The sequence below is a fragment of the Capsicum annuum genome, chromosome 8 (genome assembly GCF_002878395.1).
Source record: "Capsicum annuum cultivar UCD-10X-F1 chromosome 8, UCD10Xv1.1, whole genome shotgun sequence".
Classification (NCBI taxonomy): Eukaryota; Viridiplantae; Streptophyta; class Magnoliopsida; order Solanales; family Solanaceae; genus Capsicum; species Capsicum annuum.
The window spans coordinates 117024156-117096244 of NC_061118.1; the positions used below are offsets into that span (position 1 = coordinate 117024156).

The 72089-nt window shown below is 35.2% G+C and overlaps 1 protein-coding gene across 1 annotated transcript; it reads left to right on the top strand.

The window, feature by feature from the left end:
- Positions 1 to 25162: 25162 nt before the first annotated feature.
- On the top strand, positions 25163 to 26221 carry LOC107879620 (probable alkaline/neutral invertase B). The gene is made up of 3 exons (XM_047395503.1): positions 25163 to 25255; positions 25361 to 25789; positions 25883 to 26221. Exons 1-3 carry the CDS (start codon positions 25163 to 25165, stop codon positions 26219 to 26221), a joined length of 861 nt encoding a protein of 286 aa, XP_047251459.1.
- Positions 26222 to 72089: the final 45868 nt, after the last annotated feature.

A 72089-nucleotide genomic window follows, 5' to 3' on the forward strand; every position in this document is an offset into this window, starting at 1 on the left:
TGTCTAAGATAATATCACTTTCAGAGAGTAGCTTATTCTATGATAATCCTCTTAGTAGAGGTCTTGTCATTGCGCAGTCATGAATCTGGTGTCATCAAAATCTCCCATTATTGAGGCTGAGAACCTGTAAGCAATATAACTTAGACCAATGTTAGTATTATCAATCCAAAAACATAGTAGATCAAACAGATAAGCTCATCTGGTTGTACAATGGAGGTTTCAAGGGAAACAACAGGTGTGTCAAAATTTTTAAAGTCTACTAAAGTCTGCCCCTAGGTATGGCGATCGTGGAGTATTAGTCACAATCGCGGTGTCGCGGTGCAGTCATCGGGACCGCGATTGCAGTACCAGAGACCAAGTTGGATAGTTTTTGCACGGTTTTTCAACCCCAATCCTCAATTCAACTAGGAATATCTAGAATGTAAATAGAGAATCTCAAGCCTAGAGTGTGTGATCACAGCCCTGAACTTAAAGAAATTGAACATGGAATTTGTAGGGGCATTAAATCGCACACATGGCATACACTTCAATTTAAGTGGGTTAAGGCTTAATTTTGGGTACTCAAGACTTCCCCACTAGCATGTACACTAACTAAAACATCCAACTACAGCAATAATTACAACTCAGCATGCATTTGGTAATGATAATACTATTTCAGGCCTTTCTCTTATACTATGGGTTCTAAGCATACAATTATATCAAAACCAAGGGAGTTGAAATAACTTAAAAAATTAGATGATGCACAAGGTGAGATCACACCTGGATACACATTGGAATGCCAAAAGTTGAAGGTAATTTTAAGAGAAATTGAGAGAGGAGCATGGGAAAAATAGGCAGTCAGATGGTCATTTAAATTGGTTTATATGCTATTGCAATCCTAGTTATGCGGCCGTGGTCACGCTCCCTCCACGATCGCGGTTACATGCCCTCCACAATGGCGTCATTTTTTATAATGCTCAACTTACATGTTCAATTTAGTGCAACGTGGTCGTCATTAATATATTTACCCAACCTTGCAGTTGGGGTCAAATCCATAAGGAACAATATGAGCGGTATTCAAGTTTATTCGAAATAATAGACACAAGTTAAAATTCAAATCAATGTTACACAAAGATTAAAATAGGGGAGATAGATATTTACACTAATGTTTCTTTTTGGGCTGTTTTAGTATAAATTTGGGGCTACGAATAATTAGAGTTTTAATAATTATGCACGGATCTTGGGATTATGCATTACTAAGGGAGTGATATGTAGGTGTTATCAATCAACATCAATTTAGTAAGTCAAATATAGGTAGATTTAGTTATAGATTTTGATGCTAGTCTTTCAACAAAACACCAAACTTTCACCCATTGATTCTTTCGAATACGTAATAGGTGTATTCGACATTTGGTAAGCATAACCTCAATTTAGGAATCCCTATTTCTAGGAAGATACCCATGCTATAGTCAACTTCACATTCACCCTTATCTCTAAGATAGTGAAAATTTAGCAAACTACATACACAATTTTCTATCAATTCTTTGGTCTCTACATCCCTCTTTCGAGGATGATATGGATTCCTAAAATTCACCCAAAACCCTTCTTTCGAAGATGGCTTTGGGTTTTAGAGCATGGAGCTTTCACTCATCATACCAATGTGGGTATTTGGGGCTTTCACCAATCAAATCCTAACCAAGTTAGCATAGAAATGATAAAACCCATAAATATAAACTATTAAATAAAAGCTAATCAATAACAGCCTACACACTTTAATCCTTATTCACACATAACGCTAATAGGGAGATCTAGCTACATATAAGATAAATACTCATAAATATACTGATAATCTTCATTAAAGTGATTTACAGAAGCTTAAGTGAATATTACTTTAAACTTGGCACTACCACAAATCAACAATGGAAGTGAGCTAATCTTCCACTTAGAAAGCATTCAATGTATTCTTCACCCAAAAATTATATAATATTTTCTTCTCCGAAAAAAATGGAGGCTATGAATCCAAGAGCTAAAACCTCAAAATTGGGGAAGATGGAATCCTCTTTGATAATGTTAGGGTTTCAGGATTTTTTTCAAAATTGGGATCAGCCACGTGCTTCCTATTGGGCTAATTTCTTCCGCTAAGCCACGATCGTGCGGGTCTGGTAGAAACTGCGGTTATGTGACCGTGGTTAACTTCCATGACAGCAGTTGATTGGCTTTTGCTTGACTGTCGTAATCGCAGTCAGCGGACCGCGACTGTAGTACCTGAGGCCTTTTTGCTCCAAGTCTTCAACTGCACTTTCCTGCACCCTTTTCAATCAATTTAAGCTCCATTCCATATCTTTCTATCTTTTAAACTCAATACTTGCAAATAGTGGATATTAGTGCATTTGCTCACAAATATATCTTACTTATTCATTCTAAACAAAGTAATGTGCATAAATGTTGAGTGAAGATAATTGGTAACATCACCACTCATTAATTATATCCATAAGACATTAAGCACTAATCGTGTCGACATCCATGATACCAAGCATATCAATAGGTCATGCCTTTCCCATATCAGGAAATCGTACCACAAATCTCATGATATATAAATAAACATATTCGAAAGCCATATCAATAAACGTACTTATAAATTATATTCTCAATCATACATACAAGCAATATCATCAATGATACTCAAGATTAGCATTAATCCTGTAATATATAACTAGCGTACTCAATAATTACATTCAACCTCCAAAAGCGACAAACCTACAATTCATATGAGTATTTTATACGTGAATAAACTTACAAGGCTAGCACAAGTCTTGGCCTAAGGTGGTGAGGGACTCACTACTAATCCACAAAAATCCATTTAAATAACTTTTACCCCGAACTAAGCTAGGGTAGCTAAGTTCACTCCTAGATGTCAACAAAGCCATAATTAGTCCTAAGATAGTAATCCTTCCTATACATAAATAACTAGGGCAATCCTACCCTGACACAATGGCATCTAAGAAATCTTAACCAAACTAATGGCAACTAGGCAAATCTTACCCAAATCAATGGCAACTAAGGCATCTCTATTGACTTAAACCACTAAGGACAATTTTACTCTAACCAGATTAACTAGGGCGAATCCACCTACTTGAGTGATTCAACAATTTATATTCTAACTATTCATCAAAAACCCTATTTCATCCAAGTCATAAATAAACACGCTAACCACTCCAACTCTACAGTTTTAAGATGGACTAACAGGCCAATTTAACCAATTATCCTCACTTGTACGTCTAATACCTAAATCCTACCCCATATCTAGAATAATATAATAATGATATTAAAAATTAGCTCAATCCATGAAAAAGGTAAATCTAGCCTACGTAGGCGCCGAATAGAGCCTGAAGAATCCGCTAATTCACCGATGTCCCTTTCCAACAAGCTTCTGTAAGGTGCCATGCTATCAAAATCAAAATCTACTTAACGAAATAAGAATAATGATGCCCATATTGCACTATTATTATTTGAATCCAGTATTATGTAAAAATCCCATATGGGGCCCAATCACAGAAATCACATTTTCAAAACCAGCTCAACGTCCCTCTATGCTCTAGGAATGTTTACCCTTAAAATGGCTGAATTTTGAGCTATATTGGTGCTACAATCAAGTCTCCTAACTTTTGGGATTTTAAAGAAGAAAGGGAAATTTAACCATGAAAATAAAGACATCTTACCATAAATTTGAAGGGAACTTGCAAAAATAATTTTTATCAAAGCTTCAAAATCACCCAAAAGTGTTATCCCCAAGCTTTTCCACTTTTTAGGGTTTAAGTATCTTGGAAATGGATGAGGAATGGTGAAAAATGAGCTAAAGGGGTATTTATACCCTTTCTAGGTACACAGGTATCACATATACGATATACCTATCGTATACGCTATACCTAGCTAAGGAGGCAAAAGTTTCTTAAGAGACATAACTATCGTAAATGTGATACCACGCTTAGGCCAGGGCTGTCTCTTATGTGACAGAACTATCATAAATACAATACTTGTACTTCTTCTAAGGAAGTCTTTTATGCGACTACAAATATTTGTTATGTGACACTTGTTGTACCTATCATATCGCATACATGATCAATGGCTCGCAAACACATTTGCACCAGCACCAACTGAGACTTGGAAATTTCCAAGTCTCTGCCAAGCCCTCAAGATTCATTCAGAATCCCGTATACACAAACAAACTATGCTACCCTGTCAAATTCAACGTTCTGAACTCAATGGCATAGTCAAAATTCCCATCTGAGGATTCTTCAATAAAAAGTGGGTCCTATAGCCAACTTCTATTTTTCTAAACTTTCGACTAATAGCTCAAAATAAGCTTGGGTGAATCGGGACCTAAACCAAGAGTCCACCTAGCCTAAAATCGATATTTCAGAGTTGTTGGAATGGTCAGATTAAGCATACAAGATCATTTGACTGAAGTTTTTTCCCTGCAGATAAATTGAACCAATGAAGACTTCAAAATGGGAAACAAGCTTTAAAAACCAAATGAACTACCCGGTAATCGAACTTCTAGTTACAACAAGTCATAAATGACTTTGGGCAGCTATGGTAAAAGTATAAATAACAAAAATAAGCAAAAATATAGACAATGACCTGAAGGGTCATTACTGTAACTAATGCTACAAGGCTAGCACTATAAGACAGTATGCGCAGAAAAGTAAATAAACCAATTCAGGCCCCCAAGCCCAAAGGGTGCCATCAAGGAAGGTAAATAATCCAAATTCCATTAAGTAACCAAATCTCAAGCCATAGCCATGAATCCATCTATACCATAAATAACTTATGAATGTCAACTCAAACCAAACTCAATAGCTTCATCATTATTTGACAAACTTGAATTGGAACTTATATCATCAATTGCCAAACTTGAACCAAAAATCAATATCAATAAACCACCAACTTGGTTTAGAACTAACAGCAACTCCCAAGTACCAATCTAGCATAAGTACCACATATCTAGCCTCGTCAACTCCAAAATATACATTTAAAAAGGGTATAACACGCTCATAGAAATCTACAAGGAGCTAAAGAGATTCTTCTCCTAGGGTGGGCCTAGGGGGCCTATGAAATCTGTTCTAAGGAAAATTCCAGCCTGGACTAGGCTAAGGTATCTAATTCTTCCACTAGAAGTTAAATAAGAAACTTCTATCACTAAGATAGAAATCCTAAATTAAACATGAGAAACAACGTTGATTACGCCTAATTTATGATTCTTTAATAGGATAAAAATTCCAAATAATATAAATTATATCTCTAATAACTAGTTCCCAACCCATATCTAGCATAATATCATAAATATACTATGAACTAGCTTAATATATGAGGAAGGTAAACCTAGCCTATATGGATGCCAAAGGAAAGCTCAGTGAAATCCGTTAAATCATCGATATCCCCTTCTGAGAAATTTTTGCAAGATTCTATGCTATTAAAATCATAATCTACTCATTGATATGAGAACAATAGTACCTATATTACATTTTCATTCTTTGGTTCCAAAATTGCATTAAACAAACCCATGTAGAGCCTGCTTGTGGAATCCTACTTTTAAAACTGTCAATGTCTCTATGATCAAGGAACATTTACTCTCAATAATATAAATTCTGAGCGCAAATGGTTCTACAATCAACCCATTATTATTCTAGGGATTTTGGGAAATAACTAGAAATAAATCATTAAATTGATGAAAACTTACCAAGAATTCGTAGAAGAAATGAGTAATTCACTCTTACGAACACCCCAAAATCACCTATTTATGTTTCTTCCAAGTTTCCACATGTTCTAGAGTTTTTAAGTCTTGAGCATGTGTGGAAAATGGGAGAAAATCAGTCAAAGAGGACTTTAAGGCAATCCATGTTCCGATAAAGAGGATATTAGGCCACTTAAGCAGTCACCACTTTCGTGGCCAAGTGCCGCTTTAGCGGTACCCGCTTCCTGCACACCCATCGCTTAAACACTCTCCTTTTAGTATAAGCGGCCATCACATAAGTAGTGAGAGCTCCTCTTTAATGGCCCTCAACTGAGTAATCATGGTTGCTTAAGCAACCGACTGGCCTCTTTAACGGCCCTTCGCTAAACCAAACCAAAGGGCACCTAAAAGGGTGCACCAGCTGGAGACTTGGTTTTTTCCAAGTCTCCATGACTCCTTGGGATTCATTTGGAATCCCGTATACACAAACAAACTATTTTACCCTATAAAATTTGACATTCCAGACTCAATATCACAGTTAAAATTTCTATCATAGGTTATTTCAACAAAACATGGGTCCTACACCTAAGTGCCATTTTCCTTAAGTTTAGGCCAATAGCTTGGAATGAGTTCAGAAGCCTTTGGGCCTGCATCAAGTGTCCATCTAGCCTAAAATCGACTTTTTAGAGCTATTGGAACTGTCAAAAGTGGTATACGAGGTCATTTGACTAATTTTTTCTTCTAATAGCCAATTCTAACTAATGAAGACTTCAAAACAGGGGTGAGCAGCCTAATAACCAAACTGTGAGCTCCAACAAGTCATAAATGACTTGAGGTAACTGTAGAAAAGCTCTAGATGGGAAAAATAAGCAGAAATACATAGAATGACCTGAAGGGTCATTATGATATCCAATTTCAAATGAACTTTTATTTGCGAAAGTAAAGTGTTAGGATGTGCCTAAAGCCTCAAACAAGTGAGGATACTGGGTCAGCATTTCGCTCTCAATCTCCCAAGTAGACTCTCATATTAGGTGGTGTCTCTGCTGAACCATAACTACTGTAATCTCCCTAGTGCACAACCGACTAGCATCCCTGGCTAATATGAACACTGGATCCTCCACAAAGGTCGATCACTCATATAATTAAACTGAGTCCCATCTGAGCACATAAAATGCATCTGGAATGCATCACTTCAAAATAGAAACATAAAAAAGTAGATGAATAGTAGTAAACTAGATAATATGACACCTCTCCAACTAAGCGAAGGATCTCAAAGGGTCCAATATACCTAGGCCCTAACTCTAGGCAAGCTTAGCCCCAGGTATATTAGACCAATCTCAAAGCCTTCTGCCTACTCGAGGCTCTCCTCAACATATACTTAATCACCCTAAATCTATCCAATAAAGCAAGTTAGTATCATGGGGTTTAATCTCAGAGTTCTCAAACTACCTATCAGAGAATGACATCGCCTACTATACAAAGCCTCAAAGGTCGCAATCTCAATACTCGAATGGTATATAGTAGAATATGCAAACTATGCCAAAGATAAGTGTTTCTCCCATTGACCTTATCCATAACATAGGCTCAGCACATATACTCGAGAACCTGAATAGTCTGCTCTGACTACCAGTTAATCTGAGGGTAGAATATTGTGCTAAGATCCCCCTGAGTACCCAACCCCTTCTAAAAAACACTCAAAAATCTAAAAGTGAATACTAAACCCAAGTCTGATGATAGATATAGGAACTCCATGTGAACAGACTATCTTATGAACATAGATATGGGCTAACCTCACAACACTGAAGGACAACTAAATAGAAATGAAATATGCTAATTTGGTCAAGCGATCTACAATGACCAAAATGCCATCGAAACCACGATAGATGTGAGGCAAACCACTAACAAAGTCTATGGTAATCTTCTCCCACTTCAACTAATAATGAAAAACCTCTGCAGAAAGCCACCAGGTCTCTGATTCTCGGCCTTCACCTGGTGACAACATAGTTAGTAAGCTACAAAGTCTGCCATATCTCTCTATACATGACTTCACCATAAATATTGCCTCAAATATTTGTACATCTTAGTTGTATCTAGGTAAATAGAATATCTAGAGTTGTGAGCATCCCATAGGATCAACTCATCGGTCACCAACCCTTGAAACATAAATGCGGCCATTAAATCTCAGAATACCCTCAGAATCTATGGTATCCCTCTTGGACTCACCACTCAACACCTAATCATAGATGATGTAAATTCTCAAATCCTCAAATTAAAGAATTCAAATATGATCAAATAGGGTAGTCATCATCTCAACACTAGCAAGAATCCTTATAGGGCCCAAAATATCAAGTTGCACTATCAAGTTCCCTAAGTACTGGATGTCCCATGCTAATGTCCTTTGAGAAACTTAGATAAAAGCCAAGAAACCCATACTCACCGCCTTTCATCTCAAGGCATCCGCTACCACGTTCTCTTTGGACAGATAATACAAAATAGAGACATCATAATCCTTAATAATCTCCATCTATCTATGCTGCCTAGAATTTAGCTCTCTTTGGGTCATAAGATATTAAAGGCTATGATAATCTATGAAGATCTCACAATGAATGCCATAAAGTTAATGCCTCTAAATCTTAAGTCCAAAAACTGTCGCCGCAAACTCTAATTCATTAGTGGGGAAGTTGCACTCATGAACCTTTAGCTGCCTCAATGCATAAGCAACAAATCAACACTATTATATCAAAACACGACCCAAACCAATACCAGAAGCATCATAATATATGGTAAATCTCTTATCTTCAATAGAAACTGCCAATATGGGAGCTGAAGTGAGAAATCCCTTGAGCTTCCAAAAGCTCAACTCACAACCCTTGGACCATCAAAAATTAACCTTTTTTGAGTCAATCTGGTCATCAGCACTGTAATTGTTGCAAAACCCTCAATGAAACTCCTAAGTAACCGACAAAACTAATGAAGATATGAACCTTAAACAAAGATGTAAACCCATAAATAGCTTAGATATTTGTTTGAACGATCATATTCCTATCCATAGACACCATATGTCCAAGAAATGTCATCGACTCAAGAAAAAACTCATACTTAGAGTATTTGGCAAAAAGCCTAAGATCACTTAAAGTCTAGAGCATAATCCTCATATGTTACATATACTTCTCTCTACTCCTCGAATACATAAGGATACCATTGATGAACAACAAAAGGCATAACAAAAAATTCATAATGACCATATTGAATCCTAAAGGTTGTCTTTGGGATATCTTCAGCCTGAATCCTCAATTGATGAAAATTGAACCTTAATTTAATCTTAGAAAACACCCTTGCTCCCTAATGCTAATTAAGTAAACCATCAATGTGGGGCGTAGGATACCTATTCTTAAACTTTGCCTTATTATGCTCCCCATACAATACATAATTGCATGGAACCATCATTTCTCTTCGTGAACAAGACAGGAGCACCCTAAAAAGACATACTAGGTATAATGAAACCCTTACCCAGAAGATCCTGAAGTTGAGAGTTCAGCTCCTTAAGAATAGGAGCTATACGGTAAGATGTCGTGGAAATAGGTCAAGTGTCTAGATTAAGATAAATAAAAACCTCAATCTTAGGAGGAAGACTAAGTAGATCAATCCAAAAAAACATCAGGAAACTAACAAACTATATGAACGGAGTCAAGTGATTGAATCTCCACATAAATATTAAGTGAGATAAGACCTAAAAACCCTTTGAAATAAGTCTTCTAGCTCAAATATAAAAAATAATCCCCATCGGCTTGCAGTAATAGATTCCTACCACATAACTAGGGATACACCGGCATGGCTAAGTTAATGGTCTTGGAAAAATAATTCAAGACTCTATGATAGTGGGATAACTAATCCGTCTATAGAATGACATCAAAATCTACCATATCTATCTCGATCTAATTTCTCAGGTCATGAAGGTGCCTACTATAACCCACCAGTAGACAAGCCAAATCCAAGTCCGTAACGGCTAGTAAGGGATGACCCAAGAAAATAAAGGTAAGAATGCCGAATAGATAATGTAAAATATCAAAATGTAATATAGTCCCAAAATCTGGGGGTATCAGTATAAAAGCTTGTATATAAAAAAATTTCAAAGTGAATTACAAATGAATACACCAATATAACCCATTTTTGAATACAACTTAGAGACTACTCTAGTACATAAGAGGAAAGAAAGTAATACTCAACATCAGAAGCTCACCCTATGTATCTGAAGCATGGTTGCTCCGCACGACACATACATCAATAATGATAACTCGTACTATGAAATGTAGGTTACAGAAAGGTAGTACAAGTATCAAATATATGGTACTTAGTTTCCATATTAGTTTGGTTGGTCTCATTTCTAGACCTATCTCAAAGTCTCCACATAGTTGGATATGCTATCTTTTTATATGTTCAGACTTCAGCCGACTCAAGGTACGTTTTTGGTGGTTGGGTTGGGTAATGGGGGCGGTTTTCGATCCTAGTTGGGCTTGAAATTTCCCATTTCGATAAGGTCCTGATTCGGGTCGGGTCAGTGTATGGATTAATTGTATTTGCTTGAGTCTAAAATACATAATTGTATAATATGTCAATCAATGTAAATTTATCATTAGTATTTTCTTGTCAAATCTATCATTTATTTTTGTATATAAACAAGTATCATTTATATGTGTATGGTTCGAGTTGTATAAACATGTATCATTTGATACAAATGTGACATTTATAATTGTAGTTTTTTATTTTTACTGTTCAATTTGTATCAATAAAATATAATCGTATCAATGAATTTAACAAGTGTTCACAGAAAGAAAAATAGTAATTCTTTTTCAATTTTTTAAAAATACAAATGATGTTGTCAACTACAAATTCAAATACAAATAAATGAAACAAATGAGATTACAAATACAAATACAATATGCGGTCAACTTGCTATAAATATAAAATAGTTCTTTAAAAATACAAGTGACGATAATCGAATACAAATACAAATGCGAACAAAATGAAATCACAAAATACAAATACAACATGCAGTCAACTATAAAGTGTAAATACAAAATAGTTCTTTAAAATACAAGTATGAATTGAATAAAACACAAATAATGGTGCAAATTATAAAATACAAATACAAGTGCGAACTATAAAATAAAAATACAAATGCAAAATATAAAATACAAAATATTAAATATAAATATATCAACTAATACAAAAATATAAATGATGTTATGAATACAAATATAATAAGCGATTGTGGCATTTTCGTTGTCATCCATGGCTTGTGCTCTACGTTGTATATTTCAAAAATACAAAAATAAAAAAGAGAATTAAAAAAGAGAAAGAATAAAAATTAAAAAAACAAAATTAAAAAATAAAAAGAAAGAAAGAGAAATAGAAGTTACATATACAAGAGAGAACATTTAAAAAAAGGGACAAAAATGAAAATAGAAAAAAAAAAGACAAAAAAACGAAAATAGGGAAAAAAAAAAGAAGACAAAAACCAAAATGAAAAAACACGAGAAAGAAAGAATACAAAACAATGAAAAAAAAGAAAGAGGAATAGAAGTTAGAGATAGAAGAAAGAAAAAGAAAAGAACGAAAAGAAAGAATCCAAAAAGAAAAAACAAAGAAGAAAATAGAAAAAAAAATTCAAAAAGTAAGAAAAGGAAAAGGAAAAAAAGAACGGATGGTGAATACAAGTATAATGAGAAGCTATGATATTTTTGTCATCATCCATGGCTTATACTCGACATAGCCATGTTTTTTAGAAATACAAAAAAATATAAATACAACGCAAAAGAAAAAAAGATGAGAAAGAAAAAAAAGTAAACAAAGAAATAGAAGTAGGGGTTAGAGATAGAAGAGAGAGAAAAATGAACAAGAAAAGAAAAAAAAAAAGAGAAATAGAGGTTAGAGATAGAAGAGTGAGAAAAAAAATTTAAAAAAAAAATGAAATAAGAAAAGAAAGGAAGTATGGATTGTAATTTCGAAAGTTAGGCTAGGGACGCTCCCATTTTGCTGAAACACGGGTTATTTTTTGTAAGAGCCCCTTTGAAAAACCCAACTGATTTGAAAAAATTGAATATTTTCAATTCAGGGTTCGATACACAAACGAAAAACAAAAACCAAACCAAAACATAAAATCATTGTCATCTTTTTCAAAATCACTTTACATATCCCCAAACTTTCTTGCAAAAATTTCCCATGTAGCAAAAATTAAAAAGCGTTGATCACCTTATCAACTTTGAAGGGTAAACTACATAAGTAACCTTCATAATAGGTGTCTTTATTTTTTTATCCCCATAAGAAAAATCCTAAAAAACTAGTCTTCCTTCATTTTTTTTTGTACAGAACTTTTACCTATTCGTCCCTTTATACCTCAAATATTTTTCAACAACTCCAAACTTATTTAACTTTCAATTTTTTTTCTCTTTTATTTAATTTTATTTTTATTTTTCTTTTTTATTTATTTTTTAGTTTTTGTCAACCCTTACTTTTTTTCCTTTTCTCCTCTCAGCTTCTATTTTTTTTTATAAGAAAATCTCTTTTTATTTTACATTGATTTTTATTATTTTCTCTTTTTTGTTAAAGTTTTTCTCAACCTTACATATTTTCTTTTTATCCTCACAACTTTTATTTTTTTAAAAAAAAACTCTTTCTTATTTTCCTTTTATTTTTATTTTTTCTTTTCTCTCTCTTTTTTAAAAATTTTGCCAGCCTTTATTTTTTTGTCTTTTCTTTTATTTTTTGTCAATCTTTATTTTTTTCTTTTTCTCGTCTCAACTTCTATACTTTTTCTCTTTTTAATTTTCTTTGATTTTTCTCTTTTCTTTTTAAATATTTTTCTTGATTTTTATTTTTCTGCAACTGTTATGAATTTTCTTTTCTTTAATTCTTTCTAAACAAGTTACGCCCAATGGGTAAGAGTTGACACTACCACGTTGTATCTTGATTTATGATATGTTCTATAAATTTTGCCTTAGAGGCAAGACCTAGGACTTTGATACAATAATTTACTTTTCATGGGCAAAAGTTGATATTACCACAGACTTTGATACAATAATTTACTTTTCATGGGCAAAAGTTGATATTACCACATTGTGTTTTGATTTATGAGAGGTTTTGTAATTATTACCTTAGAGGCAAGACTTAGCACAAGTTATACCCCACTGGCAAGAGTTGACACTATCACATTATGTGTTGATTTATAAGATACTCTACAACTCCTGCCTTAGAGGCACGACTTATTCGAAGGATTTTCATACAAGTTACATGTATTAGGCATGAGTCAACACTATCACATTGTATTTTTTACTTATGAAATGCTCTATAACTCTTGCCTTAGAGGCAAGACTTAGCTTAAGGACCATCAAACTATAAGTTATGCTCTATGAGCAAGAGTTGAAACTACCACATTGTGTATTGAGTTATGAGATGCTCTATAACTCTTCCCTTAGAGAAAGACTTAGATCAAGGGCTTCAAGCAACAGTTATGTTCTATTGACAAGAGCTGACACTACCACATTGTATTTAGATTTATGATATATTCTATATCTCTTGCCTTAGAGGCAAGACTTAACCCAAAGAGTTTCAAATAACAAGTTACGCCCCATGAATAAGAGTTGACACTACCACGTTTTATTTTGATTTATGAGATACTCTATAACTCTTACCTTAGAGCCAAGACTTAGCCCAATAATTTTTAAACAACAAGTTACACCCTATGGATAAGAATTGACGTTACCATATTATATTTTTTATTTATAAGATGTTTTATAAATCAAGGACTTTCAAACAATAAGTTATGCTCCATAATTAATAGTTCACACTACCATATTATATCTTGATTTATGAGATGTTCCATAACTCTTTCCTTAGAAGAACGATTTAGTCCAAGGACTTTCAAACTGCAAGTTATGCCCCATGGACAAGAATTAGCACTACCACATTGTGTCTTGATTTATGAGATATTCTATAACTCTTGCCTTAGAGGCAAGACTTAGCCTGTAAGTTATGCCCCATAGGCAAGAGTTTATATTATTACCACATTGTGTCTTGATTTATGAGATGCTCTATTAGTATTTCCTCTAAAAACAAGACTTATCCCAAGAACCTTCCATAACAATAAGTTACGCCCTATGGAAAAGTATTGACACTATCACATTTTGTCTTGATTTATCAGATATTTTATGACTCTTATCTTAGAGGCAAAACTTAACTTGAAAATTTTCAAACAACAAGTTATGTCCTACGAGCAAGACTTGACACACCATATTGTATCTTGATTTTTGAGATGTTGTATAATTATTGTCTTAGAGGTAAAACTTATCCTAAAGGACTTTCATACAACAAAGCATGCTCTTAAATTTACTTTAATGTCAAAGAATGAAGATCACTTTGTGGATTATTGAACATTCTATTTATTAGCAAGCTATAACAGAAGTGAAGAAAAAAGGAAAAAGAGAAGACAAAAAGACTGAGTAAAAAGAAATGAGAAGAAAAAAATAACAGCTATGAAAAAAGAGGAGAATAAAAAAAAAGATTGAGAAAAAGAAATTAAAAGAAAAAAATAAAAATAATATTTGTGAAGAATAAAAAAATTAGAAAAAATGAGAATTGATAAAAACAAAAAGTAAAAGAAAAGTAAAGGATAAGACAAATGAACTAAAGAAAAAAGAGAAAGGAAGAAATAGATAATATTTGAGAGAAAAAAAGTAAAAGAAAAATAAAGGTTAGAGAGAAATAACTAAAACAAGAAAAAAAAGAAAAAAATAAAAAATAAAGAAAAATAAAGTGAATAAGAGAAATAAAAATAGAAGTTGAGAGACAAATGATTAAAATATTTGAGGTGTAGAGAAAAAAATGTACTTGTACTATTCATAAAAAGAAGAAAGTGTTATAAAACAATAAAGAATAAAGAAGAAGAGTAGAAAGAATAGAGAGAGTAATTATTATTTCTCTTCTCTAGAGGATGATTTACAATGAAGGAAGCCCTTCTATTTATAGGAGAAATTTGCCCCTAGTTTCATACTAAAAGACAAATACATCAAATCCTGATAGATATCAACTAGATCTTATTAGATCTTGATAGACATACACTATAATGTAAATACATTTATAACACTCCTCCTTGAATGTCTAGATAGATAATGTGCCTCGTTAAAACCTTACTAGAAAAAAAACCCAGTGGAAAAAAATCTAGTGAAGGAGAAAGAGTACACATCTCTAACCATACGCATATAGGTTGCCTCATTAAAACCTTTACAAGTAAAACCCAGTGAGACAAAACCTCGTAAGGAAAAAAGAGTACAACACGTATTAACTCCCCCTAATGAGAGCATCCTTGAGTCTTTGCATCTTGATCTTGTGCAGTATCTTCTTGAAAGTTGTAATTGGAGAAGATTTAGTGAATAAATCAGTCATATTGTCAGTTGAACGAATCTGTTGCACGTTAATATCATCATTCTTTTGTATCTCATGTATGTAGAAAAGCTTTGGCAAAATGTGCTTTATTCTATCTCCATTTATGAATCCTCCCTTAAGATGTGCTATGTCTGTTGAATTATCTCTGTATAAAACTGTGGGTAGATTGTCATATTTCACACCACATTTTTTTCGAATGAGATGTATCACGGAACTCAACCATACACATTCTTGGTTTGCTTTATAAATAACTATTATCTCTGTATGATTTGATGAAGTGCTATGATAGACTGTTTTGTATAACTCCAAGATATGACAGTACCACCACTTATAAACAGATACACTCTTTGAGATCGAGCTTTATGCGGGTCAGATAAGTACCCAACATCAGCATGACTAATAAGATCGGGACTGCAATCTTTAGAATAAAATAAGATCATGTGTTTTATCTCATTTTGATGTCTCATAGTAGGTGCAGAAATATACCTTGCTAATAAATTGACTGAAAAGGCTATATCAGGACTTGTAGTATTTGCAGGATACATGAGTGCACCACTTGCACTAAGATATGGTACTTCATAACCAATCTAATTCAGTATATTTCTCATTTCAACAAATAATCTATTGATTTGAAAACTCTCCAAGAGTTTCAATAATTTTCAAGTTATAAGCTTATACAATATAAGGATTATCAATAAGTTTTTCGAAAACTTTTATAATTTAAATCCTTAAAGAAGTTTTCATACAAATTTTGTCAAGTGACAATATTCAACATATTATGTGTGACATCTTCAAGTGTCTAGACTGAAAATCAAATAAGTTTTTACTAACCAAGATGCACCCTTTCATATCACTTAAAAATGTTTCTATGTCAGCATGCTTAAATAAACATAGAATTCAGATCCTCGTAATCTTTCATAATATTGTGCCAATATTGTGTCAAAGATATTGATGATATATCATTTCATATCGGTTCACAATGCGACATAATATTTTGAGATCTCATCACTTCATTATTTTTAGGTACATGAACCTCTCATAAGGTTTCATGAAGTGTTATGTCGTAGGCTCTTCAAGAGCTCATTGCCTTCTTATTATGATTATTTGTTCCTTATTTTTTAAGGAATATTTCATTTGAAACCAATTAGTCTACCATGCTTCATGCATGCATAGACTTTGTCCTTTAGGAACATAAAATAAGAGCACTTGCGCTTAATATGAGATGCTTTCGACATTCGACTTGAATTATCTTTTGGATGAGGATCTGGTGATAATTCCTAACATATTTCATAGCAATTATGATCTCCCCCTTATGTTAGGAAAACTAACATACATTTTCTACTTCTTTGAGGAATCCATCTTTGTGCATCATGGTATATTCATTAATCGTATACCGCACATTAAAATTATTAGATGGAATAGTTAGTTCATGACTTTGAACCAATTGGGGAGGAAAAAATAATCATAATTTACTGGTCTAATTCATACGGGTGTTATTGTATGCAACATATCATATTTCAAATCAACACATGAAGCTTTGTTCTCATTAGCGATGGTTTAGCTATTTATCAAAGGCATTCAATACCAAACCATCATCATCAAGATAACTTTTTTGATTGCACAATCTGAAAATTATGTTCTTAACTCAATTTTATTGAGCAAGCAACTTTATGAATGTTAAACTGTAGGTTGACAATGAATGTACATATGATCATCTTATTGATGCATCTTTTCAACATATCACTTGATAGGTGAACGGGCCCTTATTCACCTTTTATCCTTTTCAAATTTTGAGGGATTTAATCCCAAAATTAGTTGGTCCAACCAACTTATTATGAGAACAATCAACATTAAAGTTCATGAAGAATTTTCTAATTCTTCAATATATGTTCAATACTCAGTATGCACATCTACAGGATATCATAATCGTTCATGTCAACTTATGAACTTTTAATCTAGTAGACTCCAAGTTTACCATGATATGTGTTTTTGCTTTAGTAAATTTCAGATTTACTATTATATGAATAAATTTCAGATCTACTACTTTAGAAGTAGATTTTAAAATAACTCATCTCAGCTATTCTACCTCTTTCGGAGGTGAGTTTTCATACCATCACAATCAAGTACACGTTTATATTAATAAGCTTTACTAAATATTATCACATTCACCCCAGATAATGGATCTGTGCTTATAATAATCAAAATTCTCATTCCTCAAGAATGGAATATAATCCTGTCTTAATCCTATCAAATTATGATAACTTATATATCTAATAACCTCTTTTATCATATTGCTACTTCAGGAGCAAATTGAGCCATACATATGATGTAGAAAATTTTTCTCTAACATATCTTATAATCATAATAAGTGTGAAAATATTATTACTTTTGCTGATTATTATCATATTGTGTCTCCATGCTTATATTCGTGCATCCAATCACTTGTCTTATTTCAACAATGAAGCAAGTTGTCAACTTTCAGATTTATGCTACCATATCCACTTCATGGAATAAAGCATATTAATGGGATATGTTTCATGACCTTTTATTAAAGACCCATTATTTTGCCTTAACCATCATAATATCATTAATATGATGTATTGAGATTCTAATTCAACATCTTATCCATATAAAGGTGTCTTAGGCATGAATCGATGAGACTTGAACCTAACATATTATCATCCTTTTTGATAATATTGTTCTTGAGGAATAAATTTAAAATATAAATGGTTCCAAACAAATTATTTTTCCTCAAATCCAATAATAATTATATTAGTAGTAGCAAAAGAAAGATAGCATAAAGAATTAATAACTTTGAAATCCTTCAGATTTATAATTTCATCTTGTTTGGTAGAGTCTCGTGCTGATAACGTGTTATAAAACAATAAAGAATAAAGAAGAAGAGTAGAAAGAATAAAGAGAGTAATTGTTATTTCTCTTCTCTTGAGGATGATTTACAATGAAGGAAGCTCTTCTATAAAATAGAGGAATTTACCCCTAGTTTCACACTAAAAAAAGACAAATACATCAAATTCTGATAGATATCAACTAGATTTTATTAAATCTTGATAGAAATTCACTATAATGTAAATATATTTATAACAGAAAGGTTAATTTTTAAAAACTTTTTTTATAAGAACGAAAAATTAAAGTCACTCGCAATAAAGTCCATCCGACGTAGTTTCCTGAACTTTAAATGGATGGACAACTTAACAATGAATGTCTGTGATCAACATGGGAAAACTTAAAAAATGTTTTCAGTCGAGTGATATTATACGCATGTTATTTAAGTTATGGTGAAACAATCAGAGGCGGAGTTAGCCCTCTCTAGAGGTTCGTCCAAATCTCCTTCGACGAAAAAATATACTATTTATTTATACATGATTAAAATTATTTTTTATGTGATTATAGTAGGTATTGAATCCCCAACTTAATTTTCTTTTAATATTGAACCCCCTAACTTGAAATCCTGGCTTCGCCTCTGGGAACAATATGAATAATTTTGATCAAATTCTCTACCAATAGACAACGTCTACTACGGTATATAGTACTTCCAATGCCTCAACTTATGGGGCACAATTTGTATTTTTATAGTCAATCAAATTTTTCCTCAAGTAAATTTATTTTATAATTTTTAGATCACAATTTGTATTTTTATAGTCAATCAAATTTTTCTTGAAGTAAATTTATTTTATAATTTTTAGATATTTTAAATTGTTAATTATTATCATTTATGATATTCTTTACATAAGTTTCACATATAATAATTTTATTTTAAGAAATTTAAAGTTTTTATGTTTGAATCCACTATCAAAGTTTAGAAATGTGTATCTCCAAATTCGAACTATTCCCCATAAATTTGGATAAATTAAAAATAGTGATGTTCTATAATATCTTTTCAATTTAAAAAGACAGTGAATAATTTAATTAATTTTATTCATTTTATTCTTATTATTAAATATTATTAATTACCTAGTGTAAATACTAAAATACTAAATTTATTATATTCAAAAGATAATATATAAAATTATCTATATAATTTATTATTTTTTAACCCATGTGTTAAGTAAATAGTGAAGAGTATTGTTGGACGGATGAAGTACTACTTTCTCCGTTTCAAAAAGAATGATTTACTTTGATTTTATACAAAATTTAAGAAAATAAAGATGACTTTTAAATCTTGTGACCTTAAATTAAAGTTGTATTAAATATACCAAATTGCCCTTTAATCTTGTGGCCCTAAACATGCCCCGTGGAAAGTTGATAGTAAAGTATTGCCTAAAAAAGAAAATATCATTCTTTTTAAAATGCAGTAAAATGGAAAGTAGAGCATTCTATTTTGTTCTGTTTTCCTTTTCCAACATATTTTTAATGATATTATAGTGTATGTCTGTGAAATTTGTAATAGACTGGATTTTCTTTCTCCGTTATTTGTTCTGTCCCTGGGATTCTTGATGAGTATTTGGTGGGTTACGTTGCTTATTCCCATTTCGATGTCAAAGAAATTTGCTTAATTTGCTTTCCAATTTGTTAATAGAACTTTATTGAAGGGAAGAAAGGCTAAGGTTTACAATATAATCTGAAAAGCATAAAACTGACTAAAGCAAGAGTAGGCTATATATACATAGCCAATAACCTAAAGGTCCATAAACTAAAGGCCAAATAACATATGGGCTAACATCCCCCCTCAAACTCACAATGCAACAGCAATAAGCATTGAGAGTTTGTCACACAAAAAACGAAATCGAGATGCCGACTGAGCCTTCGTAAAAAGGTCAGCAATCTGCAAAGACGATGGAACAAAAGGAAGCGATATGGTCCCGAGCTGTAAATGATGACGGGTGAAGTGACAATCAATCTCAATGTGCTTCGTACGCTCATGGAAGACAGAATTCTTTGCAATTTGTACCGCACTTTTGTTATCACAATGCAGGGGAGTAGGCATAGAAATGTGAACCCCCATATCTGCAAGAAGCCAACGTAACCAAATAATCTCACATGTAGTCACAGCCGTAGCACGATACTCAGCCTCCGTGGAAGATCTAGAGACAACATCTTGTTTCTTGCTCTTCCACGAGATTAAAGAGTCTCCAAGAAACACACAAAAACCAGTGGTGGATTTACGATCATTGCGATCTCCATCCCAATCAGCATCACTATAGGCTCGCAACTCGAGAGATGACGTCGAGGGAAACAAGAGATTCTGAAACTGAGTGCCACGAAGATACCTTAGAATACGAAGTACAGCTCCCCAGTGCACAGAAGTAGGAGCAGTAACAAACTGGCTAACAACATGAACTGCATGTGCTATATCTGGACGAGTAACCGTAAGGTAAACCAAACTACCCACAATAGTCCGATAAAGACTCGGATCTGATAATGGAACACCATCACTAGGAGAGTAACGTGCATTGATTTCAAGGGGAGTATCTACAGTCCTGTTGTCAGAAAGACGCGCCCGTGTAAACAAGTCAGATATATACTTAGTCTGAGAAAGAAGATACCCTTTCTTAGACTGAGCCACCTCAATACCCAGAAAATAACGCAGCAAGCCCAAGTCCTTCATTGCAAATCGATGAGCCAAATCATGCTTCAATAACTCAATACCACTATGATCATCACCAGTAATAATCATATCATCTACATATAAGGACAATAGAATTCGCCCTGCACTTGTACATCTAACAAACAATGCTGAATCATGGTTACTCGGGACAAATCCAAGGGAAGTAATAACAGTGGAGAATTTCTCAAACCAAGCACGAGGGGCTTGTTTGAGACCATATAAAGCTTTTCGAAGTCGACAAACTTCACCTGGCTGGTGGTCAATACCTGGGGGAGGAGTCATATAAACTTCCGCGTGGAGATCACCATTCAAAAAAGCATTCTTGACATCCATCTGAAATATCTTCCACTGTCGAACGGATGCAACAGCAATCATAGTGCGAACAGTCGTCATCTTTGCTACGGGGGAAAAAGTCTCCTCATAATCCATACCATATTGTTGTGAATACCCTTTTGCCACAAGTCTTGCCTTGTATCGCTCAACAGACCCATCAGATTTTGTTTTTATCTTATACACCCATCGACAACCAATCGCATGCTTACCAGGTGGGAGAGTAACCAAATCCCATGTATGTGTATGATGAAGAGCAGCAAGTTCCTCAGCCATAGCATTCTGCCAAAGAGGATCAGACACAGCCTCTCTATACGACTCAGGTTCAGACAAATGATGTATGTTTGCAATAAAGGAAGCAAATGAGGCTGAATATGTAGAATAGTAAAAATCTGGCAGTTTGGTGGACTTACAAGGTCGAGTAGACCTCCTCAGAGGTGGTGGGTCTCCAGTCTCAACAGTCGAAGGAGCAGACTCAGGCACAGGCGAGGCTGAAGCACTATCAGGTGGCACACCAGATGGCATGGATGAATCCGGAACTGGAACCTCTATGTCAATCCCAAAGGGATCAATAAGCCGAATATCTGACTTTGTCACATCATGGGTTTTAGCTGGAATGGAATAAAAAGGAATATGTTCCAAAAAAGTGACATGTCGTGAAACATATAATTTCTGACTTACAGGATCATAGCAACGATATCCTTTTTGTCCAATACCATACCCCAAAAACACACATATAGCTGATTTTGACCCTAATTTATTTCGTTCAACATGAGGACGAAGAACAAAGCAAGTACATCCAAAAACTCGTAATGCAGAATAATTCGGCGGGTGACCATATAGTTTCTCAAACGGAGACATTCCTGAAGTCAATGCAGTAGGAATACGATTAATCACATATACAGCAGTTAGAACTGCTTCTCCCCAAAAAATACTAGGAACCTCTGCAGACAAAAGTAAAGAGCGTGCTGTCTCAACAATATGACGATGTTTTCTTTCGGCCAGACCGTTCTGCTCAGGAGTGTCGGTACAAGATGACTGGTGTATGGTACCATCAGAGGCAAGTAACTGAGTGAAGTCATTAGAAGTATATTCACCCCCTAAGTCACACCTGAAACACTTTATCACAGCCGAATGTTGTGTTTTAACAAGGGCTCTAAAGTTGTTGTAAATGCCAAAGAAATCAGATCTGCGTTTCATAAGATACACCCAGGTATAACGAGTATAGTCATCTATAAACGAAACATAATAGGTCGATCCACCCTTAGTGGATACTGGCGCTGGTCCCCATACATCAGAATGAATAATATCAAAAGGAGCAACAGAATAAGACACACTTTTATTAAACGGTAAGGCAGAAAATTTTGCCAGTTTACAACCACTACAATCTGAAATATCACTAGTGTTCACATGACCCAAAGCACCACTAGAGACCAAAAAACGTAAACGTGAAACTGACACATGTCCTAATCTGGAATGCCAAAGATAAAACTGAGAAGACAAAGGACTCAAACGAAAAGAAGATAAATCTATGCTAGAGGCAGCAACTACAGACACTTTGAGATTCTCCAAGACATAGAGTTCCCCCAACCTACGGCCGGTCCCAATCACCCTCTGAGTGTGTTGGTCCTGTATAACACAAACAGAATCAGAAAAAAACACCCAATTACCAGCCTTACATAACTGACTGACCGAAACAAGATTTAAAGCAAGTTTGGTAATGTAATAAACATCAGAGAGGACAATGTGAGGGGTAGTAACAGAACCAACACCCTCGACTGACATAGGTACAGCACTCGCGGACATAACAGAGATTGGTGAAATGGGTGACAAAGAACCAAACGATGACAAATGAGGGGACATGTGATGAGACGCACCAGAATCCAATATCCACAAGGAGGAAGGAATACCTGAGGTACTAGAAGAAACTGAACCCGAATGAGACATAGATGCTGACATGGCCGTAGGATTAGAAACGAAGAACTGTCTGAACTGTTCGAAAACCTGGGGATCCAACGCAGAAGGTGGCATAGTGCTAACAGACTCAACATCTACAGATGGTGCAGCAGCAGCGAACTGTGGAGGACGAGATGACCACGGAGGAGCACCAGATGGGCGTGACGGATACTTTTGCTGCCCATATTTCTGTTGCTGCCCAGATTGAGGCTGTTTGACCTTGTTAAGTAACAACGGACACTGAGCCTTCCAATGATTTTTCTGTTTGCAGAATGCACACTCATCAAATGCAACTTTAGGAGATTGTCGAGTCTGAGTACGTGGTGGCCTAGACTGATCAGTTGAAGCAGCAAACACGACAGGAGTAGTAGTTACTTTAGACCCTTTATCCACTTGAGACTTGATACGAGTCTCCTCTGTAATCAGTTCATGAACCACAGAATCAACAGTAGGGAGGGGAGATCGATGAAGGATTGTTCCACGTAGGCCCTCAAAGTCAGAACGTAGTGCCATCAAAAACTGAACCAAGCGTTGCTCTTCCCGTCTAGCAATGTACGGCCCAAAACCTTTTAACTCTGCAGATTCAGTAAGTGCCAATTGATCCCACAAATCCGACATGGCAGCATAAAAATCTTGAATACTGAGATCATGCTGTTGAAGAGCACGGATATCATACTCCAACTGGTACTGCTTAGCAAAATTAGACTGAGTGTACAGTCTTTCCAAATGATCCCAGACCTCCTTTGCTGTGTCATACTTAGCCAATTGCATACCAATTGACTGAGTTACAGAATTGTTGATCCAAGTGATAATCTTGGAGTTATTAGTTTCCCATAAGTCCACCAACAAATCAAAATTTTCAGTTTTATCATCGATAGGTCTTGGTTTTACTCCAGTGATATAACCCCACATATTCTTCCCACGAAGAAAATTCTTCATGACATAACTCCAATATGCATAGTTCTTACCATCTAATTGAGTACTAATGGACTGGAGAGAATCATCCTTTCCAGTCATTGTAAACACAGCAACACACAAACAATTCAAAAAAACAAAAAGATGCAAAACCCTAGGTTGAACAATTCCGAACGAACAACAGTGGCAGCAAGCAAAAGAACGAAAGACGAACAATACCAGACAGCAAACGAAGACAGCAACGAATCAATCCAACCAAAAAACCCAACGAAAATAGCAAACGAATACAGCAGCACCTCAAAAAAATTCGGGGCTCCGCCCCGAACCCCGGACGGGGGCGCGCTGCCCCCCGTACCCCCCAGCGAACTCACCGCGGAGTTCGATCCGCGCAGTAGGTGCCTGCTACAAAATCTTCAACCAACAAATCAAAGGACATGAATCGAACTAGCTTTGATACCATGTTAATAGAACTTTATTGAAGAGAAGAAAGGCTAAGGTTTACAATATAATCTGAAAAGCATAAAACTGACTAAAGCAAGAGTAGGCTATATATACATAGCCAATAACCTAAAGGTCCATAAACTAAAGGCCAAATAACATATGGGCTAACACAATTATCTTGGAGTCGTTACACATATATTGTTCATTCTTAAGCTTCCATGGTAGTTTTCTTGTTAAATAAGTAAGTTGACATTTATTGGAACTAAACTTTGCTTATGTTGTATTCCAATATGTAAGATTAACAAAATCCATTCTCTTTATACTTTCTAGTTGACTTTGAGATTATTGGCTCCATTGTTTTAAGTAATACGTAATAAAAGAAAAGTTGCTAATTTTTAAGACTACTAAGAATATTATGCAACAAAAGTGCCTAAATCAAATGTGGCCCTTCCCTGAAATCTGTGTGAGCATTGGCTTTGTCCTTCTTCTTGTCTTACAAGTTTGCCAATTCTATTAACTAAACGCAGATCTTTCGGTTCATTTAACATGCCTACGACGGTGGATTCTCAGAACGAGACTGGGAAACATGTTGAATCTATTCCCTCTTTATTTGAAATTGAAGATTCTGATGATTTGTCTAGATTGCTGGAAAAACCAACAGCCGTTAATATTGAAAGGAAAAGATCATTTGATGAAAGATCTTTTAGTGAAATGTCAATAACTCATTCACCACCGGGAAGGAGGTCTAGCATAAATTCGCCTTGATCATGTGTTGAGCTACATCCCATTATTAGCGAAGCATGGGAAGCCTTGAGGCATTCTATTGTACAATTCATCAAACAACCACTGTTGCTGCTATAGACAATTCTACAGAGGAACTTAACTACGATCAGGTAAAATCCTTATCATTCTCTCCCACTACAAAGTGATCGATTTTTTAATGTTTGCTTATATTGTTATGTAAATTTACACATTTTCTAAGAGTTTGACCTGGCCAGGTGTTTGTGAGAGATATTGTGCCAAGAGCTTTGGCGTTCTTGATGAACGGTGAAGCTGCAATAGTGAAGAATTTTCTTATGAAAACGTTACGGCTCCAATCATGGGAGAAGAAGATAGATCAGTTCAAGTCAGGAGGAGTTATGCCTGCTAGTTTTAAAGTGCTTCATGACCCTATTAAGAACTCGGAGACTATAGTTGCTGTTTTTGGAGAATGTCCCATAGGCAGAGTTACTCCTGTTGATTCAGGGTTCTGGTGGATTATAATGTTTCGTGCATACACAAAGTCAACAGGAGACACCTCCTTGGCTGAGCTGCCTGAATTCCATAAGGGTATGCACCTCATCCCCACTTTGTGCCTTTCAGAAGGTTTCGATACATTTCCAACCCTGCTTCGTGCTGATGGATGCTCTGTGATTGATCCAAGAATGGTGAATCTTCTCCTTCAGACACATGTATATAGTCTTGGAAATGATCAATTAATATTTTATTGTTAGCTTACTGAATGAGTTGTTGTTTGTTAGGGTGCTTATGGCTATCCAATTGAAAAACAAGCTCTTTTCTTTATGGCCTTAAGATGTGCTCTACTTCTACTCAAGCAAGATGAAGGCAGAAAATTTGCGGACAGAATAATTAAACGCCTCCATGCTTTAAGCTATCACGTGAGTAGTTACTTTTGCCTCGATATGAAACACTTGAATGACATACACCGTTACAAGACAGAAGAGTACTCTCAAACTGTTGTAAACAAGTTTAATGTCCTGCCAGATTCCCTATCAAATTGGGTTTTTGATTTCATGCCAAGTCGTGGTGGTTACTTCAAGTCCTGCTTGAATGGATTTCCGTTGGTTTTGTTTGGGTAATTGCATCACCATTTTGTCATCCTTGGCCACACCTGAACAATCTTCAGCAATAATGGATCTCATTGAATCACGATTAAAACAAAAGAAACTATGAAAGGAAATATGACAGTATAAAGTATAGCTGGAGAAAATAACAAAAACAGAAAATGACACATGTAAGATGCACTAATTTTTAACACTTTCCTTAGTGCATGCTTACGATCAATGACTCCAAGAGCAGCTCTAAAACAGTCAAACTTAGGCTTTACCAAAGCCTTTGTGAGTATGTCTGCAACTTGATCATTTGTGGGAATTCCTTTCAGTTGTACTTCTTGATCCAACACTTTCTCTCGAATGTAGTGATGGTGAACTTCAATGTGTTTTGTCCGATCATGAAAAATTAGGTTTGATGCAAGTTTAACAACACTTTTATTATCACATTTAATTTGGACATCATGATCAACTAATCTCTTCTATTAATCTTTTTAACCAGATACATTCTTGTGCCGCCATAGTTGCTGCCACATATTCTGCTTCAGTGCTAGATAAAGCAACCACTGATTGCTTCTTGCTACACCAAGATACCATTGCGGAACCAGTGCTGAAATAATAGCCTGAAGTTGAATGCCTATCATTCGCTTCTCCCGCCCAATTTACATCAACAAAACCACTTGACAAGAACTTCTCATGTCTCTTTTACATCAAACCATGATCAAGAGAGCCTTTCAAATATCTTAGAATTCTTCTTGCTGCATCTAGATGTGAACTTCTTGGACACTACATGAACTGAGAAACAACACTAACAGAATAAGCAATTTCAGGTCTTGCGATAGTTAAATAGATTAAACTACTAACAAGTTGCTGAATTTTTTTTTGCGTCCTTCAATGACTTCCCTTCATCTTTCATTAATTTGAGATGTGGCTCCATTGGAGTGGCTTTTTATTTTGACTTCCCCATGCCAAAACGCTCCAACAACTTCCTTGCATACCTTTGTTGAAAAATGAAGTATCCTTGATTTGTTTTTTCAATTTCCGAACCAAGAAAACAGCTAGCCTCTCCTAAACTCTTCATCTCAAATCTAATAGAAAGCTGTAGTTTAGAAATCTCAACTTCATTATCTCCAGTAATTATTATATAATCCACATATCATAGAACCATCAAATGCATATTTGATTATAATTTAATAAATAAACCAGAATCTGAGTTAACAACTTTAAAGCCACAAAAGATAAAGTATTGAGCAACTTTACCATACCAAGCAGTGCTTGTTTAAGGCCATACAATGCCTTTTTCATCCTACATACATGATGAGGAAATTTCTTTGAAATGTACCCTTCAGGTTGCTCCATAAAGACCTCACGATCCAATTCTCCGTAAAGAAACACATTCTTTACATAAAGTTGCCATAACTTCCAATTCTCAGATGCTGCAAGAGATAAAAGGGTTCTTATTGTTACCATTTTTGCAACTGGACTTAATGTCTTCTCATAATCCATCCCATAACTTTGCGTGAAACCACGTGCAACAAGTCGAGCTTCGCATTTATCCACAGACCCATCTGAATTTTTCTTCAATCGATAAACCCGTTTGCAAGTTATAAGCTCACAATTTTCCGGCTTTGGTACCAACTCTCACGTCTGATTTTTATTTAAAGCATCAATTTTTTCTTTCATGGCTGCTTCCCACTTTGAATAACCTTTGGCTTTTTCAAAGCTTGATGGTTCTTCATCCGATGTTCCTACAAAGAAACATGAAGTAACAGTGTAATTATTGATTTGTACCTCATAATCTTTGAGATAATTTGGCTGTCTTTTTTCTCTTGTTGACCTCCTTTGAGTTTGTTCTTTGCCATCATCTAAATTTGGAGGATGTGGAGTTGAACTTTCACCATTGTTTGATGCCAACAGGTCACTTTCGGAAGATGTTTGTGAATTTTCTTGAACACCATCAAGAATTATTTTTTGAATGCTGTTGGATGTCTGGACAGAATGGCAAGATGATACTTCATTGAACACAACATCTCTAGAATTGATAAACCTTTTTGTTTATGGATCCATACATCTCCACTTTTCTATATGAATCATAGCCAACAAAAACACACCTTTTTGCTTTTAGGTCAAGTTTAGTTCGATTTGACTTTGGAATATAAACATAACAAATTGAACCAAACACCCAAAAATAGTTTATATTTGGCTTTACATCATATAGAGTCTCAAAAGGGGATTTTTCTTTACCTTGCCGTGGAGGTAAACGATTTATGACGTGACAAGGACATTGAACAGATTCAGCCCAAAGCTCTCGTGGAAGGTTTTTATCGTGCCACCATAAGAGACTCATCAAAGTGAGGTGAACTAGTTTCCTTTTGAAAACTCCATTTTGCTGGGGTTATTTGGACATGTCATTTGTCTTGAAATACCATTGTCATCGAAGTATTTTAATAAATTATTTGATATATATTCTCCTCCGTTGTCACTCCATAAGCATTTAACTTTCTTCCCAAATTACATCTCTTCTGCATTTTTGAATTCAATAAGTTTTGATAATGCTTCACTCTTCTCTTTCAAGAATTTCACCTATGTATATCTTGAAAAATCATCTACAAATATCATGATGTAATGGAAGCCTCTATAGCTTGTTGTTTTTGTTGGCCCCATTAAGTTTGTTTGCACCAACTCCAACATGATGGATCTGCGACTTGATGATTTTTGAAATGAAAGACGATGTGATTTTCTGAATTGACATCCTTGGCAAATAACACCTTCACAAACATTTTTTAGAATCAAAATGCCATCCACCAATTTCTTAGAAGTAATTTGTTTGAGCAATTGATAACCCAAGTGACCTAAGCGAGCATGCCAAATCGCTGGGCTATCTACTTGACTTGTCTTCTTCACATAGGCTTATCTCACTACTATAACAAATAAGGAACCTTTCTTCTCACCCGTGAAAAGAAAATCAGCAGCAATGTATTATCACAAACTTTCATATCATTGGGATCAAATAAAACATATTTTCCAGAATTTGTAATTTGAGAAACAAAACTAAATTTCTCTTCAAACCTAGAACATGGAAGACATTATTCAGCTTGAAAATCTTTGTATCATTAGTGTCGATCCTTACAACTTTATTTTCTACTGGATATGTTGAGTTATCAGCTGTAACAATGACTCGCTCTCCATTATGTTGATGCAACTCTGAAAGTAGTGAATCATTACCAGTTACATGATGGGAATAACAACCAGAATTAATGATATATTCCTCTTTCTTGTTTTCGGCATAATTGACAAAAGTTTGAGCTAACTTTTGTTCAGCAACCTCTATAGTAAAACAATGCTCCCACATGAGATGATCATCTTTTTTCACTAGTGCAAGCAACATTGGCCTTAGCAATCTTTACCCGGTAATTTTTCTTAATATGCCCGATCTTTCCACATCTGAAACATTTGATCGGCTTCTTATATTGAGAGTTGTCACCTTTTTCTGCACTTGATTCTTCTTCTTTGTTCTTATTCCCACATGACTTATCCTTTTATGGTTTTCCCTTAGAAAAAAGAACAGCATCAAATTCGAAACTCTTTGCCATTTGTTTTGACAAGGCTTCTTGATTAGAGATAAAATTCTCTACCTCTTCAATGGAAGGATATGTCGATGATGTTGGGTGTATTTATGCATTCTAGCGTCATTATTCTAGACTTTTTAGCCTTATTTTGAGGATGATTAATGTGATGTATACGTTGATAATGAGATAAACGTGCATAGAAATATTAAAGCATGTGTTTATTATGTTTAAAGTGAGTTTCAAACAAGTTCGTACTTAAAAGATTCATTTAGAGTTCAACTTGGAAAACTAGCGTTACTAGCTTGAGCTAGGTGCTTGTCTTGTTGATATCGGTGGATTCTGGTGTGTTTAAAGTGTTCCTAATGATTTTTATTTGTTATTATGAGTGGAACAACTTGTTGGTAATGAGAAAAGTTCAATTTGAATGAGTCTACAGTTAGAACAATAAGAGAAAGATCAATGCTAACTATCTATGTTAAGCTCTTGTTTTGATTCGTTGTTATGGGTGTTGTGTTGTGTTTCTCTCTTAATTCGTTCGGTGTGATGATGTAGGAGGCGTTTGGAGCTGAGTATTATGATATTTTTATGTTAAATAAGCTTGGAATCCATTGGAAAGACGCCACAAGACAAGGGATCAAGAGGGGAGACTCAACACTTAACCAAATTTCGGAGAGCAAATTCCAGTAGCTTGGGGAGATATTGAGGCGCCGCCCCACCTGGAGTGGGGATATCGCCAGGGCGCCTCCTCACCTGCAGCGTGTCTGAACCCAGGGCACCACCCCACCCACTTTCAGGATCAACATTTAAAGCTTTTTTTGTTCAGCACGGAAAGGGCTTGCTCCTACACTATAAATACATATTGTATCACGTTTTTACACATCTTTTAGCAAATTTTGGAGAGAAAAAGGGCTGCTACAACTTCTTCATTAGTTTTTTATTATTTTTATTTAGTTCATTCATGTTTTTAGTCATTAATTACTATTTTGTGATTACTATTATGACTATGCATGGCTAAACGCCCCCTTTCCGGGGTTAAAGCCAAGAACATGATTATTATTACTATGGATTAAGTTTGTTTTCTTAGATTATCAATATTTGTTGTTTTTTATTCTTATTTTAACTATTTTAAGGAATCGCGACCCTTAGAATACATCCATTGTCTACCTTGTGAACACGGGAGAGGGAATAGGGCGATAGAACATAGGAATAAGTAGAATATGGTTCTTAATTCTTTATAAAATAAGAAACTTGAATTAGTTTCTAGAATAGGGATGTACTTAGATACCTTACTTCATTCATATATAGGATGATATTTGTTAAGAAAAGTGAATTATTACATCCCCCCTCAACGATGTAGGTTTAAGGTTTAACTTAGGTAATAGATAGAGGTTGGGAAACCATAATTGCACAATTAACCCTAGGAATCAACAACCAAGATAAGCAAGTTCACGAATGAAATCCAATAGCATAATATGATTTTTCAGAGTGCTTCAACCCTGGGTATTCACCTACGGATTGTCTTAAGATCTTTATTTTACGCTTTGTTTACTTTCCTTGCAATTACAACTTCCAAACTCTCTTTGGTTACTTTCGCATCAATTGAATCTAAACTGTGAACTAAAATCAAATCATTGCCAAATCTAGTCTCTGTGGGATCGATATCTCGGCTTTCTTGAAGGACACTATATTACTTGGTAGAATACGTACACTTGCGTGTGCGCTTGGGTGTTGTCAAGTTTTTGGCACTGTTGTCGGGGACTTGTATTTTGGCAATTATTTATTTTAGTTTATATTTAGAGTTATTTGGTGTTTTTATGCTTGGTCTTGTTTTTGTGTTTGCAGGAGATAGGTTTCTAAGTTTATAAGTTGGTAAGAGATTGAGAGTTGGTAGAACCAAGCCCATAACCCGAGCAACTTTACCATCAACGCAGGAGAGAAACAATTCTTCTCCCTAGAATTCTAAAAATCCAAAAAGACCAAGAGAACACCACTCCTATGGTCAAACAACAAGTAACTGGTAGGAAGGTTAGGGAAATGGCAGTCCCACTTCCAATGAACTTGACTTCCCCAATTTAAAGAATGACAGCTGGGGGGAATTTCGAGTTGAAACACAATATAGTGCAACTTCTTATTAGCAATGGACAGTTCGCAGGGCTTTCACACGAGGATCCACAAGTCCACTTGCAGACCTTCATTGAGCTTACTGATACATTCACTCCAATTGGGGTGACTCAAGATTATGTGAGGCTGGCTCTGTTTCCCCATACACTTATGAGAGTAGCTAAAAGATGGCTGAATGCAGATCTAGCTAATTCAATCACATCATGGGACGACTTAGTCAGAAAGTTCCTTATCAGATTCTTTCCATCAGGCAAGACTGCGAGACTTCACAGTGAGATAGTGAGCTTCAAACAGAAGCCTGATGAAAACCTCTATCATTCTTGGGAATACTTAAAGGTTCTTCTTCGGGATTGTCCACATCACCAACAGTTAATGAGGTACTTTCTCACACTTTTGTAGAAGCTCTTGATCACAATACAAATATTTTGCTAGATTCAGCCATAGGTGGTCAAGCGTTGGAGCTAACTTATGATGAGCTATACACATTGATGAACCGTATAGCATAAAGAAATCCATATTGGCATTCAGATTCTAGAAGTGCCACAAAAAGAATTGCGGGTGTATTGGAGGTGGACCAATTCACAGCCTTATCAGCACATGTTTCTGCACTACAGAATTTGATCAACACATCATTCAGCAGCATGAAGTTGGAGCAGCGCAACTTGCAGCCACAGTTAATGCCATTCAACAAGCTGCAGGTTGGTGTGAAGTATGCGCAAATAATGATCATACGGCTACCATGTGTGCTTCAAATTCAGAATCTGCGATGTATTTAGGCAATGCTCAAAGGCCTAATTATGGTAATGCCTACAACATGAAGTGGCAAGATCAACCACCAAATTAGTCATGGAATACCCTACAGTCACAGACACAACCAAGTAGTGGTGGGCATGGTATGATATTTTAAACTTTGGTACGGTAACTTCAGTTTTTGGTATCTAAAAGAAAAATATCATTACCATACCAAATTAGTTTGATATGGTTCGTTATTTTTAAATTCGGTTTCGGTATTTTACGGTATGGTAATTTGGTAACCATACTTTATTTGATTTCTACTTACATATATTCATATAAAAAAACTATAACTTTAAATTTTAAAAACGTATCAATCATATTAGACTAACAACTATCTTTGCTAATCAATTACACAAAAATAATATTTCAATCATGATTGAATAGTGCGAGATACAAACTCTCAACAACATTACCTAAACTTAAGCATAGTACTCCTAAATAATAAGCTTTTCAAAAAATTTATTTCTTAATAAAAGTTACTTTTGTGTTCAATTGGCTAATGGATGATATATAAATATATTTAATAATCTTAAATATAATATATATGTGGGTTTTATATGTTATTTAAAAACTTTACTGCGGTATATGGTATTTCGGTATTTATTGCATAAGTACCAAATACCAAAATAATTTAAAATTTCTACCAAATACTATAACATCCATACCGCAGTATAAAATTTTTTAGTTTCGTTCTGGTATTCGGTATATACCATACCATGCCCACCCCTACAACCAAGTCAATCAACTAGAAACATGGAAGAAATGTTAAAGCAACTTGCAGTTGGGCAAGCACAACTGTTGGCAGATATGAAAAATCAACTGACAGAATTGCAGAATTAGAAAGTGGCCCAGTGAAGCTTAGAGTTGCAGGTTGGGCAGTTACAACAAGTGTTAAATACTAGACCACAAGGTGGTTTTCCAACTGATATAGAAAATCCAAAGCAAGTCATGGCAATCACCTTGAGGAGTGGTAAAAAACTTCATGGAGAACCTCCAAAGGCAACTAAGAAGATAGATGTTGATGTGGTGACCCAATAGGTAAATAATAGAGTTGCTAAAAATTCAAGGAAGTCTGACTACTTGAAGGAAAAAGTAGTTGTAGAAGAAGTAAAGAAGAGGATGCCACTACCCTTTCCTTAGAGGCAAATAAAAGCGAAGGAGAATGCAATGTTTAAAAAGTTCTTTGATGCATTCAGAGAGCTTCATATTAATTTACTTCTTTTAGATATTTTGCAGAGTATGTCTAAGAATGTAAAGTACTTGAGGGATGTGGTTGGGAATAAGGTAAAATTGCAAGATATGAGAGAAATAACACTCATTGAAAAGTATTGTACGGTAATGACACAGAAAATCCCCAAGAAATTGAAAGATAAGGGGAAGTTTTGTATCCTTATTAAAATTGGGAATAAAGAAGTCCATGCATTGAGTGATTTAGGGTAAAGTATAAATTTAATGCCCCTATCTCTGTTTGAAAAATTAGGCTTGGGAAAGCCTAGATCGACCACCGTGCTTTTGCAGCTAGCAGACGGTTCCATGGCATATCCAAAAGAAATAATTGAAGATGTCCTTATTAAGTTTAGTAAATTTGTAATTCCTCCTGACTTTATTGTTCTTGATTTTGAGGCAGATGAACAGGTGCCAATTATTTTAAGGCATCCATTTTTAGCAACCGTAGGAGCGTTAATTGATGTTAGAGAAGGCACGCTCAAGCTGAGGGTAGAGGATAAAGAGGTGGTATTTGATGTTTACAAATCATCCATTGAAAATACCAAATATAAAGATTTTTGCATGATCAATGTGATTGAAAGGGATGAGTGTACTGTGTTGAAGCCACCAAAGACCTCTTTCGACTACCTGATTGAGCGACCTAAGATGAAACCACCGTTTCCCAACATGATGAAGGTTAAAAAAAAGAGAGATATTGACCTTGAGAGTGTAAACTCAAGAGGTCAGAAACGAATGAAAAAATGGCTCCCAAAAGGGAGTAAAAGGGAGAAAGAATATGGTTGAGTTGAGTTGCGTCGCGCTGCGACACTAAATCAGGCGCTACTTGGGAGACACCCTAAGTTAATTAGGTATGTTTTATTTTCAGTTGTTTAGTTTTTATTTCATAGAGTTGTTGCTTTTGGTTGAGTCATAGGTTAATGAGAAGTTTGAGTACCATAAACTTGAGCTTGACGCATGGCAACAAAGACAAAGTGTGGGGTCCCATGGATCTCCTTTATGTGTGAATATGCTACTAGCTAGGCCTAGAAGCCTCAGGGAGTATTTATATCTCTTATTTTTAAAATTCACTTTGGGGACAAAGTAGATATTTAAGTGTGGGGTGGGGAAATTCCCAAATTTTGGCTCAATTTAAAACTTTTAGGATAGGAATAAGTGAGATATTTGAGTTGGTGCTATTTTTTATTGCATGATGCAAGTGGATTTATTTGTATAAGCATGTAAATTGTGAGAATTACTACTTTTGAGACTCCTAGGCTTATGTTTATGACTCGCTTACTTGTTGGCTTAATTTTGAATTCATGTTATTATTAGGTTGGGAGTCTATGAAGATCCTATTGAATTGAGCATGTGCGATGTGTGATGTGAGGTATTTGTATATTTCTTGTTACATGTGATGTCTAGAACTTGCCTGATGTATGCGTAAAGTAAAATAAAGAGTGTGGATTTAGGAGATGATTTAGGCATTTCTTTGATAGCCTTATTCTATACCTTCTATTTGTCCTACCCATTGTGCATTATCCTAGTTAACCCCCATTGATCCTTTAGCTTTTTCTTTGGTAGATTCATATGTAGCCTAATCCCATTCTTTGATAGACCATAATTTAATCCAAAACAACTTCTAAGTACTTTAATGAAAAAAAAAGAAATAATTGAAAAAGGAGTTTGAGAAATTAAGGAAGAAAAAGGATAAATTGATGCCCCCAAGGTAATAGTTATTGGTGTTAATAATTGATGTGTGGTGGATGGGTGTGATATAATTTATGCTAGAATATTGCCATGATTGTGAAAAAAAAGAGAAAAAAATTAATTCTTGTGGTAGTAAAATAGGTGTCCACCAAATGTTTGTGAAAATGCTTAAAAGAGATGGAGCAAAAACAAAGGTATGGATGAATGAATAAGTGTAGTTTGATTTTTGGAGAGTGATTTTAAATTCATAATATAGTGTATTAAAGTGCTTAGAGAGGTTAGTCACTATTCCCAAATAGTTTCTACCCGTCCCTTAGCGTACATTACAACTCGAAAAAAGTCCTAATTGATCTTAAGCGTTACATTCGACTATTAGTAGAGCATTACACTAAGGGTAAGCCTATGGTTCATTATGTGTAACTTGTGAATTCTTTGTGAGAGTGAGCGTAATTTGATTCATGGACCCATCATGTTCTAAATTGCTTAATTATGAGTGATTATGGGTAACTCTCTTGTTGTGTGGGCTCATGTTTGATTAATATGGGTGATTTTATGATGTCATTGATTGAATAATGTGCATGAGTTTGCCAACTTTTTGAGTAAATTCTTGAGGCTAGGAAGTTTTGGAGTAGTGTTCATAAGCTTTAAATTGTGTTTGTAACATGCTTAGTATAGTAACTTGCATTCCGTGTAGTCATTGTAGTACTAGCTTGAGTGTCTTGCATGTAGTAGAAGTGTAGAAATTCCAGATCATGAGGTTTATAGTAAAGAGTTGTTGAAGGACGATCAAGGCTTTAAGTGTGGGGTGATGATGTTGGGTGTATTTATGCATTCTAGCGTCATTATTCTAGAACGTTTAGCCTTGTTTTGAGGAAGATTCATGTGATGTATGGGTTGATAATGAGATAAATAAATGTTAAAGCATGTGTTTATTATGTTTAAAGTGAGTTTCAAACAAGTTCATTTAGCATTCAACTTGGAAAACTAGCGTTACTAGCTTGAGCTAGGTGCTTGCCTAGTTGATTCCGGTGGATTCTAATATGTTTAAAGTGTTCCTATTGATTTTTATGTGTTATTATGAGTGGAATAACTTTTTGTTAATGAGAAAATTTCAATTTGAATGAGTCTACAGCTGGAATAATAAGAGAAAAATCAATGCTAACTAGCTATGTTTAGCTCTTGTTTTGATTCGTCGTTATGGGTGTTGTGCTGTGTTTCTCTCTTAATTAGTTTGGTGTGATGATGTAGGAGGATTTTGGAGCTGAATATGATGATATTTTGATGTTAAATAAGCTTGAAACCCATGGGAAAGATACCACAAGACAAGGGATCTAGAGGGGAGACTCAACACTCAACCAAATTTTGGAGAGCAAATTCCAGTAGCTCGGAGCGATATTGAGGCGCTGCCCCACCTAGAGCGGGTATATATCCAGGGCACCTCCCCACCTATAGCGGGGATGAACCTAGGGTGCCACCTCACCCACTTCCAGGCTCAAAAACTGAAGCTTTTCTTATTCAACACGGAAAGGGCTTGCTTCTACACTATAAATACATGTTGTTTCACGTTTTTACACATCTTTTAACATATTTTGGAAAGCAAAAGGGCTGCTACGACTTCTTCATTAGGTTTTTATTATTTTTATTTAGTTCATTCATGTTTTTAGTTGTTATTTACTATTTTGTGATTACGATTATGACTATGTGTGGCTAAACGCTCCCTTTCCGGGGTTGAAGCCATGAACATTATTATTATTGCTATGGATTAAGTTTGTTTCCTGCGCTTATCAATATTGGTTGTTTATTTATTCTTATTTTAACTTAAGGATTCACGATCCTTAGAATACATCCATTGTCAACTTTGTGAACCTAGGAGAGGGAATAGGGCGATAAAATATGGGAATAAGCAGAGTATGGTTCTTGATTCTTTATAAAATAAGAAACTTGAATTAGTATCTGGGACAGGAATGTACTTAGATACCTTACTTGATTCATATATAGGATGATATTTGTTAAGAACTTAAGTGAATTATTACATCCCCGCTCAACGATGTAGGTGTAAGGTTCAACTCAGGTAATAGATTAGAGGTTGGGAAACCATAATCGCGCAATTAACCCTACAAATCAACAACCAAGATAAGCAAGTTCATGAATGAAATCTAATAGCATAATATGATTGTTCAGAGTGCTTCAACCCTAGGTTTTCTCCTACGGATTGTCTTAAGATCTTTACTTTACGCTTTGTTTACTTTCCTTACAATTATAACTTCCAAACTCTCTTTGGTTACTTTTTCATCAATTGAATCTAAACTGTGAACTAAAATCAAATTGTTGCCAAATCTAGTCTTTGTGGGATCGATAACTCAGCTTTCTTGAAGGCTACTATATTACTTGGTAGACCACGTACACTTGCGTGTGCACTTGGGCGTTGTCAGTCGACCATCCTTGAATGGAAGTGAAAAAAGGGCCATACTCTTTCTTCAACCCGTGAACAAGACAGTGACGTAGATGAGCTTCACTAATCTTCTCATCGGCATCGATCTCTGAAATTTCAGAACAAATACTTTTAATTCGTAAAAAATATCTTGAAAATGACATACTTCCCTGTTTTAATATTGCCAATTCATTATCTAACAATTGTAATCTTGCTGCATTCTTCTTGGTAAATAGACTTTCAAGCATTTCCCAAACTTCCTTCAGAGAACTGTCATGAACATGATCAATAAACTCTTTGCTAATAGATGTCCTCAAGGAAAAGAGAGCCTTCCCACATTTGATCTTCCATCTTCTACGTGACTCAGCATTTTCTGGGGTATCTGCAGGAATTTCGGCATCAGCTCCAACAAGTTCCCACAGGGCTTGACCTTGAAGAAATGCCTCCATACATATTTTCCAGTATTTGTAGTTTGTCCCTACAAGCTTCTCAACTCTAAATTGTGCAGTTGAATTGTTTCCTCCGTTTGTTGCTGCATAAACGAGCTTCCCTTTCACACCTTTCAATCTTCTTCAACAAGAAAACTAATTTGATAGACAAGGAAGAAAGAAAGAACTATAAAAGCTTTTACCACAACCTAACCTCTAATACCATAAAACAAAAGAAACTATGAAAGGAAATATGACAGTATAAAGTATAGCCGGAGGAAATAACAAAAACAAAAAATGACACATGTACGATGCACTAATTTTTAACAGCAATGGCAAGAGATTGTTGGAGAAATGCCGCTAAAAATTTGTTATCCTGCCATGGCAAATCATGAATGGAGGATTGTCACCGGGTGTGATCCTAAACATACTAGTTGGAGTTAGATCTTGGCCAGGTTAGTTTCTCCTGTTTTTAAAGCTCAACAAGTTAGGTGAAACATTATTTGTATATTGTCCCGCATTTCGTGATTCACATACTATATCGCAATACATTTGTTATACTCTATTAGAGTTCGTGAATAGAATATTGCAAATTCATATTTTTAAGCTAACTGTTTCTTGTGTCAACATTGTTGGTATTAAACTAGATATTCCGTGGGAACGAAGAGAATTTGAAGATAATTTTCTTCTTTTTTACATTAAACCGCTAAAAGTGGTTGACTTTTACTAGAAAAAGAGTATGAAAAGGAAAACGCGCGAGATGGAAGAAATAGACATATATAGTTCTTTACAATTGAATAGAAAAGGAAGATCTTTTTATTTTCATTTTCAAATCTTTTGTGTGTAAAAATAAAATATCTTTATAAAAGAAAAAATTAAATCTATTAAAGGGGGAGGGGGAGGTGTGGTTGCGGGTACAAAACCAATTGATGTGGACTAGACGAATACCTCTACCAAATATTTTTCAGAAACGAGAGCATACTCTACTAGAAGAAGAAGAGTAACTAGTCGTCCTCGGCTAATGAATGGAGTAGAAAGAATATAAATAATTCATATAGCTGGTACCGTATCTAGCATTAATTTGCTTGATTATTTTACATGTCTAGTTCTTCTGTGGCTCCTTACCGCTGCATGTATGAAAACTGGAAGGCATCAATTAGCAAGACGAGCGATTGAAAAAACAGAAACTCGTTTGCTAAACGATAGTTGGCCGGAGTATTATGATGGAAAGCATGGTCGCTATATTGGTAAACAAGCTAGGAAGTTCCAAACATGGTCCATTGCCGGTTACTTAGTGTCTAGGATGATGCTTGAAGATCCATCTCATTTAGGTATCATAGCGCTTGAAGAAGACACACAAATGAAGCCTCCCATGAAAAAAATCTACTTCTTGGTTTTGTTAATTCACCTTTTATTACTAAACTACACGTCATTTGCCTTTGATTAGGTGGTTTATTCTTTTATTGTGTGGCATCTCCTGTATTTTGTTAATTTTGTCGTTTTCTCTCTTTTAAGTTTCTTATACTCCCTCCCGAATTCAAAAATGATCTATTTTGACTTGACATAAAGTTTAAGAAAATAAAAAATACTTTTGAATCTTTTGGCCTTAAATTAAACTTGTGTCAAATGTACCAAAAAATCTAAACATATTATGTGGAAAGTTGAAATTAAATTATTGTAAAAAAGGAAAAGAGATTATTCTTTTTGAAATGGACTGAAAAGAAAAATATTCTTTTTTTAAACCGAAGGAGTACTCTTTTCCATATGTTCATCAAATAAATCTATCGAAACGGAGGGAGTAACTCTTTTCCATGAGTTCATTAAATAATATTCAAGTTACCAACTCACTTGACGTGACTATTGAATTTGAAAAATATACACTCTTCGCAAATGATATGGTCTATCTTGCTGACTACTGCGTCATTTATTTTGATAAAATACTAATTAATTTTCATATCCAAACTCTTTATTTATCTCATTTTTGGGAACAATTATTGTAATATAGTTTGCTATCTGAAAAGGTGATGAAAGCTTTTTATTTTTTGCTATATGGGAAATATTTGTACGAAAATTTGGGGATATGTTTTTGAATACAATAGCGAGAAAGAAAAATAGAGAAACGTAGAACACAAAAGAGGAGAAATATTAATTTCAATATGTCGTATTATTCATCAAAATAAATCTGCCTATATATAGGCTGAAAACATACCAAAGAAAAAAAAACTTACGTCAACTGCACCATCATATGTAAGGTCTATTAAGAAAAGATACCTTCCATCTAAGTGCTTGCTTCTCCCCTAAAACATCAGATTTTTGGTCAATTTGATGCCTGAACTAATATGGTAGAAGCATAAGCTTGCCTTTAACTCTAGCCAGTTTCAAACTTAGACAACTCTACCCGAGGCACTATCAAAACAAAAAGAAAAGATTATTACTCTTATAACTTGAGTCATTCAGTTACAATTCAGAACCCACTTAAGAACACTCACTCTTTCAGCTTACAAAATAAGAACTTGAGCTATATTTGTACAATGAAGCTGGATTGAGTTTTTGCCACTCTCTCATTCTTCAATTTTTGGATTTGTAAAAATTGCTTGATGAAGAAGTATCCTTTTCCTTTTATAGATGAGTGATGATTAGAGTTGAAATATAATTAGACCAGGTGTCCTAAATAGTACAAGCAACACCTACACAGTTTGTTAACAAAAAGACAAAATTGTGTAGACGCATGCCAGATGTACTGTACCCTTGGACATCCAGGGACCTGGTCCCTTGTAGTCATCTGCTCATCATCAAAATAGGATACAATAATTTTCTCCCTTTTTGATGATGACAAACCAACTATGGAGTTTTGAGCATCAATACTCATTCATCACATTTAATCAGTGTGATTACCACTATCGAAGATGAATGTTCACCCTATCATACAAAACCATGCTTCCACAACTCAGGGACCTGGTCCCTAGTTGTCAATTTCTATCCAGGTTCAATCACTTCCCTCTGTCATCATGCACCATTGGTCATTTAGTGAATTTGCATACTTCCCCCTGTCACTATGCCTCAAGACTTAAAAACATCATTACACACGTGCACTTTGTACCTGGTCCCTAATATCCTCAGTGCATAACACATACACACCTGGTCCTTTACACATAAAGTCAATATTTCCCCTTTTGGCATAATTGAAAATGGATAACAGTAAATCAAGAGTAAAGGTAAGCATAGGTTAGTTAACTCATGGCCACTGGGGAAGTATTAATATGAAGAACAACTTTAAAATAAGGGAAACAAATGAGGAACAGAAGTAGAAATTCATTCATTGTTAGCACCATTACAATATACCAAAAAACATCAAATAACCGTCTGCAAAGGCCACAACAAAGACTAACACGGGAAACTAACATACTAGAACTCAAGTAGAAGGGGGCTTACGGGAGAGTGATTTTAGCTACATGTCCATTCTAGAAGCCTCAGCAACATGAGCATCCAACAACTTTTTAGTGAGGGTCTTTACTTCAACATTCAACATTTGAACCTCACCAGTTAATTCTACAAACTTGTCCTTGACCTTTGTATTTTCTACTGCAAGTTCTTAAGTGGCACTAGGTCCCTTTGAGGATAACTTCTTATTCTGTAGTTTCAGGTGCACTATTTTAGTGTCTTTTGATGCTAACACAATTCTCAACTCCTTCAATTCCTTGGTTAAGCTTTCTTGAGAAGCCAAAATTTTTGATACTTGGGATACAGTTTCCACTTTCCCTTTAGTGCATTCATTCTCTACCAAGGTTGTTATGCTGAACTTTTGTTTGATAGTTCAGGGGGTTCTATTTGTCCTAATTACTCCAACATGCTTAAACACTTTGTTTAGGAAGTACCCATATGGCATCCCATATTTCCTTTCTTTCTCATAAACTACTTTTCTAATGTGCTAAATCATAAGAGCGGGTAATATTATCAATTCAAACTTACTCAAACATTCTATTAAGAATAAGTCAACACTAGATAAAATGGTCCTCTTTTCTGATCTAGGCAAGATAACCTTGTTCACAAATTTAAATACCATTTGGAACTCACTTGTGAGATATTTTGTTTTAACCCCAGCTATAGAAGTCCCACCCACCTTTGAGACTTTAATCATGAATTCTGTTAAGGGTTGATGTTTCACAATAGTCCTTGCACCTATTATAGGTGCATCCAGGATTTTTCCCAACCCCTCTTCATCTAGATATATCTTCTTCCCTTGCACTAGACTGGGTAGACTCTTCCCATTTCCTGAGAAATTTATGGTGTAATAAAATTCTCTAACTTCATTTTCAAACACCATAGGAGTTGATTCTTTAAGTAGGTGTAGCCATCCTTGGTGCCTGACATACTATACTAACTCCACCATTCTAGGTTTCTCATAGATTTTGGGATCAAACACTCTTTCTAACAATACCTTTTGTGTTTTCAGGATTCCAGTCGTTCTTTCCTTTGACATGTTTTTCTTTTCTTCCTCCTTTTTTATTCTTTTGGTCTCATTACTTGGCTCTTCCTTTTCATTAATTTTTCTCTCCATGGGACTAGGTCCCTTAGAGACCTTTTTACTTTTGACAACAATATGTTTCTCTTTGGTCACAATAGGAATGCCAGACTTTGGACTGGAGGACCTGGTCCTTCCAGCAACATGAACTTCCTATATTTTCTTCTCAGTTATAGTAGCAACATCTGAATCAATGTGCTCATCTTCTCCAACCTCTATTATTTCAACATTCTGCTCCCCCTATACACCATTTTTTTTGAGTCTTCTTCTTTTGGTGGTAGAAGACTTACTCTCCTTCATTGCATCTGCTAGCAATTTTATTTTTGACCCCCTAGTAGAATAGGATCTTACAACTTGTACACCAGAATCAATCATTTTCTCCTTTTCTTTACTGTCTTTTTGTTTCTACATTTTCCAAATCAGAGGTTGTTCATCCTCATCCTCTTCATCTTCCTTATCTAGTGGTAAAACAAATTCCTTATCCTTTGTTAAATTGTTCTTTTCTTCTACTGTTTGCTCCTCTGCACATACTGAACTTTTATTAAGATCATTTGCAAGCAAAAGTAGATTCTCAGCTAACCAATTTATGTTGCTGACTGGATTAAAGTTCTTTACTAGAATCTCTTCATCAAAAAGTTGGGCCAAGATAGGGTTTGACTCAGAATAAGTAGGGGAACCAGGTACTTATAAATTCTCTAAAATTTCTGTATCTTTCAATTCTTCAGAGAGGACATTAATTTGAGAAAATATAATGCCCCAGGAACACCCCCTGGATGTCATACGATGCTTAGGACTACAAATAGCCCCAAGCTAACTAATGATAATGATTAAACTTAGAACTCACATGAAAAGGTGAACTAACATATATAAAAACTGAAGGTAAACAATTCCATATCTTAAAGTAATTCTTTAACTTTGGAAACCTTAAATAAACTCATTGAACTAAAAGATACTTAGTCTGACAAGGCTCTACTATTAACTAGAGAGCCACTGGGACATACCTGAGATGACTCAAACTTAAATGAAAATCAAAGATCTAAAATAACTTTCTACAACAAATAAGAGTTTGATAAATTGGGTCCTTAGACAATGAGGACTCATCAAAGTCGAGATGCAAGTGATGATGCATGTTATCAATAGCGCTGCTGGAAATGAGCACCAAAACCTACATTATAAGACGATGTGGCATATAGACATATATATGGGCCAGCACTTCTGAATGTACTGAGTATGTTGGGGTGAATGCATAAGTAAAACAAGAACTGAATAGATCTATACACTTTTAAATGATGCATATTAAGCATAAATGACTCACCTTGGACTTAATTAGAAATAAAGACTGCAAGATCATAGAACATGAATAATGAAGCATATGAATAAGCTTAGTAAGCCATAACACTTGGTTTCTAAAATCTTTACTCATATTCTTTCTTATGGAAGCTTCGTACAATCGACATAAACTATGTGAGATACCATGGAGTCCAATATCTTACCCATATTTGGGAGATCTATTCTACCCTTGCCATCGGAATAGAACCTTAACTTAAGTTTTCACTATACTTCATACATATTAGGAAAACCTTAACCTATGGTGGCTCGTAGTTTCCAGAAATTTAGGAAACACTCATCCGCATTTACTTATTGGTGCTAAATACTACTCCCAAGTTATATATATATATATATATATATATATATATATATGCTTATACTTAAAAAATCCACCTTAAAATAGCATAAGAGTTTATGGAATGAAAACCAGTTATGCTTCTCCTTACTTTAAATCATAATCAAGATGAAATCTTGTGGATTTCATGTATTATCTTTAGATCAAAGGATCAAGCTTTATTAAATCATGCTATATTGCATATGAATGGAACTTTAAGAGCTTAAACTTTCTTGTAAACTTAATGCCTCTTCTTAAATCTTGAAATTTTTACTTTCTTTCATAACACTTATAGCAAAATATCAGGCTCAATACCTATATAGAAATATTTCATTAGAATCCACATCAAAGTAATGAAATTTAAATCACAATATCAATCTAAAAGTTCTAAACATGAACAGAGGTAACCTTTATGCATCTTTATTCTTTTAAATTGCAAGATAAGTTTATACTTTAATATATGAGAATTTGGGGAATGAAACCTAATGTAAAACTTGTAAATTCAATCTAAGAAATCATGTTTCTTGGGAACAAGAATGGAAGATTAACCTTGTTCAAAAACCCACATACCTGGAATTACTTGACTTGTGAAGAGGACTTGAACTTTGGGACTTAAGAGATGACTTGGTGAGAGTAAACCTAATCTGTTGTTCTTGAAGATGGGAGGAGAAAAGATTTAGTGAATTAACTTAAAGATAGAGGAACTAATGCTTCTCTTGGGTTATAGGTCATGGGTTTGGAGTTATAAGTGGGAAAAAGACCAAAAATCCCCTTAACTAAACTTACAGAAATTGACCATTAACGTCACGAGTCAATCTTATGACTCATAGGTTGAGGGTACGAGTTGGACTAGTAACTTGTAAGCTTGGAAGTGGCAACTCGTAACTTGGACAGAAACTTAGTGAACCAGCAATGCTGACCTTATGACTTTATTTCATATGACTTGTAACTTCCTATGATCATTTCTACAATCAAATCGTAACAACAAAAGACTTCAACTATTCCATAATACCATAGTTACTACTTATAACATATGACTCATAAGGTGATATACGACTTAAGGGGATAAGTCGTAAGACACATAGAGGCTTTCAGACATGGGGTATTACATAAATATTTGAGGACTCTAGTTTTTCTAAGGGAAGAGGTCCTTCGGATTGGGGAATTTCCTGGTCAATTGGAGAACAAAAGCCTTTATTTAAGTCATCTTCCATGACTAACTCATCAAGACATTTATTGGAGCTTATAATTTTGACTAAAATAGTTTCACCTAAGGTTTTAGGAATTTCATGAGAAGAACTGATGGGTAAAGATCTTATTGGCTCTTGAGGATAGTCAGAAGATATTTCTTTTGTGAGTTTTGAAGAGATAGGATTTCATCCATTTTGAACTTTCTGAGAGAAAAAAAGAAAGGACCAATTTTGATTAAGGAAGTGAATGATTTAGAAGAAGTCTCCGATAGAATTTAAAAGAGAGTGAAATAAAAGGATTTGATTTTATAGTTAAGGAGATGACAGTTTGACATTTAAGAGGTACTGTTTTTAATAGACACGTTTAATTATAAAGGTGTGACTCTTCATATTTGAATCAAATTGATATATTTTGTTCATATAGGAGAATACTTGTCATATTTTAAATAGAGATTTCATGAATTTTTAAGGCACACTATTTAGTTACTAACCTAAGAGATGGGACTAGGTCTCTCTGTTCTTGAGTAAATTCTTCACTTGTGTTTGCCTTTACTATTTTCCTCCAAAGTTGTTCCCATGGGTGAATACCTGTAGAGCTATGGAGTTGAGTTAGATTAACATGCACCTACTTTATCATGGATATATGTCTCCTTAACATAGACAATTTTGAGGAGTGACACTGACTCAAATATTAGGTTAGAGTATTTTGATCCTATTCTTTAAAATAGGTCTGAGGACCAGGTCCCAAACTTTACTTTACTCATACTGCCTCAAGTTACTTCTTCTAAGATAAATTTCTTTTGGACCAGGTCCCTTGAAATCAATTATTTCAAAATGAGACACTTCCAGCTTGAAGTATCTTGAGGGAGAGAATCTAGTCAGATTTTCAAAAATTAAGCTTGAATATACCCTACAATGATCTATTTCTAACTGCAATCCCCTTTTTCATACCTACTACCATGATCACTTATTAGTTTTGGGAACCCACTTGAGCTTGAGTTCCCAGTAGGAGGACAATAGTGTGATTAAAACTTTCTTGGCCTATCTAGGTAGAGAGTGTTTTTTTTTTACCTTTATTAGAGACTTGAAGCCCTCAAACTGTGTATTCTTTTTTTGAACATATCTAAAACCATTCATTTTTGCTCCTATCCAACTTTGATAATTTTTCTTCGTGTGCCTATCTTTTCCATAATGAGTAGATAGGACTTTGTCCTTTTTGTTTTTAACATCGTTGATAGTCTTTCCTTGAGACTTAGAAGGTTTAAATTCTCCTTGATAGCCCAGGACTTTGCTATTATTAACACCCTGACTATTCAAATTATAAAGAATCTGTGAAGAGGCAGTCCATTTAAGAGATTTATAAGGCTCTTCTCTCAAATGGACCAGGTCCCTTTCTAACTATTCATTCTTGTGAAGTGCAGATATAAGGTGTTTTTGAGAATTCCTGATTTTTTCTTCAAGTTTAATCTAAAACCTCGAAGCTTCCATCTTTCCTTTACTATGTAAAATATTTTTCTTTTTCCATTGACTCATGTAACTAAGATTTTCAGATTTTAATTTAGTGACCATTTCTTCAGTTTTAGATATCTGAAGAGTTAATGCAATCAACTCATGTTCTTGATTCTCTACTTTATCCTCTAAGGAATTCTTCTCAGTAGTTAGTTCACATTTTAAGTCTATCAACACACTTGCAAGCTTTTTATCTTCCTAGCAGTGTAGTTATCTAGGTTTTCCTTAATGTTGGAAAGAGTTACCTCTTTTTCTTCTTCATCTTTTATGTTTTCCATGAATGCAAACAAGGAATCATAGATAGCTAGACTATCTTCCACTGCTAGCATGGAAACATCTCTAGACTTCTCATCTTCATCAGATTTACTAGAAGAATCTCCCCATGCTCCCAGATCTTTCTTTACTACATACTCAACTATAGTCTTCCTACTTAGTTTTTCAAGGACCAGGTCCCTATTTTTTGTTTTTTCACTTCCATTCTTGGGATATCTTAATAGTCCAATTTGATCATTGAACAGTCCTTGATGAAATGCCAAGGACTTCCACATTTGTGACAAAACTCAACATTGCTTCCTCTTTTGCTACTGCTTTCTCTTCTTTAGAACTGACCACTTTTCCTTATAGCTATGACAATCCTTTTGCCTAAATAGGAAACATCAGTGTCTTTATCTGATGAATCTTGTTTTGAAGCTTTCAATGCCCGTGATTTTTCAATTCTTGTTTCATTTTTATCCAGGCCTTACTGCTTTTTGAGCTTATGGGTTTTCGGATTTCTAATCAGCTCTTCCATAGTGAGGGTCTTCAGTTTTTTTACCTCAGTTATGGCATCCACTTTGATTTTATAGGACTTAGGAAGAGCACCAAGAATCTTTCTTACTTGCTTGTACAAAGGAATCATTTCTCCCAAGTACTGAATCTCATTTATAATATAAGTGAGTCTTGTATGCATTTCTTAGATTGTTTCTCCTTTTTTAATGGTGAGGGTTTCATACTGAGTAATCAGCATGTCCACTTTAGAATCCTTCACATCAATAGTACATTGAGGAGCATTCCTTAAGCAATCCCAGATCTCCTCGGCATTTTCACAGGCAGAAAACTTATTACATTCATCAGGTCCAATACCACACACTAGCAGTTTCTTTGCCTTATAGTTCTTTTAAACTTTATTTCTATTTTTATCATTGAACTCTCTCATGCTTTTGACACCCATTCTTGTCACTTCTCCTTCTTTGACTTTATGAACAAGAACATGAGGACCATCAAGAATTATGTCCATCAGTTCACTAGCCTCAGCTATAATGAAGTCAAACATCTTGGTTTTCTACCACCCATCGTACTGCCCATTAAATCTAGATGGCTTAGTGGTAGATTGTCTTTCTTCCAGGTTAGGTGGAGCAGCCATGTTAACCAAATCACTCTAGGTGTCAACCTTTTAGAGTGTTCTGGCTATGATACCAATGGTTGGACCCTTGGGGGTTGCACCACACTGTAAGAGACCTGGCCCCTCAAAATCAGTAACAAGCAATAAAATAATAATTTAACCAGAAACATAACACAATGCAGGAAACTTAAAGAATATAAGATTTAACGTGGAAACCCCCTTGCTCAAGGGAGGAAAAACCATGTCTTTCCCTTAGAAGCACCCAAAAGTTCATTATAATCAACCTCTTGATTACAAACTCGAACATAAGCCTAAATCTAGGTTCCTCCTACTTCTAGTAACTCTACTACAACATCAACTTGACAACTCTGCCAAGACTCTTTCAACACTCCAGTTTTAAGCTTAGGCAACTCTACCTAAGGCACTCTTAAAACAAAAAAAAGATTAATCTTATAACTTGAGTAATTTAGTTACAATTTAGAAACCACTCAAGAAAACTCACTCTTTTAGCTTACAAAATAAGAACTTGAGTTATATTTGAGCAATGAAGCTGGATTGAATTTTTCCCTCTCTCTCACTCTTCAATTTTTGGATTTGTAAAAATTGCTTGATGAATAAGAATCCTTTTATTTTTATGAATGATTGATTATTAGGGTTGAAATATATTTTGACTAGGTATCCTAAATAGTACAAGCAACACCTGCACAATTTATTACATAAAAGGATAAAACTGTACAAACGCATGTCAGGTGTACTGTACCCTTGGACATGCAGGGACTTAGTCCCTTGTAGTTATCTTTTCATCATCAATAAAAGATACAACACAACATAAATAGGAAACCACTATTACTTCTCCTATCATCTTGATCTCTCGCATAATCAATATACGTAAAACCCACCAACTGTAAACTTTGTTCCTTTTTATACAACAAACCATGAGTTATTGTGCCTTGCAAATACCTTAGAATATACTTAAATGCTAGTAGGTGAGATTATTTAAGGTTATATATATACCTGTTAATAAGGCTGATTGCATACATTATGTCTGGTCGAGTTGTTATAAGATACATCAAACTTCCTACTAGTTACTTGTATAGGTTCTATCTACAACTTGGCCATCTGTATCCTTATTTAACTTTAAGCTAGGATCAACTGTGTACAAATTGGTTGAATTTCTCCATCTGAAACTTTAGCAACAAATCTTGTGCATACTTCTTTTGAGAATCAAAAAACTCATCATTAGACTGGAGAACCACTAATTCGAGGAAGTAATGCATTCTTTCTAAATTAGTCATATCAAACTCCTTCATCATGGATTCCTTAAATTGTTTAAACATAGCCTCATTGCTTCCAGTTAAAATTATCATTGACGTATAAACAGACAATGAGAATATCACCTTTATTGTACATGGGGTAAAGAGTTTGCTCATGTGGACATCTCTGAGAACCTTTCTCCATAATATAAGCATCAATGTAATTGTACTAAGCTCTTAACTTTTGTTTTAATTCATATAATGATTTTTTCGATTGACATACCTTGTGCTCTTCTCTATTTCTAATATGGTTGGGAGGTTGATCAACATACATATTTTCTTCTAGGTTTCCATGTAAAAATGTTGATTTTACATCTAGTTAATACGTTGACCATCAATTTTGAGATGCCAATCTAAAAATCATACTGGTTGTATCAAGTTTTGCAGTAGGTGTAAACACTTCAACATAATCAACACTATATTCGTGCTTGTAACCTTTTGTAATGAGTCTAGCTTTGTATTTGTCTGTATCTCCATTTTTGTTTCATCTTTGTCTTGAACATCCATTTTACACAAAGACTTTTTTGATCTTTTGGTAATATTAAAAGTTTTAAGGTGTTGTTCTGCTTAATGATAGATATTTCCTCTTTCATTGCATTTGGCCATATTTTGGTTGCTTGATTGCTTCATCAAAGCTAACTGGTTCACATTCTTCAAGAAAAAAAAATTACTTATGGTGTCAATTTTAGTTACCTTATAATCACTCATCCAAGCTGGTCAATTTCTCTGCCTTTATTTCTTTGAGCCCCAGAAGTATTTGAACTTTGGTTGAAGATTGAACCTCTTGTAACTACTCTGGCTTATATTAGTTTATTCCACTGTTGATTTGTTCTTCAACATCAAAATATTTTGGCTTATGTTGCTTAGCCTCTCTTTCATCCCATTGCAAAAACTCTTCTTTAGAGAAAATCATATCCCTGCTAAAAATAATCTTATGTATGCTGGGATTATAGGATTGATAAGCTTTTGAACAATTTATTATTCCAAGAAACACACACTATTTTTTTGTGTCATCTAATTTCTTATATTTGTGATTTGGTACATGTGCATAACAAACACAACCAAAAATCTTAAAATAACTTACATCAGGTCTTCTTTAATTGTAATCTTTTTCTGGTGTCATGTCTCGCACAACAAAAATTAGACTCCTACTTAAAATATGTACATTCCAGCTTGTTACTTCAGAACAAAAATTCTTTGGTACTTTGCTTCTAACCAACATACTCCTTACCATATTCATAATTACTTAGTTCTTTCTCTTGCTCACTCCATTTTGTTGTGGAGTTTAGGAAACAATTTTTTATCTTTTAATGTCATACAATTTAGAAAACTTAAAAAAGCATATGAGTCATATTCACCACTCCTCTCCATGCACAACACCTGAATTGACTTTCCAGCTTTATTTTTGTAATACCTCGATTTTCTGAATCAGAATGCTACACGGTGCTTATGACCTCGAAGGACCACAAGCTGACCCATGACTGATATCTGTACCTGTATACTGCAAAATATAACATAAAAATATGGAAACATGTACTGAATGGCCATAAGGTTCAACTGAATAAACATCTGATAAGAAAAATGTCTAAAAACGGTATAACCATACCAAAACAAATCTGAAATAACTGTCTGACATGCTATAGTCTAGAAAGCCTCTAACTGTCTGAACAAAAAGTTGATGGGACATGTCCCCAGCTAACTCCAACTACTGAAATAAACTGAAAATTGAAATAGTAATGAAATCATCGTGCCCTCGAAAGATGAGGACTTACTTCTAATTTGACTGCTGTTACTCAAATCTACTGCTAATCTGGAGCTTGTGCCTTTGAACCTATGGTGTAACATAAGAGAAAGCACCATAGCACAAATGCATCAGTATGACTGAATGTACTGAGTATACGAGTAAGGTAGGCTAAATGCAAAGGGTTATATACATGAACAATGCTGACTAATATGAACATGAGAATACATACATGCATAAGCAACTATAACTGAACTCTTGGTGATACTGACCACTGAGTCTGAACACTGACAATGTGAGCTTATTGATACTGAGATACTGAGTGATTAAGTTTACTGATATTGATATGTATGTCACTAATAAATGAGGAGCTAATACTGTATTATTGAATACTGAAGGACTTAAACTATATTACTGATACATGAATAACTATTTCTTATAGTTCTGATTATGAAAAACTATCCTGGTGGACTATATCTAGCAGTCTAATTATGAGGAATTAATCTGATTGACTGTATCTAACAACCATGAATGTGAATACTGTTAATATGAGTTTTGATAACTAGTATAACTGATAACATGAGTGACTGTATCTGACAGTCCTAAATAAGGTGGAACTAGCTGAGTTCCATATTGTTGGGTGACTGTAGCTGACAGTCCTAAGTCTAAAAAACTATTGAGTTCTATTACTAAAACTGAGACCGAGACTGAAACTGAGACTGTGGGAGGTAATCATCTAACCGACATGCCCCAAAACTAAACTGGTTGGGGTCCAACCTATAAACCCAGCTAGAAGGGTATCAATACCTTTCTATGGGTAGAGACAACATGTGAGTAAATGCTATTCTATTTTGGAGCTTATTCCGTCTGCCTTGCTATTAGGTAAACTCAAAGGAGATACGTTAGCCCTATGGGTAGGGACATCTCAACCTACGCTGGCTACATAGTTCTAGAATGCAAGGATTGCTTCTAGGAATTACACCCTCTGACCGTGACAAGTGATTCCCCATCCTTGGATTCACTCAGTGCTGAATCCTACTCCCAACTGAAAGACACTGAACTGATTTGTTGAACTGAACTGATTAATTAAACTGATGTTAGTGGGATTGCCTAGCAGAGCTAAATAAAGTTTATGAGAGCACTTATCTTACTGAGTATTGAGTTCTTGAAATTTCTGAGAGTACTGAATTACGAAGATTACTGAAGTTTTGGACAACACTAGAATTTTTGAAGTTTCTGATATCACTGAATACTGAGATTAGCTGAGATTAACTGAGTTACTGAACTTTCCTGAGTCACATGATTGACTAAGTTCTATGGAACATGGCTTGACTGAGAGTATCATCAAATCATGACATGGCTCTAGGCACACAACTATATTTTTTAGGTACAAGTACCCCCAGGACTCGATGGAAGGAAACTGACACTCATGACTGACTTGATCATAAAAGTAGAGTAAAAAATTCACAATATCATAAGTAGGGGATTTCATACTATACATGATGCTCAACTTCTTATACATGGAATGGAATGCATACAATATGCATATACTTGCATAGCTTCAATATCATGCTCATTCCATAGCACAACAACAACACATAACAATAACGTGAAATTCATGTGAAATCATAGAGCATAGAATGTGGACTTGTCATTTAAGCACTATTGAATCATGGGAAATGAATTCTATAATCCTAGGAATTTTATCAAACTCGTTACATGCACCACTTTGGCCATAGGTTTATTCATGAATTCAACAACCCATATCACCCAAAGTTCATATATTTCAACTAACATGCCATCCTAATTTCATACAAACCCATAAAGATTCTATATTGACATCATTCAACACATAAACAAGATCAACAATCAAATCAAAACATACCAAGAATAGCATATAGTTTAAAATAGGGTCCTTGGACTTCCTGGACGAAAGGAGTCCATGAATGAACACACGCATACCTTAGTTCTTGATTTAGTGAAGATTGATGGAGAGATTCTTGGAATTTGATGGTAGAATTTGTTTGAACTTGAATCCCCCAATTAAAACCCTAATGTGTTCTTGAGAGGATGACCCAAATACCTCTCTAGATGCGCCTTTTAATTTTTATAAAAATTTCCTGACCTTGAAACTCACTGCGACATGGTGGAATTGTGAAATGACACTGGAAATTGAGAAACATCATTTTGGATTATGGTGCGACGCACCACTGACTGAAATGACACTGCTAAAACTTTAAATCGACATAACTTCTTTACCGGGTGTCCGTTTTAGGCGAATTTGGTATCGAAGAAAAGCTTATTAAATTGTATACAATTTGGAGGGTATAAATATTCCAAAATACCACCTACAACCAAGTTATTGCCAAAATACCACCTACAATCAAGTTATTCTCATTCAAAGATGACCTATCTGAAATCACACATGAAAATTTGGTGGATTCAAAAGTTCTTAGCTTGGATTACTCTATGTGACTCTTATGAACATGCTTAACACATCATAATCTCTATTATCACTCGGATACTAATCCTAATTCATCTACTCAACATGAATCACAGTATAGAAGGTTTCATGCATAGGAACAATGATTTATTTTCTAGCCTAGAAATATATGGGTTTTTATATTTTCTACTACTGATTTAAAATTTTTGAATGCTTCAAAGACCCCAAACTTTTCTTCAAGAAAATAAACCTAAGTTTTTCTACTGTGATCATCAATAAAATTTGAAAATAACTTTGTTCATCCATTTAAAATTGGACTAATTGGTCTACAAATGTTAGAATGAACAATTTCTAGTATTGATGTGCTATAGAAATAATGCACTTTTGACTCTTGAAACGGGGATATATATGATGTGTTTTGGATATATGTTTTGGATGCTAAATTAGTGAAAAAGATAAAAAGGTGATTTTGGCTACCTATGGGAGCAATATGGATGTTCGGGACACTTTAAGGATTGATCATGACCGAAACATGTGCGGGAATTGAATAAGAGCTAAAAAAATAACTTCTGGTATATACTTGTCAACATGCAGACTGCATATAGCACATATGGACAGCATGTGGGCAAAGCATGTCTCAGAAGTCCAAAATCCCAAGTGTTGACCTACAAGATTTTTTGGTCCTTGTATATGTAGTCACTATATGTGCCCTCCTTGCAGGCCATATGTACTACATGTGCCCAGGTCCAGGGCTCATGTAGGGACCATAAGTAGCCACCGACTTTTTTTCTCCTATTTCATTCGAGCTTTGGTTTTAGAGTTTTCTCATGTACTATAAATACCCCTTACGTGTCTTTTAGTAGAAGTTACACTCTCTTGATACTTAAAAATATATTTTGATTTTGAGATTCGATTTTGATCTTTGAATTCTCTTGTATTGAATTTGGTTGATTATTTTAGTTGCGATTTTGGGTTTTTACTTCTTCTTATTGTGATTTCATCTTATGCTTTCAATCATGAATGTTATTGATTACTTCACAAGCATGAGCGGCTAAAAACCCATAGCTAGGGTTGTGAAAACCCTGGCAGATTGATAAAGTAGGGGAAGTGCTATTGTTGTTTTGAATCAATATCCATGCATGCATTTCTTCATCATCAATATAATAGTTTTCTTAATGGGTGCACATGTTAGGATCCCACCTAGATTATTGATACTTACTCCCAAAGAATAGTAGTGACTAGGAAAAGATAATGACAGTAGTAATTTGGAGTCTAACTATTGATCCATGCTACTAGGTTTTATCTATGTAAGATGGTTAGATTTCATCTAATAACTAGAGACTCAAAATGTAATAGTTAACTGGGATCAAGATAAGGGTTAGTAAGGCAACATCCTGAGACTTAAAAGGTAAAGAATGAAATTGTTCTGCTCGTCCAAAAGACAGGAGAAGGTACATAACTAATCAATTCTGCATGCAAGGTATCGAGTTGGTTCAACAAAGCATGATAAGCCTTTGGAGTTAGGAAGAAAGGGGATACACAATCCTAGTGTTCACCTATGACTGATTACAATTGAAAGGTTATACTCATTACTTGATCAATATTGCAACTCAAAACCCCCATTTACTTTTCAAATTTTTTCTGTTGATTATAACAATTGAGAGCCGTAATTCCTCATATTAACTTGGTATTCAACCCCAAACTCTATTGAGTTACTATATTTAATGATAGTCGTATCATCTTTTAGGTGTAGCTTGGATGTCACCAAATTTTGGCATCATTGCTGGGGAGTATGGTGTTTATTCATGAATTAAAGTTGTTGCAATTCTTGGGTTTCCTTTTTGTTCTTAGTTGGGTATACACCGGTGTATACCTATCACCCAGAGTAGAGACAATACCTTACTCCAAGTGAATCTAAATATAGAGAGGATCCTACAAACACCTAGTAGGATAGGGGAACAGAAAGAGATATTAATACTAGAGGGGTTCATAATGTTGTACCTCCCCCTCCTCCCCAGGGAGTATAGGATTTAGTTGATAAAAGACTAGATAGCTTTTAGCTCAAGCTAAAAATGAGAGAAGGGAAATGGAGGAAGCTCAACGAGTAGCTAGGGAGGCAGAGATAGATAAGCAAAGAAAAGAAGTAGACCACCGAGCAACACTCGGTGGAAATTAGAACAGAGCTAGAGGTACCCGTGTTTAAGTGATCCCAACATATCAGTATGTGCAGTCATATATAGATGATGAAGATGATCTGGGATATATTGAGACGACATAGAATGGAGCCATTATTCCTCTTGTTTTACCTTCAGGTATCAATTTTGACATCACGAGCTCAATGATCCAGCTCCTAAATTTGAAAGGTGTATTTGCGGGTTTGCCTACAGATAATGCAAATATGCATCTTAAATTTTTTATTGGGATCTGCAGTTCGTATACCATTATAGGGGTGAATTAGGAAGCACTTAGAGTATGGTTCTCCCCCTTCTTACTTATAGGAGAAACATCTTTATGTTTAGGGGAACGGCCAAGAGGCTCTATCACTACACGAAATGAGTTTCGGCGACAATTCTTGAATCGGTTCTTTACTCTACCTAGGATATTGTATCTCAAGGATGAGATCTATAATTTTAGGTAGCTACAGTCAAAATTTTTGTATGAAGCATGGTTTAGGTTCAAGATAAAGCTGAGTATGGTACCCAACCATGGAATGTCAGGGACGAACTTATTAGAGATATTTTTTTGAGCTTTGACCAACAATTCTAGAGCCATGATAGGCACCATATATGGAGGATCCTCTATGAGACTATTTTGGATGGCAGCTTCAAATATGCTAGATCAGATCTCGCTCACTAACCGAGGGTGGCAAACTCGAGAGGTTAAGAAAAGATCTGGCATATAAGCTATTGGTACCTTCTGCGACCAGAAAGTAGTTGATAATTTAGTAATGTAAGAAATTACGATGCTAAGAACTAATCTACGGGTTATTAAAGTAGCCTTTTTAGGCTCATCAATTTCCATCATATTAGGATTTAGCGATTGAAGCTTATGCTGCTCAATCAAGTAGTCCAAAGAGGTCTTTGGTAGATTAACCACCCCATACTTATCTCCTTCAATAACATTGATCATACACAAATATTTATAGTGGTACATTATATTGGATGCTTTGTAAATATCAAATACCACATCTTTAGCCTCTACCCTCATTTTGAGCATTTATTCTCTAACATCAATCAACACTCCTCCGATTGCTAAGAATGGATGACCCAATATGATTGGTACTTGTTTGTCAGCCTCAAAATCAAGAACAACAAAGTCAACAGGAATAACAAATTTACCAACCTTTATGAGGTCATCCTTAATAATTTCTTTTGGATATGCCATGGATCCGTCTGTGAGCCGTAAAACCACAGTGGCCGATCTAGCCTTTCCCAAGCCCAATGTTTCAAATAGATATAGGGGCATCAAATTTATGATCACCCCCAAGTCACTCAATGCATGGACTACATTACTCCTAATTTGGATTGAGAGAGTAAAATTCCCCGGATCTCTCAATTTCTTGGGGATTTTCTGTGTCATTACAACGCTATACTCTTCAGTAAGTGTTATCGCTCTCACATCCAGCAATTTTACCTTATTAGGAGCCACATACCTCAATTACTTAGCGTACTTGGGCATACCCTACAAAATATGTATCAAATTTAAGCTAATGTGAAGCCCTCTGAACGTGTCAAAGAACTTCGTAAAAATTCATCCTCCTTTGCTTTCATGTGCTTTTAAGAAAAGGGTAGCGGCGACACTTGCTTCTTTTCTGGTTCAGTAACAACTATTTGTTTTAAGTACTTAGACTTTCTTGACTTATCATCAGCTTTCTCAGAAACCTTTTGGGAAGTCAAATTTGTATCTACCTCTTTTGTTGCCTTAGGAGGTTCTTTTTAAAGCTTTTTACCGCTCCTCAAGGTGATTGCCATAACCTACTTTGGATTTTTTGTATCTGCTGGCAAACTACCTTGTGGCCTAGTATTTAATACTTGTTGTATCTACCCCACTTGAATCTCTAAGCTTCTTTCAGGTACTTGTAATTTTTTATGTCTGCAGCCAATTAAGCCTAACTAGCTAGGAGCTGCTTTAACATCTCTTCCATGTTGCTCGTTGACTGATTCCCTTGTGCTTGTAGTTGTTGAATTTGTTATTGTTGGGCATTCCACGACTGAGTCTACCATTTTATGTTGTAGGCATTACCATAATTTGTCCTTTGAGCATTACCTACATACATAACTGATTCCGTATTTAAAGCACACATAGCTGCTAAGTGACCACTATTACCGCACACTTCACACCAACCAGCTTGTTGGATAGAATTGAGTGTGGCTGCAAGTTGTGGAGCTCTAACTTTGAAGCTACTGAACTGACTGTTAATCAAAGTTTGCAATGTTGCAACCTGAGCTGATAAAGCAGTAAACTGGTCTACCTCCAATACACCCATAATTTTTTTGTGTAACTTCTAGAATTTGAATTCCATTTAGGATTTCCTTGTACTATATAGTTCAAAAATATGTATAGCTTAGCATAAGTCAACACCAGTGCTTGATCACATGCGGCTGAATCTAGAAAAATCTTTGTAATGTGATCAAGTGCTTCTACAAAAGTATGAGAAAGTACCTCATTGGATTGTTAGTAATGTGGAAAATCCCAAAGAAGGGACTTAAAGTATTCCCAAGTATGATATAGATTTTCATCAGTCTGTTGTTGAATCTCACTATCTCACTACAAAGTCTCACAATCTTGCTTGATGGGAAGAATCCGATGAGGAACTTTCGGGATAAGTTGTACCATGATGTGATTGAATTAGTCGGCATTGCATTCAACCACCTTTTAGCTTCCCCAAATAGTGAATGGGGAAAAAGTGTCAGCCTCACATAATTTGTACTCACCCCTGCTGGAATGACTGTGTCAGTAAGCTCAATGAAAGTCTGCAAGTGGACTTATGGATCCTCGTGTGAAAGCCCTGCAAACTGCCCACTATTGATGAGAAGCTGCACCATGTTGTGCTTTAACTTAAAGTTCCCCTAGCAGCCGGTCTTTGAATTGGGGAAGTTAAGTTTATCAAAAGTGGGACTGCTACTTCCCTTACTGTCCTACGAGCTACTTGTTCTTTAGCCATTGGACCAAGAACTACTTGGTCTTATTCTATTTACGGAAATTGGTGGAGATGGATTATGTCTCTCCTTCATTGATGGAAGTGTTGTTCGGGTTCAGGGCTTGGTTCAACCAAATTCCTATTCCTTGCCAACTTCCTAACCTTAAAAACTATTTCTTGCAGTCATAAAACCAAGACCAAACATAAAAATACCAAATATATCTAAATGTGAAACTAAAATAAACAATTACCAAATAACAAGTCCCCGGTCACGGTACCAAAAACTTGACAGCACCCAAGTTCATATGCAAGTTTACGTGGTCTTAAAAAGTAGTAAAGTGGCATTTAAGACGACAATTATAAATCCCACAGAGACTTGATTCAACAATAATTCTATTTTAGTTCACAATTTAGATTCAGTTGATGCAAACATAACCAAAAAGAGAGTTTCGAATTTATAAGTAGAGAAAATTAAACAAAGCCTAATCTAAAGATCTTGATACTATCTATAGGAGAAAACCCAGGGTTAAAGCACCTTGAATAATCATACAATGGATTGAATTTCATTCATTAACTTGCTTATATTGGTAGTTGATTCGTAGGGTTAGTCGCATGATTATGGTTTCCCAACCTCTAATCCTTTACCTAAGTTGAACCTTACAACTACATCATTGAGCAGGGATGTAATAGTCCACTTAAGTTCTTTAAGATATCATCCTACGTTTTAATCAAGTTCGGCTCCTAAGTACATGCCTATCCTAGGTGCAAATTTCAATTCTTTATTTCACAAGATAATAAAAACCCAAACTTTATTTATTCCCATGTTCTATCTCCCATTTTCCTTCTTCCGAGTTCACAAGGTTGACAATAGATTTATTCGAAGGGTCGCAGATCCTATAAATAGTTATAACAAGAATAAACAACCAACCTATAATAATAAGTAAATCAAATGAACTTAATCTAAAACAATTATACTCATGTTCTTGGCTTTAACTCCAGAAAAGGGCGTTTTACCATGCATAATCATAATCATAATCACAAATTGGTAATTAACGACTAAAAACATGAATGAGCTAAATTAAAATAATTAATAGCTAATGTAGAAGTTGCAACATCCCTTTGATCTCTAAAATATGTCCAAAAATATGTAAAAATATGATTTAACATGTATTTATAGTATAGGAGTAAGCCAAGTCCGTGTTGGAGTTGGAAATTGTTAGTTATTGAGCCCGGGAATGGGTGGGGCGTCGCCCTGGCTGTAGCCCCACTCCAGGTGAGGCTGATACCTAGCTATATAACTGCTCCAGGAAAGGATGTGCCCTGCCCATAGCCCTTTTCCATGTGGGGTGGCGCCTCAATATCGCCCTGAGCCTCTAGAAGTTGCTCTCTGAATTTTGGTTAAGTGTTGAGTCTCCCCTCTTAGTCCCTTGTCTTGTGGTGTCTTTCCCATGGATTTCAATACTTATTAACATAAAAATATCATTATATTCAGCTCCCAAAGAATCTTATATTCTCACACCACATGAATTAGGAGACAAACCCAACACACTACTCATAACCATGAATCAAAACAAGAGCTAAACTAGGTTAGTTCGCATTGATCTTTCACTTATTGCTCCATCTGTACACTCACTCAAATTGAACTTTTCTCACTACCAACAAGTTATTCCACTCATAATAACACATTTAAACCATAAGGAACTCATTAAACATACTAGAATTCAACAGGATCAACTAGACAAACACCTTGCTCAAGCTAGTAACACTAGTTTTCTAGCTTGAACTTTAAATGACTTAATTAAGTATAAACTTGTTTGGAATTCACCTTGAACATTATAAACACATGATTTAACACTTTGATACATGTTAATCTCATTATCAACCCATATAGCATATGAATTATCCTCAAAATAAGGCTAAAAAGGCTAGAGTGGTGATACTAGAAAGCATAAATACACCCAACATCACTTAGTTATACCCCCAGTGGTACAAATATCATCTTTGTGCACACCCAGAAATAGTTATTTATTCATAGAGGATGATGAGGAGGTCTCGACATTTTGGGCTAAGAGCAGTCACATAGGAAACTTACAGGATCTTTACATGTCATATGACTAGGCCATTAAAAGGGACAAACATTATTTGATGGAGACTGGAGTCATTGATAGGTAGAGGCATATAGATATATCCATGGATGCATCATCTAGTAGTGCACCACTACTACCACTGCCTCCTCCAACTGATATGCCCCTATTTGGGAATGCTCATGACATGGACTCCTAGTGTGTCCCAGGTATGTACTCACTTCTCTTTGTTTTGTATAATATTTTAAACATTGAGGACAGTGCACAATTTTTTAGATGGGATGAGGCATATCATAGCTGTTGTAGGTTTTATTGTCATGCTTCTTTTACTATCGGTCACGGTATGGTTGTAGAATCGTCATCTCTAGGATAATTTTTGTCATATTGTGTTTTGTTTCATATTGTGATATGATACTTAGATCCCTTTATGTGTTAAATTCGAAACTTTCCTGGTTAGTCTTGCCTAGGTTTAAGGATAGTCAGTTAGGAAACGATCATAGGCCATTTTTTATTTTCATCCACATTTAGCCTAAATCACCTTCCCTTATGAAATAGTAGACCTTGATCCCTATTTTGAGCCTTATAGACTATATTCTTGTTTCACTTATTCACCTTCCCATTTATATTAAAATAAGCCTGTTTTGACCCTGGTCCTCCTTGGACATTGTGCACCTCAACTTAGGTAAAATGCCTAAGTCGAGGGTAGCTATCATCGGGGTGCATAGTGTAACGTTGGTATATAGAATGGTAAAATAAGAGAAAAAGGTTGTAAGGTAGGGTGTGATAGAAAAATCTAAAAAAGAAAAAGAAAAAGAAAAAAATGTGAAAAAGAATTAATAAAAGACCACACCTAACCTGAATGTGCAATAAAGAATAAAAAAGGAGAAATAAGGATAGAATAAAAAGAAAATTGGCTAGTAAGTGAGACCTCAAAGTTAGTTAAGTTCCAAGGAGGTTTATTCACTTGATATGTCCATATGTATTATACCACCCCCCAAGCCTACATTACAAGACAATAAAAGTCCTATAGTGATCCTAACATAACTGTCTAAATGCAAAAGTAAAGAAAATAAGGGCAATCCTATGATATTTAATTTCACATTGATTGGAAAGTCTCTTTTGAGTGTGAGTGTCTAGTGATTGTCCTTGCATTAACATGCACTATTTCATATGAGCGAGTGGGACATCCTTGTTATGAGGGAACTTGAGAAATATTGCTAGCTATTTTCGTTTTTTGAGTAGTGTAACTTGTACATATGTGTGGTTGTCTGTTGCTAATATAATTCCATACTTTGATCCCATTATGTCACATTGTTGTGTTTCATGTTTATACTTAGTTGGTTTTGAAAAGTGAGATTGGAGGGGGTGTTGTGTTTCGAGCTTAAAGAGTTGATCGGCCTTGAATAGCTTAGATTCTCCTAGTTAAGCGTCGTGTTTAGTTTTTTTTTTTTTGTGTTTTGTTGCCTGAGGAAAGACAAATGTTCTAAGTTGAGGGTGTTGATGTTCTATAGAAATATAGCACTTTCGATGCTTAAAATGAGGAATTTATCCAAGTTTCTGAGGTTGTTTTATTAGATATGATTCATTTTAGGTATGTTTTGCAGGGAATCATGTTTTGGATGCTAAGTTTGTGAAAAAGATGACAAAGATGATTTTGGCTACTTATGGGAGCTTATGGTTGTTCGGGATCTTTTCGTATTAATCGTGACCAAAACATATGCCAGAATTGAAGAAGAGCTGAAAAATAACTTTTGGCACATGGTGAGTCAATATGCAAACCGCATGCAGTAAATGTGGGTTGCATGTGGGAAAAGCATGTGTCAAAAGTCCAAAATCCTAAGAGTCAACCTGTAGGTGTTTTTGTCCTAACACATGTGGTCAGTACGTACGCCGTCCGCGGAGGCCGCATGAAACGTATGCACCAAGGGCCAGGGCGCATATAGGGACCACAAGTAGCCAGCTACCCTTTTTTCTCCTATTTTATTCAGGCTTTGATTTTAGGGTTTTCTTATGTACTATAAATACCCCTTATGTGTTTATAGTATAAGTTACGCACTCTTGATACTTACAAACATATTTTGATTTTGAGATTCGATTTTGATCTTGGAATTCTCTTGTATTGAATTTGGTTGATTATTTCAGTTACGGTTTTGGGTTCTTACTTCTTCGTATTGTGATTTCATCTTATGCTTTCAATCATGAATGTTGTTGATTACCTCGCAAGAATGAGCATCTAAAAACCCATAGTTAGGGTTCTAAAAACCCCGAGAGATTGATGAAGTAGAAGAATTGCTAGTTGTTTTGAACCAATACCCATGCATGCTTTGCTTTATCTTCAATATAATAGTTTTCTTAAAGGGTGCACACATTTGGATCTCTCCTTTATTATTGCTACTTACTCCAAAAGAGGAGTAGTGACTAGGAAAAGATAATGATAACAGTAATTTGAAGTTTAATTATCGATCCACGCTACTATGTATGGTTAAATTTCATCTAATAACTATAGACTCCCAAGTTAATTGTTAACTGGGATCAAGATATGGGTTAGTAAGGAGACATCCTGAGATTTAAAAGGTAAAGGGTGAAATATTTTTGCTCATCCAAAAGATCGTAGAAGGTACATAACTAATTGATTGTGCATGCAAGGTATCAATTTGGTTCAAAAAAGCACCATTAGCCTTTTGAGTTAAGAAGCTAGGGGGAACACAATCCTAGTGTTCACCTACAACTCATTACAATCGAAAATTGATAATCATTACTTGTTCGATATTGCTACTCAAAACCCCTCATTTACTTTTCCAATTTCGCCTGTTGATTACAATAGCTGAGAGCCACAATTCCTTGGATTCCCTTGGAATTTTATCCCAACCTCTGTTGGGTTACTATATTTGGAAGCAATCGTATCATATTTTGAGAAGAGGTGTAACTTTAACATCACCAATTATCTCACTTGCTCTTTGATTTCTACATCTTTGAAAAGACTCTCTGTGCTTCTTCTTGATAACATAATCTTCACAAAAGCTGGAAAGCTTCTAGAACATTGGAAGGCCAGTCCCCATGTTTCTTTTTTGAAGGATTTTAAGTCCTTCAAAATTCAAGTGGCCATATCAAAAATTCCATAACCAACCTATCTCATTAAATTAAGTTGTTAAGCATGACTTCTCAATATGATTAAAGTGAAGAAGAAACATTCTATTGGTAGCCATATTACTGGTGCAACTTGAAAGTAGTAAGAGAGGGGGTGAATTACTCTTTTTCGATCGAACAACTGACTTCCTTAGTCAGACAGTCAACTTCGTGATGCAGTAATGTAAAGTTTGGGAAATAAAGTGTTGAAAGTAAATAACACCAGATATTTCATACTCGTTGGGACCTCTAATAGGTCTTACTCTAGTCCCCTTAGATTGCAAGGGCTTTTACTAGTTCTTTGTGATGAAAATCAAAGTACAAAGATTGAGTCAATCTTTTTGGCTATGACTCACACTCTTTTTCTTTTTTCTCCTCACTTTGTACAATGCCTCAACAACTATGTGTTTCTCTCCTTTCTTTTTGAATACACAATAAACCTCAAGAGAATACAATGCTTGAATAAAGTAGAGCAAAGAACTAGAGAAGGTTGAGACAAAAGTATATCTCTTCCTTTATCTTCCAATGATTTAAATAGTTATGATTGGTTACTAGCCGTTGGAAGATAAAAGGAAACCAAAAACTTTTGATCCTTGAAAATAGTATAATCAAGATCCAAAATTCCAAGAATAACTAAATTCTACAAAAATTAATGCAAAAACCCTAGAGAAAGTATGACTAATTTGTAGAACACATAAGGAAGACACGAATAATCTGCAGAACAAATAAGGAAGCAATATTTCCTTTCTTTGCTGAGTATGCTACATTTAATGCTAAGAAGGACTGATTCTATATTACTTTTGAAATTGATAATCCTTCTTTTCTCACAAACTATGCAAGAATCTTGATTATTTTTTTTCCTTAGTTCCCACAAGAGAATCATCCATTAAAATTAGAAACTATCAATCTCCCCATTTCTGATGGATGATAAAAAGAAATAATACAAACATCAACTTCCTTTTCATAAGTGATGCAATAAGATTCACTTCAGATCTCCCCCTAAGTCCAAACTAGGGAACTAGTTGACTTATAACGCCCCAAGAATACCCCTCGAATGTCACACGATGCTTGAGACTGCAAATAGTTCCAATCTAACCCATGATATCTAATTGGAACTGAAATCATTGGAAGGTAGACTAAGATATATACAAAATCCGAAAGAAACCAAGTTTAAAACCTCCCTTTTGAAATCTTACAACTTTGTAATCTTAATAAAATCTATTTAGATGAAATAAACATTATCTGGCAAGCCCCTAATCTTATAACTGAAAAGTCACTGGGACATACTCCAGTTGACCCATAAAGGAAATAAAATAACTAAGAAACATCCATAAAATATGAAATACTAATAGACTTGGTCCTCAAACTATGAAGACTTAAAAAATATCCAGATATAGGAGATGATGCCCGCAATTAATCATACTACTGGGAACGTGCACTAGGACCAACATTATCAGACAATGTAGCATATAAACATATATATTTTAGTACTTCTAGAATGTACCGAGCATATTGGAGTGAGTTCATAAATAAGATAGAATTAAATACACTTTTAAATCATGCACGCTAAGTGCAAAGGGACTCACCTTGGACACGAATAAAATTGAAAGCTGAAAGATCATAAAACATGAATGATTAAGCATAGTGTATAATCTTAGTGAGTCATTACACTTAGTTTTTAAAATCTTCACTTTTGTTCTTTCTGGCGGGAGATTCTTATAACCAACATAAATCATGTGAGTTATCATGGAGTCCAATGTCTTACCTATAATGGGGAGAGCTGTCCTACCCTTGCCATCAGAGTAGAACTTTAACTTAAGTGATCACTAAACTTAGCCCATATTGGAAAAAGAAGACACACTCTAGAAAGGCCTCTTAAACGTACGATGACTTATAATTTCTGGAAAATAGGATTTGCTAAACACATACCCCCTTCTCGGTGCTAAATACTACTCCTAATATATATATATATATATATGCTCATACTTAGAAAATCCACCTTAAAATAGCATATGGGTTTGTAAACTAAAAACCAACTATTCTTTTCTTACTTCAATCATATTCATGGGGTAAAGTTGTGGATTTTGAGTCTTAAATGTGATCATAAGATCAAAATTAAACTTTCATCATGTAGTAATACTTTTAAATTTAACTTATAAGCTTAAACTTTTTTTAACTCAACAACTTGTATTTAAGTCTTGTAATTCGTGCAATTTTTCAAAGAAACTCATAGAAAAATAATATGCTCAAAACTCAATTTGGAATCATTCATTAATTCATCAAAATCCAAGTCAAAATAATGGAAATCATGTCATAGTAGCAATCATGCAAGTCAAAACATGATAAAGGAAAACTCTTATACACTTTAAACTTTAAATTCACATGATAATGTCATAATTTCAAGAATATGAGAATTTAGGTATGAACCTTAATTGAAATCATATAAATTCAAATTTAAAATCAAGTTTTCTGGCACAAGAATGAAAAATTATCCTTACTCAAACCTCACATACCTTGATTTGCTTGACTTCCTTGAAGGGAATTTAGACTTGGGGACTTGAGAAGTAATTTTACAGAAGAAACTATATCCTTGTTGTTCTTGAGAGTGGGAGAAGTAAGGACAACGTTAACTGATTGAGAATAGGGAAACCTAACACCTCTTTTATGTTTTAACTCATGGGTTGGAAGTTTTAAGAGGATAAAAGACCAAAGAAACCCCTTAAATAAACATATAGGGACTTGGCGGACAGTCGTCATAGGTCATCTTAGGACTCATGACGTCTGGCTACCAGTCTTCCTATCGACTCATATTCTGGACAGTTACAGGAAGGTTACACACTGGTCTGGATACGAGTCTTATGCAATGACTCATAGACACCACCTATAGTCTGAGTAGAAACTTAGGGGTCCTACATTATTGATGCTAGGACTCTCACTATACGAATCATAATCACTCATAACGCTCATAGGGTTGAGTCATCATATGACCTGAAATATTTGGTTTCCCTGTTGAGATGACTACGAATGAACCGCATGATTCGTATAGTCTCACTACGACTCATTTAGTATGATTCATAACCAAAACAGAACCTCAACCATACCATACTATCTTGACTATGATTTAATCTTACGACTCATAATCAGTCTTCATAAATTATTGAGTGATTCGTAGATTCCATAGTGAACTTAAGGACACAGGGTATTATAATATTTTCCTTTTTGAAAAAATTATCCTTGAATAAGACCCATCTATTATTAGGATTGTGGGGAAAATCAATATCTCCGCACCAAGCTTAAAACCAAACTTATAACAATCACACGTATTCAATGACTCAGAGACACATGATACGATATGAGAATATTTAAATGGTCTTAAAGAGAAAGAATTTACTGAAAAGAATAATTTAACTTCAGTAGGGACTAAATTGGAAGAAAAAAGATGAGGTTACTTTGTCATCACGTTAACTTCGGCTTCCTAAGTGGCTCCTTCAACTAATTGGTTTCTCCAAAGACTTTTAATGATGCCACATCCTTATTCCTTAGTCATCAGACCTACCTATCAAGTATTTTGACTAGAATTTCCTCATAGGACAAGTTATCCTTGACCGCAATACTCTCTAGGGGGACTACTAGGGATGGTTCCCTAATGTAGTTCTTTAGCATCGAGACATGGAAAATTGGGTGGACAGATGCTAACTCTGGTGTGAGGTCTAACTTGTATGTAACCTCTCCAATACTCCTTACTAATTCATATGGACCAATAAATCTAAGACTCAGCTTTTTCTATTCCTAAATCTCACTATCCCTTTCATGGGAGACACCTTTAAGAATACCCAATCACCAACTTCAAATTTGAGTTCCCTCCTTCTTACGTCTGCATACAATTTTAGATGACTTTGAGTAGTCCTCAACCTCTCACGAATAAGGTGAACCTTTTCCATATCTTTAACAATAGAGTCTAGCCCAGTCAAACTTAATCACAGGTAAATGATCATCCCAGCTTCCCTTAAAGTCTAATACGCACACCCTCAAGATGTCCTCTAATGTATGAATTGTACGTTTAGCCTGACCATCTACCTGTGGATGAAACACAGTACTAAGATTTACCTTTGTACGAAGGCCTCTCTGAAATGACTGCCAAAACTAAGAAGTAAACTGTGTGCCCCTATCTGAAATAATGGACAAGGGTATCCCATGAAGCCTTACTAACTCACAAATATACATTTTGGCATAATCTTCTTCTGTATCTAAAGTCTTAACAGGTAGGAAAAAAGCTGATTTGGTCATTCGATCGACTATGACCCAAATTGAATAATGCTGACGTCTTGCATGAGGCAACCCTGTGATGGAATCCATATTTACTACTTCCCACTTCTAAGTAGGAATGTTAATTTCCTGAAGCGTACCACCCAACCTCTGGTGCTCAACTTTAACCTATTGGCAATTGGGACACTTGGCTATAAACTCAGCTATGTCCCTCTTAATACCGTTCCACCAATAAATTTCTCGTAAATTATGGTACATCTTAGTGGCATATGGATCGGTCAAATATTTTGAACTGTGATCCTCAGCTGGTATCCTTTCCCTTAACCTATCCACATTGGGAACAAAAATACAACCTTAACAGCAAAGTACACCTTCTCACCGTTGGGAGAAAACCTCGACTTTATGCTACTGGACTGCTTCTAATATCTAACTAACTATTGGATCGTTACACTACTTTTTTCACTTCCATTACTAGAGACAATTTCAAATCATTCTGCACCACTACTCCTCACCATTTGTATCAATCAAACATACCCCCAAATAGGCCAGTCTATGCACTTTCTTTGCCAACTCTCATTCTTCCTTCTTCACATGAGCCACACCATCCATAGACAAACTACTTAATGCGTCGGCTACCATATTTACCTTGTCTAGATGGTAGAACACGTTCATGTCATAATCTTTTAATAATTCCAACCACCTCGTTTGATAAAGATTTAGATCATTTTGAAAAATACATATTGAAGACTCTTATGGTTAGTAAAACCATCAACATGCACACCATACAAATGTTGTCTCCAAATCTTCTCGGCGAACACTACAATAACTAACTCCAGATCTTAAGCTGGGTAGTTCTTTTTGTGATCCTTAAGTTGTCTAGAAGTATAGGCTATAACTCTCCCTTTTTTAATCAAGACACAACCTAACCTAACTCTAGAAGAATTACAATATACCATAAATTCGTCTAACCCCTCTGGCAAACCTAACACTGGTGATGAAGTCGGCCTATCCTTCAATTCTTGGAAACTCTTCTCACATTTATCTGACCATATAAACTTCCCCTTCTTTTATGTTATCTTAGTTAATGGTGCGGATATGGAGGAAAACCCTTCAACAAATCCCCTATAATACCCAGCTAAACCCAAAAAGCTCCTGATATTTGATAGAGTGATGGGTCTAGGCCAATGCTTCACTGCATTAGTCTTCTGAGGGTCTACATAAATGCCAGCTCCTAAAATGACATTCCCTCAAAAGGTAAAAGATTCTAACCAAAATTCACATATTCTAAACTTCACATATAATTGACGGTTCTTGAGGATCTGTAACATTGTCCTCAAATGGTCTGTATGCCTCTCCTCACGCTGGGAGTACATCAATATGTTATCCATGAAGGCAATGACAAATATCTCTAAGTACTACTTGAAGACCCTGTTCATTAATCCATAAAGACTAAAGGAGCATTTGTTAGTTCAAATGACATCACTACAAACTCAAAATGACCATACCATGTTCTAAAAGTAGTGTTTGGAATATCGTGCTCCCTGACTTTCAACTGGTTGTACCCCGGTCTGAGGTCAATCTTGCAAAACCACTTGGAATTTTGAAGCTAATCGAACAAATCATCAATCCTAGGAATATGGTATTTATTGTTGATGGCAACCTTATTTAGCTGTCTATAGTCTATACATATTCTAAGAGTTCCATCTTTCTTTCGCAAAAATAGAAATGGAGCACCCTATAGGGAAACACTGGGTCTGATAAAACCCTTATCTAAGAGATCCTTAAGTTTCTCCTTTAAATGTTTGAGTTTGGATGGATCCATACAATATAGAGGGATAGAAATGGGCTGAGTATCAGGAAGAAAATCAATGCAAAACTCTATTTCTCTGTCTGGAGGTACCCCTAGAAAATCTTTGGGGAAGTACCTCTGGAAATTCACTAACTACACAGACTGACTGAATGGTTAGGGCTTCAGACTTAGTATTTTTAACTCTAACTAAATGGTATATACATCCTTTTGAAATTAACTTTTTGGCCTTAAGGTAGGAGATAAAATGAGCCTTGGGAGGCACTAAACTACTCTTCAACTCAAAGACTAACTAATCAAAAAACTGAAACTTCATCACGTGGGTACAAAAATTGGTGGATGCATAACGTGAATGGAGCCAATACATGCTAGAATAACATCAAAATCTATCATCTCTAAATAAAGTCTGCTAGAGTGACCTTATAGAGGATGGTAATAGGACATCCTCTATAGACTCTCCTAGATATAACTGACTCAGCCACTGGAGTAGAGACAGAGAAGGGCTTAGGAATATTTTTAAGGCTCACCCCAAAATGTACAACAACAAGAGAGGTCATAAAAGGGAGGTTTGATACCGGGTCTAACAATAAATATACATTAAGGTGAAAGGCATGAAGCATACTAGTGACAACATCTGGAGAACTCTCTTGCTATTAATAGGATGGTAAAGCATAAAACCAATTCTTGCATTGACCGACACTGGTACTGGATGATGCACCCTATAGAGAAGCTGAGCGGCCTGGCTGGGCTACAGGGTTCGTGGCCTGAGTCTGTGGAAGAACATCTATACTTCCTTGCTTAGTATATAGGCATTCCATAATTTTGTGGCTTGTCTTACCACAACCATAGCAACCCTTTTTGCCCATCAAACACTCACCAAGATAGGTCCTACCATACTTTGTATAATTTGGATAAGTAGGCACACCAACCATAATTCCCTGAGATCTTAAATTAAAAGCTCTACCCTACAACTCTTGCCTGGTCCTGGGAGCAGCGACACTGGATAAGGATGGTGCAGGTATTGTTGAGTGACCCTGGAGCTATGAATGACATCCTCCTCTCGACCTCTGTTGAATATACTCAAACTATCTAGAAAAGCACTCTAAAACACCTGCCAACTCATGAGCACCGTATCCTTACCTCTACTATCCTTCCACATAGTAACCCAATCATAAGCAATATTCTTCAACCAATAAGACACCAACTCTACACTCTTCTCTCGGTAACATGCAAATTTATGTAATATTTTTCTCCTCATCAATAAAGAATTGGGATTTTCATTCACCTTTGACCCAAAGAATTCAGGTGGGTTTATCTTCCTAAAGTCCCTAATTCTGGCTACAGCTAAGTTATTATTGTGCTGAGTAGGACTGTTGCTAGCTGGTTTCCCTGAACATTTGCATTCACAGCTTGGGCTAATACTTGGAACTCAGCCTTAAGCTTAGCATGTGAAATA

Coding starts and splice junctions, on each gene's coding strand:
- LOC107879620 (XM_047395503.1), top strand. CDS start 25,163: ATGGGAAGCCTTGAGGCATTCTATTGTACAATTCATCAAACAACCACT. Junction 25,256..25,360: donor AGGAACTTAACTACGATCAG/GTAAAATCCTTA, acceptor TGACCTGGCCAG/GTGTTTGTGAGAGATATTGT. Junction 25,790..25,882: donor CTGTGATTGATCCAAGAATG/GTGAATCTTCTC, acceptor GTTGTTTGTTAG/GGTGCTTATGGCTATCCAAT.